General features: G+C 38.9%; 1 protein-coding gene and 2 long non-coding RNA genes across 9 annotated transcripts; 2 read left to right on the top strand and 1 right to left on the bottom strand.

Annotated features, from left to right (window-relative positions):
• Positions 1–11,538: 11,538 nt before the first annotated feature.
• FOXG1 (forkhead box G1) lies at positions 11,539–25,105 on the bottom strand. Of its 4 annotated transcripts, none has more exons than XM_031668222.1 (4): positions 17,370–25,105; positions 16,791–16,865; positions 12,123–12,258; positions 11,539–11,993 (listed from the first exon to the last, which is right to left on the bottom strand). In XM_031668222.1, the coding sequence occupies exon 1, from the start codon at positions 22,945–22,947 to the stop codon at positions 21,478–21,480; it is 1,470 nt and encodes a 489-aa protein (XP_031524082.1). In that variant the 5' UTR covers positions 22,948–25,105; the 3' UTR covers positions 11,539–11,993; positions 12,123–12,258; positions 16,791–16,865; positions 17,370–21,477. The 4 variants fall into 4 exon arrangements, with proteins under 4 accessions (XP_031524082.1, XP_031524080.1, XP_031524081.1 ...); XM_031668220.1 differs by having other exon boundaries at positions 16,791–16,907; XM_031668221.1 differs by having other exon boundaries at positions 11,539–12,258.
• A 660-nt stretch (positions 25,106–25,765) lies between these two features.
• On the top strand, positions 25,766–48,597 carry LOC110743755. Its single transcript, XR_002523284.2, has 4 exons — positions 25,766–25,907; positions 27,739–27,881; positions 46,397–46,525; positions 48,559–48,597. It is a non-coding gene; the product is annotated as an uncharacterized LOC110743755 (long non-coding RNA).
• Positions 48,598–55,004: 6,407 nt separating this feature from the next.
• On the top strand, positions 55,005–66,143 carry LOC103886165. 4 transcript variants are annotated; one of them, XR_002523283.2, is made up of 7 exons: positions 60,170–60,834; positions 60,985–61,128; positions 61,218–61,334; positions 63,620–63,660; positions 65,151–65,272; positions 65,373–65,438; positions 66,108–66,143. It is a non-coding gene; the product is annotated as an uncharacterized LOC103886165 (long non-coding RNA). The 4 variants fall into 4 exon arrangements; XR_649608.4 differs by having other exon boundaries at positions 60,169–60,834; positions 61,218–63,660; XR_002523282.2 differs by lacking the exons at positions 60,170–60,834; positions 63,620–63,660; positions 65,151–65,272; positions 65,373–65,438; positions 66,108–66,143 and adding an exon at positions 55,005–55,384 and having other exon boundaries at positions 61,218–62,393.
• The last annotated feature ends 5,946 nt before the right edge of the window (positions 66,144–72,089 follow it).

Below are 72,089 nucleotides of genomic sequence, written 5' to 3' on the forward strand. Positions count from 1 at the left end.
ATTTCATCTTTTTCAATCAGAAAAAGAAAATGCATTTATCTTGTGAATTACCTGTACTGTTTCATGCATAGCAGCTGTATTGCTGCCACACATCTGTGGAAACACAATATCAGCCAACTGTTAATCAAGGATCACTTCCCTTCAAAGTGACTGATGATCCACTGTTAAAACAGCTTATAAAAATAACTTCTTTGAAAAGGTGCTTTAGGGTTTTCAGATACATCTTACCAGTCCTGCTAGCTTAATGCATGTTTGAAAGCTAATTTCTCATAAATATTTAAAGAAGAAATGGCTTTCGAACAAAATTTAAATAATCAATTTTATTTTAGAAATACAACATTATTGGCATTATTTTCATTTCGATTACAAGGAGTGATAATGTCCAAGATTGGCTTTTAAAACTGTTAATGAGCCCTGGCAATGCGAAAAAGATATGGATTAGGTAGATGTAATGAGATATGATTAAAGGGTGCAGGCACTGAAGGGTGTTGGAGAAATTCTATTCAGAAAGCATATAATTAGTGTCTGATAAAAGTACTTAGTAGATAAGATTTTTGAAGAAGAAAGGTTAAGATAAACACATACTTTATGACAAATCTGCTTAATTTTTCCCCTTTGGTTCTCTTACATACTCAATATTATGTTGAAGTTTCATACATAAATAATGTTTGTCGAATACTTGATGCAATTCTACCAGACAATTAGAGTGTTTTAATTGCCAGACAGGAGAGAAGAAAATGTGTTGAAACATCTTATTCCATTTTCAGTGTACATTTCTTTGTTGATTTATGTAATGTAGCTAATAATATACAACCTATCCAGGTTTTAAACAAACAAATGAACTTCTAAAAAGTAAGCTTTCCATAAGTTGCTAAGCAACTCCAAAGGCACATTTTATTAGTTTAATAAATAACATTTAGATGAAGACAAATCCTTAAGAAGATTTCTAACTTTATTTTATAAAAAGTAGAAAATCCAAGCAGGTACCCTTCTGATTTTCTTGTTTCTAAGGCCTCAAGGGTAGGCAAAGTTACTGGCATATTCAGAGTTATGTTTGTCTCACTAAGCAAAACATTTCTTAGATTGAAATTGTTGCCATGATAGAAGTTAAGACCTGGGACTCACAGTGCAGCTCTCCAGAGTTGGAGCTCATGCTTCATTCCCATGACTGAGGGTTTTCCAAGCTCAGAACAGCTGACATTTTGGGCATAGTAGTTTGTGGTTGTGGGGGTCCGTCCTGTGAATTTAACATGTTCAGCAATACACTGGTCCTCTATCTACCAGATGTCAGTAGTGGCCCCAGAGGTGCTGTAACTAAAAAATGTCTCCAGACATTGTGAAAAGTCTCCCAGGGGAGGGAAGGGACAAAAATCACCCCAGTTGAGAACGACTGCAATTGCATAAAGGGTAGATATGCTAAATGGAAAAAAAAAAAAAAATCTAGAGCTTAACTGATGATGAAGATATTTTGGGGTTAGTTGCCTTCTCTCAATGTCTAACATCCCCTATCACTATCAATAATGAAAAATAAGGGGGTAGTACTGATTCCAGTGGTACTCTGGCTTTTGTTCTATGCAAGATTCATTCCTGATTTCATCATTTCAATGCAATCAATTGTATAAAAATTGAGAAGGGACGTAATGATAGCTCTGACTATAGCCATTCTCTAACAGTACTGCATTCCAGAACTGCACCAAAATCTTTTCTCCTGCAGTTTTCCCTATATTCAGTAGCTGGCTAGAATATGTATGTGTATACATATGTATGTATGTATGTATGTATGTATGTTATTGAGACAAAGTTTTGCTCTGTCGCCCAGGCTAGAGGGCAGTGGCGCGATCTCGGCTCGCTGTAGCCTCTGCCTCCCAGGTTCCAGCAATTCTCCTGCCTCAGCCTTCTGGGTAACTGGGATTACAGACACAAGCCACCATGCCCGGCTAATTTTTGTATTTTAAGTAGAGACAGGGTTTCGCCATGTTGGCCAGGCTAGTCTCGGACTCCTGACTTCAGGTGATCCGCCCACCTCTGCCTCCCAAACTGCTGGGATTACAGGCATGAGCCAGTGCGCCCAACCTATAATCATTTTTAAAATAAAACTCAATTTTAGTAATGTCATCCTCTGCTCATAGGGCCACCATGGGTCTTTATTACCTCTACTATCAAATAGAAACTCCTCTGAATGGTCTTTAAGTTTTCCTTCAATTTACCACCAAACTCCATCTCATCAAACATCTTTCTCATCTTTACTTATGCCCCCTTTACTCTTCTTATACACAATCAACTTGCATATTCCAATCTCCATGTGTGACATGTACAGGACAAATTCATTTCCTAAAGTTTTAATAATTATTCCTTCCTTTACTTCTTATCAATATCATACTCTATTCTAAGAATGACAGGACTGCAATTATTGTGAGGTAATTATTTACTGAATGCCTTCAATATGCCAGACACCGAATATGGTTTAGTAGCTGTTTCTATCAATTTACATTTCATTATTTTGCCCAACCAGATTGTAAGTTCCCAGAGGGTAGGAGCAGGTCTTATTTGTATCCCTCTGACACCTCTTAATAATGATGCTAATAAATATGCTTTATATTGACTTGCAACTATAACATTTCAAATTACTGTCACGATTACTAGCTCACTGGTTATATATTTTCAGTATTTCACAGTCAATGAACATGGGTCATTAAATGCTCTAGGGAACAGACTGTGGATTACACAACCGGTGCTCAGTAGATACGCATTTAATACATGATGAGCGATTGAATTCAGTCTCACAACTTCACAACTCTTAACTGGTTACAAAAAATTCTTTTGGCATTTAAAAACAAAAGTTATTATAGAGAACAAGAACTGCCGAATGAGGCAGAAGACACAACACGGAAGTGAATTAAACTATAATATAGCAGCAGGAAAAACAAAAGAGGAGTCTTAGTTTCTGCCTCAAATTCACTACGAGAATTTAAATTCATTTCATAAGGTCTTGACCTCTTATCAAATAAAGCTGTTTTAAAAGAAAGCAAAATGCTAGGCACAGTGGCTTATGCCTTTAATCCCAGCACTTTGGGAGGCTGAGGTGGGAGAGTCACTTGAGGTCAGGAGTTCAAAACCAGCCTGGCCAAAATGGCAAAAGCCAGTTTTTACTAAAAATACAAAAATCATCTGGGCATGGTGGTGCACACATATAAGCCCAGCTACTCAGGAGGCTAAGGCAGGAGAATGGCTTGAACCTGTGAGGCAGAGGTTGCAGTATGCCAAGATGGCACCACTGCACTCCAGCGTGGGTGAGAGTTGGTAAAACCCAAAAACCTGAGAATCACAGCATTTTACCTCGTATGTATAAAGAAGTTCAAGAAAATATTTTCAGCACAGGTGTGTTGGCTCAGGCCCGAAATCCCAACACTTTGGGAGGTTCAGGCAGGCATATCACCTGAGGTCAGGAATTCCAAACCAGCCTAGGCAACATAGTGAGAACCCCTCTGACAAATAATTAGCTGGGCGTGGTGGCAGGCGCCTGTAATCCCAGCTACTTGGGAGGTTGAGGCAGGAGAATTGCTTGAGCTAGGTAGGCAGAGGTTGCAGTGAAGTGAGATCGTGCCATTGCATTCCAGTCTGGGTAACAGGGCAAGACCCTGTTTCAGAAAAAACAAACAAACAACAAGCAAACAAAACTCTACATAGTTTTTTCAACAATTTTTGGTGATTTGCCCCACACCTGTTTGGGGGAGTCCCTAAATAAATAACACTTAAGTGCCTGTAAAAACCATGTATTTATTAACTTTTCAACTGAATTCAGCCAAACACAGAAGTCAACTGATTTGAGGATACCCGTTAACCCTAGGCACAATATGCCTAAAGACAGAATATCATTTATCCAGTAATTCTTTCAACATGTATTGCGTGCCTACTAAGTGCAGACACTGGCCTAGGACCTGGAGGCCTAAATCTCAGCTGCTGGTATGAATTTGTACAGGGAATTCAGAAAGGGGAAAGTGATCTGAAAAGCCAAAAAAGATTTGTCTTCAATGAGCCTTTTCTCTCCACCTCTAGCTTTCTCGACCCTCAAATCTATGGAAGTGAAAAAAACTAAAGGACGTTCAAATTTTAAAGAGAAATTAAAGAAACAAGTTTAGGATCCCAGCAGCCACCTGGAAGATAGTGAAAACAGTTCCCAACGCTATCCATCATCCATGTGACTGGGCGGAAGTGCAGGAGAGCAAGGGGGCCGGAAATGCAGGGCCCGGCGCGGGGGAGGGGAAGAGTCACGGCCCGCGAGGGTTGGAGACCGGAAGTGCAGGTTCTCCCGTGCGCGGGAGAGTGTCCCTGGACAGGGCGTGACGCTAAACCTAGGTCGCACGAGGCCTCTCAGAGATTCCTCCCACCACAAAGCCCCATCACAGTACAGAAGGCTTTTTGCAAAATAGGAATTTCTCAGCTTTTCCGAAGAGGTTCCTAAATGTGGCTGTAACCCTGACGTGAGGTTTGTAGTGAAGGGTCCGCGCTCTTCTCGCAGGGTTTTCTTAGACGAATGGGCGTCCCCCAAACCGGACGGGGAAGGGAAGGGACCCCTGGGCCTGGAGCCACGCGGGTGGGGCCGGGAGTGCTGAACTGCCCGGCTAAATGCGGAGCGGCGCCCCCTCCCTGAAGACTAGGGGAAAGAGGGACGGGGTCCGGGCGGACGCGATCGCAGAAAGCGGTCATTCGGGGGCACCGGAGCTCCGGCGGAGGCACCGAAAATGTGGCTGTTGGAGTGGTTGGCAGTGGCGTTTATTGAAAGAGGGGCGCTTTATTCTCTCCTCCCTCCTTCCCCGAAGCCGGGGCGACTGGCGGCGATCAGGGCCGAGAACTGGCTCCGGCCTCTGCGGACGCCCGAGGCGCGGGTGGCGCTTTGTGAGAGGCCGCTGGGGCGAAAGGGGTGCGGGGACGTACGCAGGGGGGCTCTTTTCAAATTGAGTTGTTCAGAATAAGGCTGTCTTCAGTTTTTTATCTGGGGTATAGAAAAGAAGCTAGAAACTCGGAGTCTCTCTGTCTCTGCCCCAAATTAATTGAGAAATTGTCAGCTTGCCCTGCAAATGCACTTCTCTTTACCTCTCTCAATCTTTTTCTCCATTCTCTACCACAGAGTCGCTCCCGCCCCTACCTTCATCCCACACATTTCGAGAGTCCCCTATGTATTCTACAAAACACAAAACGACCATTTGAGCCACTTTAGTCCTTCTCAGCATTAGGTGACTGATTTACATCAGAATAAAACTAGAGTTTCTTGCAGGTCTTAATGTAATTAAAATGCACCATCCCTGTATGTTCCCAAAGGAGTAGGAGGAAAAGTGTTTGGACAGGGGACTGATCTTCAATAGGTCTTCACAGCTTGGTTTATACCATCACTTTTAAGCTCTCTTCCACCTAGTTGTCACTGAGAATTCGGTTTGAGAGGAAATGGCTTTCTAGACGATTTTTCATCTAGATGATTTTTCATCATATTCAACTAAGAGTCTTTCTCATCCTCTAGCTCTCTGAATGTCGAAAAATATAATAGAAACTCTGCATTGATTTCCAAAGTTCTGATTTCCAAAGGAGCCCTAACTGTCCTGTCCTGCCTACACTGCCTGCCCTCTAACATCCTGGGTATGGGAAATAACACTGGGATCGGTGGCGGCAAAACTGCGCACCCTAACAACTTCTGATTGTTGAAAGGGGGAGGGGAGAATGGAAGAGAGGAATGGAAAGGCAAAAGAAAAAACATTTGTGTTCATTTACACATTTCCTGTGCAGAACAAAAAAGTCCCACCATCAGCAAAAGAAGTCTCTTCCTCCAAAATAGCAGCCAAAGAGAGAAAATTAGAATATGCATAAAGTCTTTCATTTTCATTCGCACAGAGCACGATTTCCAATTTCCGGCAGATTTGTATTTAAACTGCTCGATTAATCCCAATTTCTGAACAGCATTTTACTTAGCATTTTCCCAAAACTCACCTAAAGAGTTATTACTCCCTTCCCATCACCCTGTTTGGGAGCCTCCCTTTTCCCAATTCTCTGACTGAGAATAAGAATTTCATTGATAAGACTGTAACTTTATTTTTCCTGTCCATTGTTTTCCTTTTAAAACTAGGCTGATGCATTGGACCACACTTGAATGCAAGCTGGTTGTTGTCTGTGAAGTCGCGACTGCAAACGAGAGCCTGTTGGGAAGGATATGTTTTTGAAATGTGTACCTAAAAGAGAATAAACATGATAGGGCCAATAGACTCTTGCAGATCCACTCATATCATCAAAACCTTTCCTATTCTACCCAGGTCATCTTTTCACCACTAGAAATAGCTGAGATGCTTGGACATAATCCACCCTCCAAACCTTTCCTTCCCTCACTCCTTTTGAGGAGCTTGATAGACAATCATAGAATCCTCTTCAAAGGAATATTCCTCTTCTTAAATATTCAGAGTGTCAGTCCATTAAATCTCCCTACAGCCCATTACTAAAATATTTTGCTTTGCCACTTGTGTAACAGATCTGGCTGTATCTGCCTTGAAATTTTCTTTGTTGGAAAAAATGTTATTGAGCTTCATTTGAATATCTTTTCTGAAATATCATCTCTTGACTTGGGCTTACGGCTCCTGCTTTTGAAACTGTATATGTTTATTTTACTTAGTAGTAGAATGTTAAAAGAATAAAATTACTACATATTGACTTACTGAAAAAAATAGATATCTTAATTCCATCAACCCCTACATTCCTCACTCTTGCACACCCCAAGACAGAAAGAACCCTTTATTTGATTCATAATGTAATCTAAGCAAAATGTAGTGGTTCTGGCTTTCCTTCAGTGTTTGTAGATCACATATAAACCCCAATTATGATAGTCAAAAACTTAGAAATACTAATATTTGTTCCAGCTTTTCAGTTTCTGTAAAAAACATACATATTTGAACCATATGCAGCATGGTATATGTAATATAGGTGCATAAGCATTTAAATATATGGTTTAAGTATCTGGTTACCTAAACAGCCATTAAGATATTTGGATGTAGAAGCATATTAATTTTGTTAAATGGGTGCATAAACTGCATGTGTAATAGTGTCTGCATGACTTACTACTTTGAAATAACTGCTTTTATTGTTTCTTTCTGTCATGACAAAAGTATTACACAATTTATTTTAGTTGTGCATTTTTCTGTTGAGTTGGAGGTTCTCAGTTATATACCATTAAAACCAAAATGTTGGAAAATAAATTCTCAAAAGCCAGTTGGGAGTACATGTAACAGGATTGAAGGCCACATTTACTGGCAGTGCTGATTTCTTTTAATTTTCTTATTGAAACATATGATTGTTTCTTAACCACAGGAACAATTCAGACAAATAAGAAACTATCATAATAACAGAGTATTTTTCTTAAAATATTATTTTAATTAGAATTTCATTTTATATGGAAAGCTCCTGTTTGATTTCAGGTTGCAGAACTGTACTTCCAGAAGAGTTGGAGTGAATTTAGTAGTTATGATTAGTGCAGTGAGAAGACTGGGGGTCTCACTGAAGAATAGATTGATATATAGTTACAGCCAGAGCTGTATTTCTCCCATTGCAGGCTTAGGCGAGATAAGCCTGAACATCACCTCAGAGAATTTATCATCAGAAATGAAAGCTCCTTATTCTTTGCTGATCTTTAGTGAAATAATATTCTCATGAACTGGAATTTTTTTCATACTTTTTACAATGAAAAGGCTAGGAAGAAATGAAATGAACTAGGATTGTTCAGCCTCCCTGCCGTGAAAGGTGAAGAGACAGATGCATGGTACTACAGCAGGGAAGTTGCATTCTTTTTTTTTCCTTTTTTTTTTTTTTTTCTATCCCTCCCTTTCTTCCTTCAACTACTGCTTGGTTTTGGGATAGTGTGTATATGATTTTGAAGACAATATCTTCATTAAAATTTTCTAAAGGATAAAACTTGCTATTAATATTTATGCCTTTCTCTTTGTAATTTTTAAGGTGTACAGATCTTGCTTTTACATACATTACTAGGCTATATTACTTTTCAAGAAAACAGAACAAAGAAAATATGTTCAACGGTTACTCTTCCTTGATCTAAAATTGTCCTTCTACAGCTAAGATCCTTCTCCATTTGGCCATAGCTGCTGGACTGCCAAAGAATTTCTGTCTCAGTCTCTGTTCTCTTCCATAATCACCCTTCTTCTCCTAACCAGCTTTCCTTCCCCCCTCACAAAAGAAGGAAGTTATAAAACAACCTGCTTTCAGCTCAGTATCTTCCTGATAAATATTGAGTCTAATTCCCTCCCAATCCGTTTTTTAATTTCATTCATTTTCTTTTTGGGGGGCTAATGGTGCCTGGGGGTTCATGAGATGGGAAGAACATGGGGCTGAGAGGAGAGTTGGATTACTGCAGACACAGACTCGCAGACACTTTCAAGCCTAGTCCTAGGAACTGGTGGCTGTTCTTTCACCTAAGCAATAAACCTTGGCAAGTTTACAGCTCACAAAAGCATTTTTCCCTTCTTCTGAAGAAATGGGCTGAGCTTTACTTGCCAGACCACCACCAGTTACGAACATCTTTAACCTGCTCTCTTCCCTGCAGGTATACTCCCTTCACTTCATTATCCTCTTTATGTCTCTCTATCCCTAAAGGAATCAAGAGTTCATCCTGGGGGGTCTAATTCCTACTTCTTATGTCTTGCCCTATGGGCTGGCTTCCTTAGGGCCAGTGATCCCTTTGGACTCATAGGAACCTCAGTGACTCAGCCCTTCTCAAACTCCTCAGCTTTGTAAACTTGCTTCCCAAATAGGACAGCTTGCCCACTCACCAGCAGGGCTCCAGCCAGAAGGCACCTGGTCCTTTTACCGAAGAATCCCTTCACACGTCTGCCTCCGCACCCAGTTTCCCGCCCCCACCCCCCGGCCAAGGTTGGTTTATTTGGGAATGTCATCTGCAGGGCAGCATGTCCATAGCAATAAAGGGGAGTGGATACAAAAATTCTCAGTGCCATTAAAAAGACCTACCATATTAGACCAAGGGAGTCTCTATTAGGAAACTTGGGTTGGAATAGATCATCCATTTAACCAGTGAAACAAGAAATCAGAGAAATGCCTGACTGCAGCTGTGAACCACAAATTTCAGATAGAAATGGATTACATCTTCATCCTGTCAGCCAGATAAATTATTTTAAAATTGTTTCTGCTATTATTTGCATTATTATTATTAAGTTTATTTTTGTCATTATTGTAATTTTTGTTATTTATTTTTGTTGTTGTTGCAGCTATTATACTATTCAACAGAAGTTTAGAAAGATTAGTCAGATTAATTAGTTTATTGGTAATTTAAAGCTGAAAACTAGTAATTAAGCCAAAAACTAAAAATGATCAGGGATGATTCATACTAATGTAGGATTTGGGAGGAAGAGAACCTAAGTTTTGGACATAAAATTTGGCAGCTGTGAAATAAATAGGACTTGGGGATAAAAAAAAATAACTGAAATTTTCTTAGTCATTCAATCACTCCCCCTCCCCCAAATTCAGCTAAGATTATTCTGTATTTGCTTGGTAGAGGAAAAAAAATTCTATTTGTTTTTGTTGACAGGGAACAAAGATCCCATGTATGTTCTTCATGTGATTTGCATTTTCATGTGGATTCCCTCTGCTCAGGACCAACCAAACATTTAAGATCACTCCCCTCCAAGTTTGACTCTTTTATCTCTTTGCTCTTGTTAGGCACCTCTCTGAAGAGGGTGCATCATATAAGACAGGTATACAATTTCAGCCCTCTCAGACATTCTGTGGAATACAAATTCAATAATGCAATTTTCTTCACAACATGCTCTGTTCTCTTTCAAATATAATTAATGTTTTGATAGTATAGTTCTTTAACTACATACATACACACAAAAACAGACATACCCTCTAGCTTTGCTGTTTGTGTATCTAAAGCAGAAGTGGATGCAGGCCTTTGAGTGACTCCTAAAATTCCTCAACTCCAGCCCACAGAGAAGAAATCTGTTTAGGTAAAAACTGCACAGTCTGTTGCCTATCCAAAAATACATAAAACAATTAAAAATTGTAAGCTCCTAGGATTTAATACTAATTTTTCTGTTAAATTTCCTAGAAAATAAAGGATATTCTGAATTGATCATTTGATACAGACATTTACTAGAGAACAGTTAAAATAAACAAAAACACTGTCCTAAAACCCTGGTTGTCTTTTCCAAGTTTTGATGATGGAAATTGAATTTCAAACTCTTCCATTTTATCCAATTGGTGCTAAATTGACAGATGTATAAAAACCAGCAACCACAATAACATAACTACAATGACTTACATTAAAAAATTGCTTACTCTATCAAATACCTCAGCTGTATATTTTAGTTGAATTAACTCTCTTAATTGCTATCAGTTGTATGTAGACATATTTGTATGTGAAATAGATGGTCCCAACAGACAGACACAAATATGTAGATCACATTATGGCCAATAGGAGTTAAGTGAGTAAATCCTGAGCTTCCACATTCAAGTGTACTATATCCCTAAAATTTCATTTCTTCAAATGGATTACAATTAAAAGAGAACAAATAACCTTGCAGATTGCAGGGAATCACATATTTTCTGTCTTTCATATAGAAAATATGTATTATGTAATGCTTAATCCAATAAAAATATAAGCTTTGGTCTCCCTATGTTGTTACTGAGTTGAAGAAGCTAGATCTGTGGCACTAGAATACTGATTTCCAAGCATCATGGCCATTTTGTTTGAATTATGAATATATAAAAAATGCTGGTAGGGGAAATATGTGACACATTTCTTTCCACAGATTTTTTAGAGGGAATGTGTGAAAGATTTTATAAAAATCTTTTAAAGTTTTTTCTTAGTCTTCATGTGATATTTAATGTTTGGAATTATTAAAGAAGATAAAAGAATCAATAAGGAAGGGAGAACACGCGACTGATTTCAAATAGGTCTTACTGAATGAGAAAGAAAATATTTTCCAGTGCAGTTTTGCAAAAAAAGAGGGAGGGCATAATCAGTGAAAATCTCATTTGTATTTTTTTGTTACGATTTTAGATAATAGCCAACTAGGGTTCCTTTTCCATTACTTTGCTCCAAACTCTTTTCCTTGAAAGCATAAATGTGTAAACGACTTACACCTTTATTCTCTCACAGGCTAATACACAAACAACAAATATTTTTGTTAAATACTTGATAGAAAAAGCCCTTACAGGTCTACAAATTCAGTCTTAGTACAAGACTACATTACCAGTCCAGTTGTTTAGATACAAGTGATCTGACATTCGCCTTTAGTGAGCTATAAAGCAATATATAAAAGGAAGATTTTTACAGCATTGATCAGCAGTGATGTGTGAGCTATCAAGAAGAAATTATCCCTTAGACATTTTATATTTGTTCTGATTCTTCCTCCTTATTCCTTTCTTCCAATTTGTTCTTTGAGAGAGACACGACTAATTCTCTGATTTTCCAAATGAGGTTTTGTTTGGCTCAGATTAATATTAAAGAAGATCACATACACGGTCGAAAAATATTGTTATTTTTCTTTAATGGGGAAAATTGGACTCCCGCGTGTCAGATCTGTGGATTTCCGAAAGGCAATGGAAATGGTACTGACATCACTTTGCACTTTAACAATCGGATTTGGTCAGGGTACAAGTTGTTTGTTTAACCCGACAGCTCGGTGCACCCCGTCGCACGCTTTGCACACTCATTAAAACGATTATTCACGACCTGTCGAGTGTTTTCGGGTTCATTCACAGGAAAGGCTTGGAGCGAGGGAGAGCAATTCAAGTCAACACTGTCCACTACCCCTATGCACGTGAGGACGAGTAGCTGCGTGCGTAAAAAGACGGAGGGAGGGGTGGGTGAGTACGCCTTAGCTATAAGTCCTGTTCATCCGATGCTCTGGAATCTCAGTCTGGACAGAATGCCAAGAACGCTTGGTCCTACAAGGACCACGTCGTTGCTACGTTAACTTCGAGGGCTTGGCACAAGACAGGAAAAAAAAAAAAAAAAAAAAAAAAAGGAAAATAAAATAAATAAACTCAAAACTCTCCCTCTGCTCCTCTTTTCAACCTTCTGCAAAACTTTTTAAGTCCCAGGACTCGCCCACCTTCGGTCTGCAGCCACCCGCCGGACTGAGAGCAGCTCCACCTCTCACAGCGCGGACGCTAAGGATAAGTAGTTTCAGGAAAGCTCGCCAGGGTGAGAAGATTAATTCCTTTTCCATCTCCCAAGGCCCTATCGTTCTAAAAATAAAAAATAATAAATAAATAAATAAATAAATAAATAAAAAATAAATAAATATTAAAAAAAAAAAAACATTGCTATATTCCTTGCACAGACTGGGGGTGGTTGGTTGGCCCAAAAGATGAAGAATAGGGCTGTTAACAGTATTTGGTAAATGTATTACAAACTGTTAACAAGGAAGAATTAATCCTCCAAACTTCAATAAAAGTCCTACAAAATGATCATTAAATAGCCCTCAATAAATTAGGTCACTTTTTTTCTCTCAATTTTAAAGTCATCTTTAAATATTTTGTAATGGTGATAAGAGAGGCACAGACATTAACGCATCTCAATATCCCACTGTTGCTCTGTGCTTATAAAAGGCACACTACGGGGTGTTTAGTTTTCCTATTTGTTCAAATGAATTCTGATATGTAACATTCCTGTGAGATATTAGTTCAAGAGATGTCTATCTTTGTAAGTTATAATCACACATAATGTTAAATAATACAAAATATGAGTGTGTGTGTGTGTATATATATGTATATATATACACACACATACTATATACTCAAGAACTCCAGATTGTCTCATTCAGCCTAAGTACCCCTGGCATAATTCAGAGTTAATAGATGTTTTAAAACACATGTATTATGTCTATATTCAAATGATTGCTACTTGATTTTTCGTAAACAGCATTAATAAACTCAATGGCCAGCTTATTGTTATGAGGGTAACTTTATCATGCCAATGGAAAAAGACAACAAAGCTCATTTAGCAGTTTCATTCTATTATATCTGACATCACAAAATCATCTATTTTTCTATTTTATTGAAGCACATCAATACAATGTATGAAGAAAAGAATGGAAGTTTTCAAGCAGCATGAGGTTTTAATCAGAAACAGATTCCTAATTGCTAAAAAGCAAGTATGAATAAGTAATTTCATAATCTCCTTGGGTTGCCATAATTCACTATCAGGTTTACTTAAAATGGATCTGTCAAGTGTGTTTCGCTTCCTATATAAGCTCTTTCATTAAAAGCAACCCACGATAATAATCAAGAGGCAGATGCTGAAATATGTAAGTAAATAACTGAAAGTCTCTGCATAAATAAACACAAATCAATGTAGTAATAGACAACACTATTGATGTAGGAATGATCGATTTTAGTTTTCTAACCTGCAAGCAGAGATTGCAATGTATAATTAAAAGTATATTTTTCAACTCCATTAATACTACTACTGGAAAAAAAATTCTTTCTGCCAGTTCTACCTGAATCTACTTTATTCCTTGTAGTGTATTTCTGATGGAATGGGAGGAGTACTCTGTTTTTTCTACAAAAGCTTTGCCAAACTTTAAAATGACATCATTAATTATATAAATTATAAAAGTATCAAATAATAAAATTACCACCTAATTCTTGCTCTGAATTTTTCAACCTTTATCCCAGCCTCTAATTATTCATTCAGCACATTTTAATAGGAAAAACACACAATAGTGCTTATTATTTTTAAAGATCTTTTTCAACTACTGTAGTACATTTTGGTTTAAATATTCTTCGGGCCTTTTGTTGAAACAAATAAGATGTCATTTCCTCAGTACACTATGGAAGCTCTCACACCTATACTTGCATATGGAAGCACCATGAAACAAGCAAGGAGAAAAAAAAAACTGCGTTGTTTCAATATTGTTTCATATAATGATTGCAAAACAAACTAGTATCTGACTTAAAGAAATAAATATAATTTGGATTTCTAGAAATTCACATCTAAAACAATGTTTTAGATTTTGCTAAAAGTTAAATTTTCTTTTTGAGAATATGTATCCCTGGAAGGCCGAATTGACTTAGATTAGCAAGCACCAGTATGTGATGAGTTTGAATATTTAGATTCTGGAGAGTAATGAAAATACAGTGTTCATATTTTTTCTTCATCAACAAAGATGCTTATTTACATTCATTCTTGAATCCAGGCTTCTCCAGCACAAGCCTTCAAAAGAATGTCTTCTTTATGAAATTCAGCTACTTTGAAAGGGATTTTTTTTCCTATGTGATATCACTGGCACACAAATATTGATTTTCATTGTCTTTATAATATTGTATCACAAAACACTCTCTCAGACTTCTCTCCCATCCAGGGCCAAGAATTCAAGGGCAACCGAATCCAAAAGGAAAATATCATCAGTTATTATTTAGGGCTAATTTAACAGATAATTTAACTTCAAACAACAATGATCAGGTCATTAAATTTCAGAGCAATGAGAAAATGAAAGAACTGAGAGACAACTCTCCATAACCCCATTACAGATTTTAGTCTTCGTGCTCAATCAACGGAATCAAAAACGTCTACGCAGGAAGATATGTTTTCACCTTAAACGCATTGATTCAAAGAATGAGACAATAGGAAGAGATGAGGAGGAATAAAGTTGAAGACGACGACTCCAGTTTCTGAGAGTGCCAGCGGAGTAGGCAAATTCAACCTAAGCCGAAAATGAACACCCAAATATGTTTGTTAATTAAATATTCCCTTTCATTCCAACACGAATCTCAAATCTGTAAATGTCCAACATGCTTTCCTCCTATGCGGCTTTTCTGCAAGATAGGGAAGATAGGACCGAAGATACGGAAAAAGATTACCTGTGCTAAGCAACAGACCACGAAAAAAAAACGTGTGGCATTTTATTTTCCCTCTCACCCTCACAAACATAATTTGTGAGTTATTTGTTATCATTTTAAATGCCTTTTCTGATCACAACACTTTCAGAATGTCTGCCTACCTCAGGGTATGATAGAGGAGCTGGTGAAGAAGGTGTTGAATCATAGAAACTGAGTCTTACTTGCAGGGGAGGGCGGGTGAGGGGGGAGTCGGAAGTGGACCACCTCTGTTCTGCGTAGCCCTTCCTTCCCATCACCTTTCCCAGACTGAAGATTACCGCCTGAGAATCTCCGCACTCGCGGGATACTCTGCCCACCGGAGTCCCGGCCTCCCTTTCGCCAACAACTGGCCGCCTTCAGTGCTCTTGGAATTCCCACCCCGAGGCTACCTCTTTCCCTGTGAGACCCCTCCACCTTGGACCACAGGCTTGGGCAGAGAGAAGCAAAATGGGATAAAAAGCGAAGGGGGAGTGGGGTAACAAGTGGAGAGGAGAAGAGATGTCCATTACAGAGCAAATAATTTTATCTACTAGCTGAGAAGTGCTGAGATCTGAAACCGCATCGGGTAAACAAAAGGCAACAACTTTGGGAGGCGAAAAAAGGTTGGGGGGAGGTGGTGGCACAGAGAAGATTAAGAAGAAAGGGAAAAGGTAGGGAAGCGCGCCAGCCAAGGTTCTGAAGTCACTATTCTTGGCATCAGCCAGTATCAGCTACCAAACGTACAGCTCTGCTTGTCCTGGGCAAGAGCGCCCTCACGTTGCTGCTCCCTGCGCAGCGCCCGGCTTCACGCTCTGCGGGGATCTCCGCCGCAACGTCCCGAGAGCTCCTCTCCTCCTCGGCCACCGCGCAGCCAGGGCGGCCCCAACTCAGCAGCTTAAGTTACTTCTCCACACCGGTTCAAAACCCGAGAAAACAACGCTGCCGCGTCCCTGCCACAACGACTTCAAGTCCCGCCATTATGCCACCTCTCCATCTTCACCCGGGAGTCCCTGAGGCGCCGGGAAGGCTAATTAATAGGACACCGCGACGAGAGTCCCAAATTCGCTTCGGGCCGAGCCAACCTGTGTCTGGCGCGTGCTCTCAGCCACTCTGGGACAGAGAGGCTCTCGAGCGTACTACCGAAGTCTCCTAAGTGTGCATTATGAATCAATTATTTGCCTGAGATTTCCAAAGCCAGGAACTGAGATATTCCCAGCAGGGACAAAGTCAAGCCCAGAACGGTGTTCATTTCCCTAGTCTTTCGAAGAGACAGAAGAGGAGACTCCCATACGCACCCAGTGCCTCGCCCGACCCGGAGCAGCCTGGCTAAATCCGACTGAGACCCTGGTGTGACCCAGGCCAAGGAGCTGGGGGCGGAGGGCCAGCTCTGGGGAAGGTTGGCGATGTTAGTGTACAAATAGAGAGAGAAGGGCGATCCAAAGAAGAAGAAGAACTTTAGAGAGAAGCAGGTTCTTGGCTCTGGAGAGAAGAGCTTTAACTGAAACAGGGATAGCTAATAACCCTGTGTTTGAGCGTTAAGAGCGTCCCGGAAGTTCCTGTAGCAACCATAAGACTCAGAAATCATATTTCCACGAAATGAATTAATTTACACTTTAGGACCTATTTCAGTCTCCCACTACCACTTCTCCGTATAATTTTTTCTCGTTTTCTCTCCATGTTCCTTTTGCCGTGTCTACATCCTTTTGAACTGGGGATTCACCGTGATTTCTGTCAACGTGGAAAAAAATGTGCATCCTTTCAGCTACGTCTGTTGGTAGTGAGCCTGCTAACATTTTCTAAGAAAAGATGAACACTTAAGGCCAGGACCCCAAAGTCAGGCGTTAAAACTCAGTCAAAAGCAGTCAGTTACACGTATTCCCTACCCCACCCCTTCCCCTCTGAAAAGCACTTTCACTTACGGATCTTTGCTGTAAGAGCGCTTCCAGTCCTGATATCCTTTTTCTCGGCATCCTTCGGACAACCTCAGGCAGAGCCTTAGGTGGTGGGGAAAAACAAAAACAAAACACAGTAGAAATCTGGAGGGAGACAAGAGGCACAAAACATAACAATACATCGTCTATTTGCCAGCCTGGAGCCCTCTTGGCCTACATACTAAGAATAAGGTCCCTAGAACTGACCGCTAGGGTGGGGAATGGGTGCCTTTGGGAGCCAAAATCTGAGGCTCATTATTTTAACTGCTGGTGATTGAGGGGAAAGGGCCCTGAAGGGAGGATAGAAAGGGGGAATGAATGGTATAGAAAAAAGAAATCCTTTACAAAAAAAAAAAAAGCACACAAAAGAAAATCTAGCATGAAGTACTAACTGGGAAAGATCTCTAGCACCTTTTAACTCTTACAGGTAGGTAGTTCTTAGGAAGAATGCAGATGTGTGTGCCCAAAAGAGAGAATCTAGATGACCTCTATTCTATCCGTATCTCCAGGATCTGGCCTTAAGTAGAAAAATAAAGAGGGGAAAATTTTAATTCAAGTTTCACCTACCCTGCTTGTTGGAATGGCTGTGCAGATTTTCATGCTGGAGAGTTCCATCTGTCTGGCAGAAGCTGAAGTGGTGTTGGGGGCAGGTTATCTGGTGAAGTAGGAATGTACAGGAACCCCGCCCTCTAGGCACAGTTACACAACCCCAGCAACCCATCTCAGCCAGTTCTAAAACCTCTAATGATCTTCACCTTCACCCTTTGTTAGTCTAATTCTCCAACAGGCTTTTAGTCTCAAACACAACCAGCCACTTTAGCTATTCATAAAATTAATTTCTCAAAAGCAAAATTTTCCCAATGCATGCAAATTCCTCAACAATGTTGTAGAAAATACACTTTTTTTAGAAACCACACTTCTATAGACTTCTAAATATATTGAATTTATCCACGTATTTGGGTGAAATATGCACCAACTTAAATATATATTAAAATCAATACACTATGAGACTAAATTTTTGCCTCTCTGCCTTTGATTTTATGCAAGTCACATAAACTACCTGAAGGCTTCCCACAAATACCATAAGGATATTTGTATTAAACCTTGTTAGTTCTAGACTTTATGTTCATTTGGTTCCCAGTTTTGTAACAGGCTGAAGAAACATACTTGAAATAATACTTTAACTCCTCTAGTTCAATTACATCACTTTCTCAGTGTTTTACATATTAATATTTTTTGTTAACTTTACAACAGACAAATTCAAGTAAAATACTTTAAACCTGGAAATAAACTTTAATTTGGGATTTCAAACTTTAAGTTGTGATGAGTTTCAGTTCCAAAATCTCACAAAGGACAACCTTCGTCTTATTAAAAACAATGATAAATATGAAAGAAAATAATCCTCAAAAGTTTTGAAGTGTATTTCTGACATAAACTAATTTTAACGGTCAAAGTTGGAGACAACAAATAACACAAGATTACAACCCGTTCGATGCAAAACTGTATTATATGCCACACCAGACTGTCATGTGTTTTTTGAGAAGATAAGTTGAGGGATGATAGGATAGGTCAAGGGAAATGAGATGTTCATACTAGGCTTCAGGAAGCCTTTACAAAGTTCTCTCTCCATATATCCACCTTCATGTCTAGTATACCTAACAAACTTCTAATCATATCCATTATATATAATTTGGACATGGGTCCAAGCAGAACTTCCACTCCAGTACTTTGTTTCTATGAATTAAAAGAAATCAGTTTTACTCTTGACTTCAAAGTATGATGTTCGTCATTAAAATTCTATTTATCTGTCACCCAAATAAACACTTATAAACACAAATAAGTATACTTATTTAATGTGGCCAAAAAAAAATACTCATGCAGGAAAACTTTCTTCTATATCTATATCCCTTTACCTTAGCACAAGAGTTCAAATTTCTTTTTAACGTTTGGTAAGCAAAATTCTATATTTCCCCTGTGTTAATACATTCTTAATCCACAAATAAAATCCATGGCAAAAGCAAACAATAAATCATCACCTTTTTTTCCAGCTTGGACACATGCTCTCTTTGAGATATTTTGATTCAAAATGTGTAATGGGGATTTCCTTTGCCTAAAACCATTCACTTGGACTTTATTACTATTTTTAATATCAGCCATAAATTTGGCTTTTAACACAATAATTTTTTGTGAAATGTTTTTATGCTTCATTCTGAATAACTTAAATTTCAAGAAAACTTGGACCTCTGGTGAAACTGTTTTTATACTAAGAAAATAAAATCATGTCTAATTGCTTAAAGGAGATAATTAAACTAGCTGTCTTGGTCTATTTTTGTCCATTCCCCATTTGTGTATATTTGGTTCCAGCTCTTTTAATTTTCCTGGCCCTTATACATCTTTCTTAGGCCTCTCTCTATCACTCGCCTTATCTCTCTCTCTCTCATGTATTCTTTTTGGTGGTAATTATTTTTTCACCATAAAGATCCTCTTTCCCTCTCTCCACTCCACAATCCACCCTCTTCTATTTTTCCAATATTAAGTATTCAGCATTTCAATTTCAAATCTATTCCAGTAAGCTTGCTTCTCCCTTAGGATTTTTTTTCCTCCCCCTGAGCAACTCTCTAAGTGTTTGCTGATAACATCTTAGGGCCAGATTATTTTTCACTGGGCCCATTGTAAGAAGTAACCAGCTTATTCCAATACTGCAGAACACATTTCAGACTATACAATTGTAACAAATGAACAACTTGTCTTCCACAGATTCACCACAGGATCCAATTAGTTACTAAACCTTTTACTAGGGTTTTCTAATTATATTCTGCAATTATAGCGATTGGGCTGCCTGAAACAACTCAAAAAATGTTTTCATTTTGTCTCACATATATACACATATACAGTATATGCATACATATGCATATGGAAAGTTAAAACAAAATTATGATTGTAAGCAAAAGGAACAAATCTCTAGATTGAATTACACAGACATTTAAAAGGGAATCAAATAAATACCTCTACACTGTAAAAATTAAAAAAAGGAAAGAGGCATTTTACTTCTGAATATCTAGAATTCTAAATTGGTATAATTTTAAAATAAAATATAAACATTGATCTGCAAATCATTACAACAGGTGATCACTTCAGCAAAATCTATATTGCAACTTCAGCACATCTTTATTAGAACTCTTTCATTGTGGGTAAACAGCCACAAAAATAAATGCTGACTTAGAAAGTATAAATACAAATATTTAAACAAAAATTTTGCAGCATTCATAGCGCAAATTGTACCTGAACTGAAGGGCTCTGTGTGTCTATATATATTACATATGTGTGCATTATATTCACTTCTATCTAACCATATACATATATTTATTTATAATTTGCCAAGCTCTATTAACAATATACCTGAAACAAAATATATAAAAGGCATTCTATTAACGGATTTGGAAATAAACAGAGGGTAAAAAGCTATGCACAGAAAATTAAATTATATCTCTTTTTGTTGTATATCCACAGAAACTTACAGGTATCAGCTGAAAAGCCTATACTTTGTTTAAAGCTAGGGTTTATTAAATAGGCTGCTCCTTGTAAAATTTGTTCACAAAGGGAAAAATACTATTTTCATTTTTAGAGTCAGTTCAAATTAAAGGAGCAGTTTAAATTTTAGTTTGGCTGAAAAAGCCTTTGAGTTCCCTATGACTTGATTGGTCTTTAAAAAATTAGCTCTACTTAATAAAAGAGACAAAAGTATCAAGATATATATGAATTTAGCCTATTTTTTATTTCTGTGTGTTCATAGTAAACATTTTTGTAAGTGACAAACACGGGCATATGACCACAGTATCACAATCAAGAAATTTTAAGACAACATTAACAATCACTCAAATTTATGCGGCATTTGCGCAACACAGGTTACATATTTGCAAGGTTTACCTATAAGTACAATAGGTATTAACATTTCACTACATTTAGAAAAAATAAAAGTGACCTGTTAGTGACCACATACATCAAAATATACACAACACAAACTGAAGGCAATCGTTAATTTTGTCCCCTTCTGATTCAATTGAATGGGCAGTGTTGCCAACTGAAACAACTTTCTTTTTTGTTTGTTTTAATACTTAGTATACCAAGTGCATTTTCTAGAACCCAATCTTTGGTCTAAAAGTAAACAAAAGAAAAAAAAAAAACAGTTCTTTAAAGAAAAGGACAAAACAATAAATGGCCAAAATAATTTCTTGGGCACCTTTACTACGAATGCTTTTTAAATACAAATTACAGTTTAACATTTTAAAACTCTCCCCATAATTTAGGTTGTTCTCAAGGTCTGCGTCCACCATATAGTTCCATGATAACTTATAATACTGCACACATGGAAATCTGGCGGCTCTTAGAGATAGACTTGTCAGGTTTGAATGAAATGGCAAAGCAGTCACTATTTAGATACACATTCTACTATAATTTTGACTTCCAAACCTTATATTCTACAATGTATTCTCCCCACATTGCACCTCGCTGACACTCCACACCTTGTTAGAATAATAAACAACCCTAGAGACTGAACAAACGTACAGAAATGGGAGGGGGGGCTTAATAAAAAATACCTGGACTTATTTTTTTAATTATCATTTACAATGCAAATGTGTGTAAAACGTTCACTTACAGTCTGGTCCCAGGGATGTTAATGTATTAAAGGGTTGGAAGAAGACCCCTGATTTTGATGTGTGAAATAATCAGACAGTCCCCCGGACAGTCCCGTCGTAAAACTTGGCAAAGAGGGTCTTAAAGACTCACAGGGCAGGGTCGAGGGGGCCTGCGGAGACGTGGAGGAGGACGCGGCCCTGGCGCTCATGGACGTGCTGCTCTGCGAAGTCATTGACGGGTGCGGGACGTGGGGGAAAAAGTAACTGGTCTGGCCCGCAAGCAGGTTGACGGAGCAGGGGTTGAGGGAGTAGGTCCCGGAGCAGGGCACCGACAGGCCGCAGGGCACCGAGGCGGCGAGTGCGGCGGCCGTGAGGTGGTGCGTGGCGTACGGGATCTCCCCGTTGACCAGCCGGTCCACGCTCAGGCCGTTGGCCGTGGAGAAGGAGTGGTTGTTGCCCAGCGAGTTCTGAGTCAACACGGAGCTGTAGGGCATGGGGTGGCTGGGGTAGGCCGACGTGGTGCCGTTGTAACTCAAAGTGCTGCTGGCGCGGGGGTGGTGCAGGGACAGGAAGGGCGACATGGGCCAGTAGAGGGAGCCGGCGCGGTCCATGAAGGTGAGGCCGGTGGAGGTGAGGCGCGCCCCGCGCTTGAAGGCCAGCTTGGCCCGCGAGGTGGTGGAGCGGCGCCGCAGCTTGCCCGTGGTGCCACCGATGAACACGTCGTCGCTCGACGGGTCCAGCATCCAGTAGTTGCCCTTGCCCGGGTCGTCGTAGTGGCGCGGCACCTTCACGAAGCACTTGTTGAGGGACAGATTGTGGCGGATGGAGTTCTGCCAGCCCTGTTTGTTCTCGCGGTAGTAGGGGAAGTTCTTCATGATGAACTCGTAGATGCCATTGAGCGTGAGCCGCTTCTCGGGGCTCTGCCGGATGGCCATCATGATGAGAGCGTTGTAGCTGAACGGCGGCTTCTCGTACTTGCCGTTCTTCTTCTCGCCCTCCTTGCCCCCCTCCCCGTCCTTGCCGCCCTCGCCCGCCCCCTTCTTCTCCTCCCCCCCAGCGCCGGCGCCCTTCTCCTTCTCGTCCGGCCCGACGGGCGCCAGCTCCCCGGGCCCGCCGCCTGGCTCGCCCTTGCCGCCCAGCCCGTCCGCTTTGGCCCCGTCCAGGGCGGCGGCCGGTGGTGGCGGTGGCGGCGGCGGGAGCAGCAGCTGCTGGGGGCCCTTGTCGTCGTCGGCGGCCGGGGCGCCCCGCGTCTGGGGGGGCTGCGGTGCCGGGGGCGGCGGCGGCGGCGGCTGCTGCTGCTGCGGCGGCGGCGGCGGTTGCGGGGCGGGCGGCGGCGGGTGGTGGTGATGGTGGTGGTGGTGGTGGTGGTGCTGGGGGTGGTGGCTGTTGTGGTGGCCGTGGCTTGCGTGGTGGTTGTCGTTCTGGACCGCCTCGGGCACCAGGCTGTTGATGCTGAACGAGGACTTGGGGATCATTTTCACCTCTTTCCTATCTCCCATGTCCAGCATCACCCAGTCGTCGGGGGGAAACGGCGGCGGCGGCGCGGGAGCGGGACAGCGGCGCGGCGGGCGGCGGCGACCGGTGGGTGCCGAACGGGGCGCGGGGGGCGCGGGCGGCAGCGGCGGCACTGAGCGCTCCGGCAGCAGCGCAGTTGGACCGCAGGCTCGGGCGCTGGCAAGTCATGTAGCAAAAGCAGCAACCACCCCTCAGGAATTAGAAAAAAAAAAAAAAAAAAAGGAAAAGAAAAAAAGAAAGAAAGAAAAAAGAAACAACCACCGCCCCGGGGGTGAAGCTCCCTCGCTCCCAACTGTACTTCTTGGTCTCCCCCCCCACCCCCCGCTCCCCCCCCCGCTGCTTCCTCCTCCTCCTCCTCCTCTCGCAGCAGCAGTCACAGCAGCAGCAGCAGCAGCCCAAAGGGGGGGAGAGCCGGGCGGCGGGCGGGCGCGTCCCGGAGCGGCCGCGGCGAGGCTGGGGAGACAGCGATCGAGGCGGCTATAGCCACAATTAATTTTCCGAGCTACAGGCGCACACTAGGGCTGTAAAAAAATTTTTGGTTTAACCTTTCCTACCGCTGGGCCAATCAGAGCCGGCGGCGTGCGGGAGCGTCTCTCTCGCCGTCGACCAATCGGAGGGGCCGGGCCCACCCACCCCCGCCCCGCCCTCCGGCTGCCGCCCCCTCGGGCGCTCGCCTCCCCCTCTCCGCGGGCCTCGGACCCCGCGGCCGCGCGGAGCCGCGTAGGGATACGCCGGCGGGAGCACGCGGTGCCGCAGCCCTTCCCTGCGCCCCCGCCACCCCCTCCACCCAGCCGGCTCCGCTCCACCGAAATTCCTCTCCTAGGGCCAATAGCTCACATTTCCGGCTTCCTCCTCATTGTACTGGGTCATTTTCGTTTGAGCGTCAATATTTGTCCTTAGTGATTAAAGTTTGTATCCAATTTTATTTTTGAAAGCGGGGGCGGTGGTGGTGGTGGTAGGGGGAAGAGTGGGAGTGCAGGGAGAGGATGCGAGAGGGCAGGAAATGGAGGAGGTAGAGGCGAGGCACTACTTTTCCTAGTCGGCCCTGCAGGCCCATGTCTGGCATTTCTGAGCCAGTAGGAAAATTGTGCCCTTTGTAGGTAATAGTCTAGCGCAGCTTTGGATAAGGGGGGAGAGAAGGCCCACCGCTGGCGTGTGTGCGGGGGGTGTCCTTTACTTCGGGGAGAAGGGTGTGGGAGAGCTTTGGGAGCGATGAGATGAGGAGGAGGAAGTGGGCAGAGGAGCGCGGGGCCAAACAGGGGTTACTTACTCGATTCCCGAGGCCTGGGCGGCGGCGAGCTCCGGGCTCCGGCGCCGCGGGGAAGCCGGGCCTGGGGCTCCGGGTGCAGCTGCGGCGGGCCGGGGCCGCTCAGTAGTGGGCGCCTCTGATGGCCTTCCGAAATGAGAGGTGCCCAGAGAGAAAACAGTACCAAACAATCTCGAAATAAATCAGGTAACACATGCTATATACGTGTGTCTCTTCCTTTTCCTTCTCTCCTGCTCCAGACCGTCGCTCACGCTTGGGGTGACTCGATGTCGTTTTCTCCTCGCCGCTCCAGCCTCAGCTTCTAATCCGAATTGGAAGCGGGTAGCTGCGAGCGATCACCCTGGAAATATTTTCGTTTTGCTTGTTGACATTGGAGGGAAAATAAGGGTGGGCGTCTATTTCTTTCCGGTTTTTTTTTTTTTTTTTTTTTTTTAAGCCTTCCTATTTTCACTCCCTCTTTTTTTCTTTCCGTTTCTCAAATGCTTTTATTTTGTGCGGGCCTCGTTCCTGAAATAACAGTATACTGAAGCCATCTCTTGCCCACCCTGAGTGCTGTTGGAAAGCACCGGGGAGCCTTGGGAACGTGGATCCCACAGTCCCAGCTTCTTGGGCTTTAGAACTGGGAAGGTTCGGTTGAACGTTGAAGTGAATGGGGAAATTGCGAATCGGGGGCTTTAAAAGGATCCCGTGGCCAGGGGCAGGGCTAAGGCCCAGCATTTCCCAGGGATTGGAATTTAGTGGGGAGCACATTGATCAAAGGCTGTTTCATCCCACATGGGCACGAAACATACCACATTTTACGGAGGATGTAGCCCCAGAGGGAGGTGGAGGAGAAGCATAAATGAAAAGCACCTTTTCCTTCCTCTAGAAGGTAAATAATTATAAAATGTAAGCATTTCTTCATTTTGATAAACTCTCATTAAGATATCGGGCAGATTTGTATTTAAGAAAACGAAGGAAGGAAAATTGGCGCTTATGCTTGATGCTAAAGTTAAATTGTAACATAAAGAATGCGACTGATGAATACTCAGGATAATAGAGGGTTATTCCATCTTCCCCACCCCCAGTCTTAAGAAAGAGAGAGAGAGAGAGAGAAAAGGTTGGGGCGGGGGGTGGGGGGAGGAAACTAGAGAGAATAATAGATAATTACAAATAGCTAGTGAATTTTAAATATGCATCTTTCAGGAATGCCACAAAGGAGCTTTGAATATTGGACTAACCTCAAATGTCCTTCCACTGTATGTATGTATCTTTTCCTATGTCTACATATCTTCTCATTTGAAAACAAACTATTTACATGTGGAAAAATTCAAGGGTTCCAGCAATCGGTGTTGATAGTGACATGGCCCCAAACATTGATTTCCAAGCTCTGGATTTCTCGCAGGGCCGGGTGAGCTAATGGGCTTTGCCTACCGGCTGGAGAGATCTGTGGGCCTTCCCCTTCCTACTCACTTTTCCTCCTCCCACTCTTCTCCCCTCCTCAGGCCCGTTCTTCCTACTTTTCCTCAACTCTCCTTCCTCCCTCCTCCCTCCTTCTCCCTTAGCTCCCCCCACCTCTTCCCCCCACCCTCCATTCCTCTGTCTCTCCATTCCTCCACCTACTCCTCCCAATTTCTCCCCCTACAGCCCCCCTTCTCACCACCACTTATAATGGCACACAGGGCTCCCTCTGAGGTGGACGGCCCGGTACGTTTTCGTAGTCGGTCTAGCGTGAAATGATTCGGTGTAACCGGATTCTTGGGAAAGGACAGGTTACGTAAACATTTACTGATGTGGAGTAACTATACTATTTGTACTCTGATATGCAGGAAGGAAAGTGTTGATTAACACAGAAGAAAAAAAAAACGAAATTAGCTGATTGCATGCTCATAAGTGCAAGCTGTCATTGAACTGCTTTTAAAATAGACACAGCTGGGTGTTTGTGTTGAAAAATTTCTTGTGTTTTTGCTAATACTGAAATAAGCATGATTTTGTATACCAAACATTTTCAGATCATTAAAATTTGTAATCTGTGCTGGTTTTAAACACAAAGAAAAGAAACAGAATCATTTCGATGTAAAATTTGCTGATATTATATTAACTCAATCAGGTCTGTACAAATTGTGCATTGTGCCTCCTAAAATCTGTTTGATCAATTTAATACACAAAGTGCCAAACGTGGGTATTGTTTGTTAACATTGGACATTTTATTCAAATCCAAGCTCAGCAGCAAACTGGAGGAGCTTTCCTTCAATACACCAGCTTTGACTGATGAATTTTTAATGTTTTAAGGTGTTTCTTAGGTCAAAGCTGAGCGTGCATTGTTTTGTAATCTTGTATAAAATTTTAGCAGGTGGAAATAAGTTTTTCTTCTGTTTACTTTCAAATAGCAAAAACTGGAGTTCGCTAATGAGCACTGTAATAATCTGATTTTATATGCTAGGAGCTCATATTGACTGGGAAAATGTTTTTCATTCAAATTAAGACTATGTTATATAGTTTAAGGATTGCATGAATGCAAGTCTCTCAAAATAGGATATTATAGACATAAATAGTATATAGTTTAATGTAATATTTAAAAATCTATTCTTCCTAATGACAAAAGTTTTTTGTAATCTGGCAAGAAGTGAGTTTTAATTCCTTTTAATAATTTCAATTGCACTCTATGTCGAGACGGTGAGATATATATATATATATATAGCTTGTTCAACAAAACATGCACTGTTTACTCAGCGCCCCGTGTTTGTCTCAGCAATAGCTTTTTAAAAGAACTGCTACTAGCTGAAATGGAGGGGGAGGGGGGCCCTGGACAGAGTATTGTGCAAGTTGAAAGTCTCTGGATGGCGCTTTGTATATCTTACCGGCCAATTTGGGTGCAAATTGGATTTGAAGGCCTGCCTCTGTCCACCTCGGGCCTCTTCCCTAAGCACTTGAAGCCCAGTCTTCAGCTCCACTCAGTCACTGTGATTACCTTCAGAAGACAGAGGGAATCCAGTTGTCTCAGACCTGAAACAAATTCTCTATCATTCTAATTTTTTTCTCATGACGGATGTAACCTTGATCTCTTACACAGACATCTACAAATGTGTACTATTAATGAGTAAAAGCAGAAGTCAAAGTAAATGTAATTTTCTGGTATATATCACAGTAAACTTCTCTCTTGCTCTGTCTGCAGTCCCCAGCTCCCCCAAAGAGGTCAGGCCCTTTAAAGAGTGAGCAGTTCCAATGGAAGAATTGCTTAGGAAATGAATTAGATTATTCCTTCTGGAGTTTTAATTAATAACCAAGGCTCCACAGCATACTTCATCTAAGTAGGGAGCAGAACATTTCATTTTTCCATTTGGCAATGTTATTTAAGTCTTCTTTAGGGCATCTCTCCCATTTTTGTTCAGTGATTCTCCTCTTCTTCTTGCTAGCTGCTGGTTAAATGAAGGTGGGCCCCATTTACCTAAAATCCACTCTGCTCTCCATTCCCTGGACAGGGTGTCCTTGGAGTGGCACCCAGCGCCAAGCTCTAGCTAAAGTTCTCTTCCTGCAGATGCACAGAGAATTTCTGACCTTGTGACGTTTGGGAGTGAGGAGATCCCATATGGAGGCATCCAGGTATTTCCAGAGATCCTGTGGCAGGTGAGGTCTGCCCCGGCTGGAGCCAACTCGTCTATAATATCTTCCTAACAGCAGGTAATGGTGCTAACATTTAGTGATTAGAAGTTACTCTTTAGCGTGTTGTATCCTTGTTCTGTGGGTTTTGGTTACAGGTTATACGATTAGGTTTGCAAGAACAGTAGTGAACTAAACTTCTCAGTAAGAGGTCTTCACACCAGGGAAGTGTTACTTTTCTGCAGCAGCCCTGCCTCGTCACTCATTAGGGAGCTGCAGGTTGTCAGCGGCTGCTCTCAGCGCGCGCACGCGCACCCTCAACGTCCCCGGGGGCGCGCACATTCGTGCGTGTGTGTACACACACACACACACAGACACACACACACACCACTAAAACTAAATTAAGAAGCCGATGATTAAGACAAGCGTCTACTAGGCCTGTCATTTCAGCATCCTTCCATCATAACATTGTGGCACCGGCAATTTTGCTTGAGAACCTCGAGTAAAAAAATCTATGGGAGAGCCTCGTCTATGAGAGTGGAAATGTTTAGCTTGTATAAGCTAGGGAGCCACTTCAAAAGCGAGAAAGTCCAAGGCGAAGAAGAGGAGCAGGAAGAGGAAGAGGACAAGGATGAGGATAAGGCCTTGACAGAGACCTCTGGGACTCTCCAGGCAAGTCTCTGTGATGCTGCCAGGTGTTCCAGGCTTTCTGAAGCCAAGTACATACGCAGCCAAAAGAAAAGTCCCGTGATCTTCAGCAAAATGTGCATGGGAGAAGCTTTGTCCCGACATTACCCAAGGGGGAGAGCCAGGTGTGGAAAGATCCATGATAAAATATCAACAGAGAGCCAAGGGACTTTAGTCTCTGGAAAAACTTCTCAGTCGAATACTCTCTACATGTCTTGTAAACATTTTAAACATAATACCCACCACCCTTTTACTTGTTTCGCGTTATTTGCCATTGCCCTCCAGAGGGTGAGTGATTTGCTGAAGGACCTGAGTCCCTGATAGTGTGAGGGCAGACCTGCTCTGTTTTTAGACCTGATTCAGTTGTGAGAAATGGTCCCTCACAGCCTGGGGAAGTGCCCCTGAGAGGCCAATTCCTATTTTTCCTCTACTTGCCCAAGGAAATGGTGTAGTCAGTCTTTCAAAGGAGATAAGGGAAGCTCCACAAACAACCACAACAGAGCACAACAAAACAAAACGAAGAGTTGAAGGGGTGTTGGTGAACTAGAATGAAGGAGGCTAGAGCTCAGGTTCTTAGTTTTAACCCCCAGCTCTATCCCATAAGGGAGAAAGTGAGACTTGGCAAAAGCCATTCCACAAAACAATACTAACTTGGATTTTCCATCAGTGGGGTACCAAAAGAGGAAAAAAGAAAATAACTTTATAAATATATATCAAGCGGAAAGAAAAACTTACAGGGCTAAAAATGCTGGGCTCAGAGTTGGAGCTCCTAACCCATCACTGTTCTTAATTAGTTGGAGCTTCAATGTGATTTCTAGTAGAAGCCTCAATCTTCTTCCGGAAGTGTTGCAGGACCTTTTTGAGAAGGTGTGTGTGTGTGTGGTGGTGGGGGTGGGGTGGGGTGGTGAACCAAGACTTCTCTTTTGAAGCACACCTCCAAATGGTCCCCCAGATTCCAGTTGTGTGAGAAAAGATGGAAAGGTGTGACTCCCTCGCAATTTTTAGCCGATCACCTTTGAACTAGTCACCGCTCAATAGTTACATGTACACTGAAAACACTGAACATTGCCAGGTCCGTTTATGAGATTAATAAGTATCTTACAGGAAATGCTTGCACCCACTGAAGGTCTGAAAGAATGAGAGGAGAGAAAACTTCATGAGTGGAGTAAGCAAGCCAGAAAGCACGCAGAGAACCCTTCACCCCAAAGTGTCCCTTCGCATGGGGAAAGTAATATGTACTAAAAAGATCTATCTGCTTTCTTTCAAAAAGCCTGCGTGGACAAACCAATGGGCAAGTTTTTACTTTGTGCGCATCTTACACCCACCTGGCCCTCAATCTCCGGTGTCGGTTCCAGTAGGTCTTCCTACCCCAACCCTCGCTCCTCCCCCGCGCCCTTTCTCCAACACCAGGCCATGGAAAATCTGTTGGAGCAGCGTTTCTCAAAAGGTCCAGCTCTTCTCCCTCCCCTGCCTTTCCTCTTGAGGCTGTAACTTCGAGGGTTCCCTTCGAGGAGCTTCGCGGAGCTGGGGCTCCGAGGTCTGCCCGCCGCTGCTCCCTGCGTATACCCGCGAGCTTGCCCTGCGCTCCTTTGTTGCAGACGCTTGCCGAACGCAATCGAGCCAGAGGCCTTGATTCTAGGCGTCGTCTCTCTAGATGTCCCCCCTTAAAGTTGCCTTTTCAACCTAGGTATCTCGTTTTTTGGCACATTAGGCCGGATATATACCAAATCAATTTTGAGCTAAGAGGTCATCTGCCACGGTAAACGCGAGGATACAGAAAACACTTAAAGGTATCGACCCTGTATTGCTATAAAGCACATCTCAGCGTTAAAAGACTGGGGTGCATGCAGGTGACGTTAATTCGAATATTCAGTTACATGTAAGGGGTATTGAACCCAGTGGGGGAGAACAGTAATACCCGTATTTCTCTCCCGCTCTTTGGAAGGAGTCGCCTGCGGGGAGGAGAGGAGAGGACAGACTAAGCTACGCGTAGAGCGGCATCAGGAGCAAGTTACCGTTATCATGTGTAAACAAAACTCGACTCCTCTGTGTCAGAATCAACAACATCAAAGGTGTCTGTGGGGGGTCATTTTTATTTTTAAAACAGTCCTAGATTCTTGTTCAGCAATTTTAGTATCTTCCTTCTGGGTTTGTTCTAAGGCATGCAGGAGAGAAAAGTAACGTTCGAGAAAAAAGCTGGGTCGGCAAGTTTGGCTCCGGAGCCTATGAACTATGAATCACCGCGGTGAAGAGGTTTTCTTTTTCTTTTTCTTTTTCTTTTTTTTTCTCACCCTCTTCTTTTCTCCTGGAGCGTGAACTTGTTAGATAAGGGAGATGAGGCTACAAGGAAATGGAAACGCTGAAAAAGCCCGACTCCTTTGGAGAGCAGCCTGTGCGGCTGGCAGGCGGCTGCCGCGCGCCCTCCCCCAGCTGGGGAGCACCGGGGCAGCTCCGGAGCGGTCCCAACTTGGGCCTCCTCGGCCCCACCGCGGGGCCAGACATCACGCTCAGATCGCTGCCTTGGCCATCTTACCTTTTGGCCATAGAATACACACCCCGAAAGACGAGAGAACGGCCTCTATTTGAGCTGAGTGTCTGCTCTCCCGCTCGAAACACAAAACAGGGCCCGCAGCTTTTCCTAGAGGGAGTCCCAATCACAAAACAGTCGGAGAGTGGGCGACGCTAGAGAAGTCTGAAATTACAGGTGAAAGATTATTTTCCTAATTAATTAAAAATAATTCTCTTTTCCTATTTCTGAGCATACACACGCTACTGATTACACGTCCCTATGTACCTGGAAAAAAAAAAATACTTGGAGTATCTTTAGTACACAATGCTCATTCTTTGTCCCCTTGAACATTTACAGCTGATAATGTGGCTGGTTGGGATCAATTAGCACTGGATTTTGCCCCAGGATTGCTCCCCAGGGCGGACGAGTGGAGCCAACTCATCTCCAGCGACTTTTTCTTCGCTCACGTGCATATCCACGCCAGGGCTTCAGAAGCATTTCAAAATCCCCAGCCTTGGTTTCACTTGATTTCGTTGTTGTTATTGATAAATATTGGGTCATACACAAGCCACTTGTCAGAGCCTTTGGCTCCATCTCGAAGCTGCAGCTCCTAGCGGGACGTTTGAGTCTTGTGCTAGGAACTGGAAGGATTTATTGGGAAAAGAATTACACATTCTCTGCTCCTTCAGTTTTGGAGATGGTCCCTTAAATCATATCATATCGTCTGTCTGCTTGCTGTCACATTTATTTCTTGATTATTCCGATATGTGAACAATGGGAAGATGTGTGCATCTTTTCCCCCATCTTTTTAAAACAATTATTGAAATGGTTTAAAAAGGGGGGAGGGGAGAAAGTATTGATCCCAGTCCTTTCCGTATATTTGGAACCAAAAGAGCATAGGCCAATAGATAATTGTTTTAATTGTCGGGGTAGGGGGTGGGTTGGTAGGTAGGACCTTTGGGTTTTGTGTAATTGGAGTAATAAATGCAGTTTATCTTTTAGCTCCGCTGTATATATTCTTTCCCTTGATACATATTGCACATGAGCTGAACCCATGGTCTACTTGTCTTAGCATGTTTGAAGCCCCAGACACCCAACAGTATCATTACAGGAAAGAGACAAAGCCCCCAAAGACTCCAGGCAGGGAGGTGACTGCCTTTGGGGCCAATGGGGAATTTATCTTGACGTTGAACTATTCTAGGAAGTGCACCCACTCGCTCAGACTCCCTTGCTGCGCAGAGTTCAGGTCTTCCCCGTGCTGAAGTGCGGGGAGGAGGTGTGGAAAAAAAACAGCTGATTTTTGACATTTCAAAGGGACTCTTTCTATTTATCAGTGTTACCGAAGTGTACGTTACTGGAGAAACAACAAAACAAGCATAGAGCTGCAATTTTCAAGAAAATAGGATCCCCAAATATAAAAATAAAAAAGTAGCAGATAAGATGTATAATTCAATCAAATTACACAAAATTGCTTGAAAATCTAGAACAGTAGCGATCCATTATGCCTCTGTTTTATTAGTGACAAGTACAATTACTCTAAAATAAAGAACACTGGTGAATATATAATTGGCTGTAATCATGTTAGTGTTTGAATAAAAATGACGGGAACATTTAACACTTTGACAACAAAATGTTCAGAAATAACTTATTTATTCAAACAGTTTTTATTTTCCACCAAGTGAAGGAGAAACACAGTTTGCTTAGGAAAATCAATGACTTTTCCCTGCAATAAATAAATATCCAAAAGGGGGAAAAAACAGCTCCATACCTCTGTATTATTACTGTTATTATTTTTAACCACCAAGAAGCTTAATCTTGTGTTTGAAGTCAGCGCTTATCTAGCGGTTGTTTGGTACCGAAGTCCGCCACCTAGAGGAAGAGCTCTGCAGCCCAGAACCTCTTTTCCCGCGGTGACCTCGGGAATCAAAGTTAATATTCCTTTGCAAATTGCTTTCCAAACTAACTCCCCCTCCCTTACCTCCTCACGTCCCCTTCCGCCCCACAACATCGTCACAATATTTTCTTAGTAATTGCTCTGCACAATTGACAGAAGCGCCGCGTCTCCGGCACCGCTGTGCTCTCCCAGGAAAGCGTGAGAGCGCGTTGGGGAAGCAGGTCAGGGAATATTTGGTTCTGGAGAGACAATCCACTTTCATCCACAATGGTCTAGGGCAGCCTGACTTGGGGGCTCATAAAGTGACGGCTGATGGAGGCATCGCCACATTCCAATGCATTTCCCCCCCCTCCCCCGGGCTTTCTTAGAAAAAACAACTGGGATCCCCGGGTACCCGCGGGGCTATTCCCGACCTTTCCCCAGCGCCCCCACTCCCCACCCCAAATGCGAAGATCTAAGATCCTGGCTTTATTTAATCATCTACTCAGTTATTGAGCCCAGTGGATCCTTTTCTTCTCGTAGGTGGGTTGCTTGAAGAACTGAGTTACAAAGGTATTAAAGAGGAGGCCGTGTTTGCAGGGGTCCCCCTGTGGTCAGGGAGACTGACCCAGGAGAACCCCCATGTTTTTACACTGAGCTGAGCCTCCGAGTTTCAAGAAACTTGGGCAGTGTGCGGGAGAATTTGGGGTTGTACTCGGAAGCGCCAGGAGCCTTTTTGGATTTTAGTCTTGGTGGATCCTATCGGCTCCTCACATAGAAAAGCCAACCTCACTCTTCAATCTCGAGCTCATTCTCTGAAGTGATTATTGGGGAAGGGAGATGTTAAATGAGGGAGCATGGGGCTCTGGGAAGAAATGTAACAACAGCATTCGAGCGCTCGAATTCTCCTTAACACCAGCGCTGCAGACTCTGCCTCGATCCCCCGCGCCGCCCGCCCTCCAGGAAAGTCTCCCCGCCCCACTCGTCCAAAGTTTTGTTTTTATTGCTTTAGGGCACTTAGAATATTGTTCAAGTTGAGGATTTCCTAGAAAGGCGAGGAAGGTAGAGTTGATTTAGTTTTGAAAAAAAAAATAGTTATTAATAATAAGACTTCAATTGGGTTTCATTTCTTGTAATTTTCCTTCCTGTCCCCTCCCTCCCTCCCTCCTTCCTTCCTCCCTCCCTCCCTCCCTCCCTTCCTTCCTTCCTTCCTTCCTTCCTTCCTTCCTTCCCTCCTTCCCTGCTTTTTCCTCCCTTTTCTCTTTCCTCTCTCTCCTTCTCCCTTTCCCTATCTCTCTCATTATCTTTATGTGCGTCTAACTGTATCTCATCTACCTCCTTATATGTGAGAGAAATGAAACCTCATGAAGGTGGTGGAGGTGACCGTTTTCATTCTAACTTCCAGAACCTCCTTAATTGTCAATTCTCAGTCCCAATGCTGGAGTTTGAAAGACGTCTCGGAGATGATTCTTCTCCCTCCCAGAGACGACCTCAGAACCATGGTCTAAGAAGCTGTTTTTCAGACTGTGAAATTATTTTTTAAGGCAGCTGAAATATATGTTTTTAAAGTAAGCCTCTGAAACTGATGCCCCGGTGCATGCTTCCTCTATGGATTGAGGCGCTCCCTAAATTCACTCCACCCAACCCCTAGGAGCTGAAGTCCTCAGAAATGTTTTGTTTTGTTTTATGCAAAACTAGCGCTTCCACTCTCAACTCCCAGGTCTATCATTCCTCTCCCGCATTATATTAACGGCGATGTTAGCCTTCCCCTACGTGTTTAGGCTGCTAATGCCGGTCACTTAACGCAACAAAAATGCTCATCTGTGGAGATTTTCCCAAGGCTAGCTGCAATGTTGGCTCTTTTTCCTTTTCTTTTCAGGGCACGTCCATTCCTCCCTGCCCCCTTCTTCTTTTCTTGAGATGGGGACTGGAAAAGGGGTCCAAGAACTCTAAGCGAGTGTGTGAAGTTTCCCTCCTTTCTCTTGCCTGCCAATCCATCAAGCAGGGTGGTGAATTTTTGGTTTTCTCTAGAGAGCAGGACGACGGAAGCTTCGGCGTAGACTGGTTGCCTCTCTCAGTTAACTTGTCTTCTTTTTTTTCCCCAGTCATGACTTTCCTTTCTCCTCACCTTAGTCGGTGAAAGCAGTTGGGGATTGCCCTCACAGTCCTTCTGCACCCTTCCTAGCCCCAGGCTTCTGAAGAAAACTCCACTGGCTTTCTTTTGTATTGACAGGGAAGCTGGATTGGAGATCCCCTCTGTATTGGATTGTGTGTGGGTGCTGTGTATGTTTGCTTAGTTTTAATAACTTTATGGGGGAGACTCTCGTGAGCTTGTTGACAGTTTTCTCCTGTGGGGAGATTCTCTGGAGCACGGAATCACCTTAACTTAGATAATGATCATCTATTAGGCTTCTTACTTTTCCAGCTAAATTTAGCCTGGGAAAGTCATCTGCCCTCATGATTCATATGTACCTAGTGTCCAAGGAGAAGACCATCACGGGCAATGCAAAGTGAAACTGACTTAAAGGGTAATATTACCCAGTGGGTTTTGATTTAAAAAGATGAGTATCATCATTGTTCACAGCTGGAACACGTTTACTTCTTAAAAGCTGGTGAAGTGTAGACGTGAGAGCTGTTTTCCCGACTCTGGCTCTAGCACTCTTTTCCTATGGATCCTTACGCAAGTTACTTCGTCTTTCCAGTTTTTTCTTAATCTGAAAAATAAGTGACCTGTGATCATTAATATAGAAAATATAATTCATTCATCAAATTCCCAACAACACCACCACTAAAATATAACTTTAAAAACCATAAGAATGTTTAGAAAACATCGGGGGGCGGGGGGGGGGGGGAGGGAGGGAAGCAAGAAGAAAATCTCATTCAAACGGCAGCAGCGACATCTAGTGACCAAAATGCTCAATAGTAGCAGTGAAGGTGTGGAATAGTTTACTGAGCAGTGGGTTTTTGGAGGAGAGAGCCATGGAAGTTTTTCTAATAAATCTTGATTGTCTGTCTGGCAAACAACAGTCTTTTGATAATAAAATTCTAAGCTTTGATTATTGTAATACGACATAGAAAGACAAAGGTTTTTACTTCAAATCTGCACATAGGGCAATTAAAGTTGGTTACGAGTATTCTTCCAAAGCTTTAAATTCCATGTCAAAGAACTAGTTCTAAAAAGTAATTTTATTTTGAGGGGGCTTGAAATTTGTTTACCTAATTTTCCAAATTATCACCAAATGTGTTTCTATATGAATACTTAACAAAATTGAAAGAAAAATTTTGATATTTTCTTTTATCTGAACTAACCACTTTGATTTGAGATAATCATCTAGTGAACATCAGGGAACATACTAAAAATAACACCATGTTTTAAGTAATCACATATATGCTCTGTCTATATTACCTTGGCTGAAAATATTTCAGAATTCAAAGAAATGGAATTCCTATGTCTATACGGATTCTGTTTCTTCTTTTTACAGCAAAGATTAAATGAACTATCTGGGCACAGGAAAATCTTAGTAATGGCAGACTGCAGAAACCCAAACTTTTCAGAATAACAATTTTAGCATTTGCTTGGCATTTAACATGTTAGAGAGAGACAGAGAGTAGAACTCTTCTCATTGCCTGTGACTGTAAGCTGGCCATGTGTGTCGGTGTAGTTTGTGCATGCACTTGCTGAACGGTGTGTTTAATTTCCTAATAGCAAAGCAGCTTATGACTACTGGAATATGGAGTCATGTTTTGTAACTTTAAGGGAAATGAATTTTGTTTATTCTATTTTATTTTTCACCAATATTTCCTAGATTTTACTATAAAATTAGGTCACTGGCATGCTATCTAGCTAGTTTTTGAATAGTAAGATAAATATACAAGTTGTTAACACTTGGGGGAATTTGAGCTAGTCACAACACTTCTCCTAAACCTTAGTTTTCTTATGCAGTAAATCAGAAAGTTGAATCTGCTATCTCCGATAATTCAAAAGATTTTTAAGTCAATAAATCATCAACCTTCATTTAAGAAGACTCGCTTCTGGTGTCTTCATTGTTATTTGCAACTCTTCCGTATCACTCCTGAGTTCTCTAGTTAGGCATCTCATCAGAAATGAGAATTGATGAGCCAGCCCTCCATCTTCTCTATCTTCCTGTCTTGTTGATCTTCCCCTTTTTCTGCTTTTAAAAATAACAAAAATCTCAGACACTCTAGTCACCATTTACTAACTCATTGGCATGCACTCAGCTCTCCCTTGCTATCCATCCAGAAAAATCATAATGTGAGATAGGACCAAACTAAACACAAAGCTGAGGCAGCTGTATTCAAGTTTTCTAACATGTTCCCATATCCTCATGGTGATGATTAATTATTATTATTATTATTGTTTTTAGGAACCAGAGCCAAATTATTCTGGCTGCAAATAGCCCACATTTTTCTCTGCTTCTGTGTCCCTGTGAATAAATTTCTTCAGGAGGATGCAATAAAATGTCTCTAAATTCAGTCTGACTAGGAACATCATTACACCCTTTTAGCAGTAAGAGTGTTCACAGAAGGCAAATATCACTCCGTGTTGCAAATACGCTCAGCATTTAATATAGACCTCAGGGAAGCTGAAGACACACATATCCACGCACACACAGATACATGCATGTGTGTGTGTTTGTGTGTATATATATACACACATATATGTATATATGTATGTATATAGAGAATCATATCTACATTGACCTGGGTTGATAGAGAAAAACAGGTTCATTACAGGGAAAATTCTAAATATATCAAAGGTTTCTTTCTTAGATGTCTTTTTGTTGTTCCCTAGAAAACTTCTTACTCTTCCTACTACTTGGACTTGTATTTAAAATTCATTGTGCCGTATAAAGTTCACAAGGCATGTTTTCTTCTGTAGATTTTTCACAGACCTCATAAACACAGGTATTATTCCATTTTAGAAGTGAGGAGGCTGACCCACAGAGACTAAATTACTTGCTTAAGATCACACTACTAGGAAGACACAGAAAAGGAGTGTGAATCCCGGCTTTGGACAGGCTGCAACTTGCATTTGGTCATTTTTAGGGTTGGAGTCTTCACACTGGGAAACAAGGGGACTGGCTGAGGCTGTTCATTAAACTTCACCAGGATTCCACCGCATGTATTTGAGAAATCTCAACTTTTAAAGAATTTTGGGACCTCCAGTCTGTGTTTGCTACTCCTTGTTCATTTATGATTTTCCCCTCTTAACACTAACAATTTTATATTCTTTCTACAGGAAGGATAATCTTTGAAAAACAGGTCGTATTCTAAACATCTTTGTTAATTATCTTGGAAACTAAGATTTTAGAGTTGGAGGGAATCTAAGACATTTTTTGATTCAGCAGCTCTGGAGTAAGATGATTGTCTGAATCAATGGCTCCTGAGAACTGTGTGAAATGGGAGTCCAGATTATTCTGAGTTCCTGGTGTGGCTTACTACCCATCTCCCTGGATTTTTGGCTTTATGCATTAATACGTTTGGTTACTCCATTCTTGCTGGCCACTCTGTGGACTAGTTTTCCAAGCGGCTGCATTTTCGGCAGCACACTGTGGACCTACCAAGCACTTTACTCTCAGCTGAGAGCTGTTAAGCCTTCCTGGATCTATTTTCTCTCAAGTAGCTCTCTGCTGCCCTCAACTGGTGTTCAGCCACCAGAGCTAGCTAGCCTTCAGCATTTACGCGAATCCACTGTACCTTGGCTTCAAGTGAGATGTGGGAGCATCATTAATCACACTGTTTATGGCTTTTATAGCATGGAAAAATAGAACTCAGGCCCATTTACGTCCACTTATGCCCCAGCTTCTCACTTTCTCCAAGTTTGCAGATGGGCCATGAAGGAGAATGTCTGATTTTCACATATCTGTGCTAGAGTATTTGGAAGGGCTTACATGAAAATGTAAACTATTTCCTTAATTATCAAATTGAGATACACTTCAGCTGATAGACCAAATTTTTGAACATGTTGTAGTTAGTCTTAAGAAATATGAAACATTTTGTCTTTGATGTAAACAAGATATATGAATCATATGAATTACTTGTAAACTTTCTCATTTATTCACCAAATACATATTGGACATATACTGTATGCTAGACATTATTATTGGTGCTGAGAATATAGCATTGGATAATGGAGGCAAAAACCTCTTCTGCTTTTACTAAGCTAACTTCCCAGTTAAGGAAAATAGACATTAAACAAGTAAATAAGTAAAATACATTTTAAGGGAATGTAATATTCCCGTATCTATTTCCTACCCCAAGTACTGTAGGGATTCCATGTTTTTAAGAACATTTTTAGTAAAGTTAAAGAGGCCTAACTAGAGTTTATACAGGGACCATGCATGCTATAAATATTGGATGTGTTATTTACTGATGAATTCAAAAATTTATTGTGAATATAGTGTAGACATATAAAAGTGTTTGATGCAAATGAGTGTTTGAAACTTTCAACTGAAGAGACGTTTTGTCTTTTGATTCTATACCAATCTCTCCTGTTGAATTACCTTGTGGTTGGAATATCACTTTGTCACCCCCTGTAATAGCTGCCACTAAAGTCCTTGCTATTACTGCCATTGATGATGGTCTCTGGTTATTCTCTCTACTTTTCTCTTTGTTTTTATTCTGTTCTCTTACTATGTCTTTTGCTTCTTCCGCAGATAAACTCTGATAGATACCACTGACCAAATAGAATAAGTTTTCGCTTTCTTATGTGGTGGAAGTACCAATCATAACTAGGGAGGTTTAATCAACTGGTTTTCTTTTCACTACCAGGTCTATTTGAAATGGGTGTTTGTCCTAGGTAAAATGCAGCTGATTTGGAAGAAGCCAAAATATTAATCAAATAATAAACAAGTGGTGGTGGCAATTACAGACACACAGCTTCTAAGTAATATGTTTGTATTTAAAGAAATAAAATAGTTCAAATTCTGAAAAAAAAAAAAACCTATGATATAAAACTGATTTTGGGTTGCTGGGTGAGAAGCTTCATCCTTCCTGTGAATAATTTTTCTGTGTGGAACTTTCCAGTTTAGTTTTTATGATGCAGATGTCTTCTGCTGGGCAGACATGGCACCTTCTCACTGAGCCATGTAGATCAGCACAGGGTTAAGAATATGACACACCTATCCTTATATGAGTTAGAAATGTTTATATTTATTAACACATTTCTTGAAATATCTTCAGTTTTTGTTTACTTCTGATTTTGCATATCACAGACTTTCTGTAAAAATTTTCTAGTATATTATCAAGAAGATAATAAATATAAATCATCTATTAAAGTAAAGCTTATATTCTAAATAATTTGGATCATCCTGTGGGTATATTTTGTGTTCAACCTTTTGTTCATTATTGTTATACTGTGAGCATTTCCACATAACTATTTTTAAAACCTGTAGTTACAAATATCTATATTAACTTATGGATAACGACAACAATTTAACCACTGTCCATTAACCACTGCTTCACATTTAGGTAGTTTCTAATTTTTCATTATTAAAATGACTTGAGATATATATCTTTGCACATAAACTTTTTCTCCAACTTTGATTATTTCTTTATAATAGATTTTTTAAGGGAAGGGTTTTTTTTTTGTTTTTTTTTGTTTTTGTTTTTTGGTGGGGAAGGATCACACAGTATGAATTTGTAATTAGCAGTTACTGTATATTGGTGAATTGTATTTCTTTAAAATTGCATTACTGTGGCCAGGCGCGGTGGCTCGTGCCTGTAATCCCAGCACTTTGGGAGGCCGAGGCAGGTGGATCATCTGGGGTCAGGAGTTCAAGACCAGCCTGGCCAATGCGGCAAAACCCCAACCCTACTAAAAATACAAAAATTAGCCGAGTGTGGGGGTCCATGCCTGTAATCCCAGCTACTCAGGAGGCTGAGGCAGGAGGATCTCTTGAACCCAGGAGGCAGAGGGTGCAATGACATAGTGCCACTGCACTCCAGCCTGGGCAAAAGAACGAGACTCCGTCAAAAACAACAACAACAACAACAGGAACAAAGATTGTATTAGTGTATATTTGCAGTGATCTATAAAAGTGACTGTTTTGGCTGGGCACGGTGGCTCACGCCTGTAATCCCAGCACTTTGAGAGGCCAAGGTGGGTGGATCACGAGGTCAGGAGATCGAGACCATCCTGGCTAACACAGTGAAACCCTGTCTCTACTAAAAATAGAAAAAATTAGCCGGGAGTGGTGGAACGCGCCTGTAGTCCCAGCTACTCGGTAGGCTTAGGCAGGAGAATCGCTTGAAGCTGGGAGGCGGAGGTTGCAGTGAGCCGAGATTGCGCCACTACACTCTAGCCTGGGCGACAGAGCAAGACTCTGTTTCAAAAACAAAAAACAAACAAACAAACAAACAAACAAACAAAATCTGTCTTAATGAACCCTGACCAAATTAAAAAAATTTTTTTTGCCAGTTTAAAAGGAAAAATATATCTATAACTAGCTTTGATGTACTTTTCTTTATGTACCAGCAAGATTGAAAGAAATTTCTACAAGTATTTATTACATTTTGAATTTCATCTTTTATGATCTTTCTATTGTCTTTTGTCCATTGTTTATTTGAATTTTTGTGCTATTGTTATTCATTTTAGGGGCTTTTCTAGATAAAATATTAACCCTTTGTCTTCTGGCTCAAATATCTTTTATAGTTTTTGTTGATCTTTTTAGCCTGTTTACAATATTTAGTTACACACAAATGTAAGTCTTATGCATATTCAGATATTGAAAATGTAATGAAGTTGAAACCTAAAACCTGGGTTTGAATCTATCACTTTTTGTCTATATGAACTTGAGTAAATTATTAAACATCTGTACTCTATTTTTATTCGATATAAGATGGGGTTAATAATGCTAATTCTCTCATAATGTTTTCTGAGGATAAAATGAGTTAAATTTGTATACTTTGAAGGGTACCAGGCAAATGGTAAGCTCAAAATTAAGATTGAACATATTTATTATTGTTTAGAGTATTCAAATTTATAAACGCAAAAGGATTTTTATTACTTTAATATCAGTATTTTACATATGTAAAATAAATTAAATATTAAGTAAAGTTTTATTAACCAAATATCAAATATAGCTAAGAATTTTGGATACCTAGTTTTATAAATTACATATAAATGATTAACTTGAGTGTTCTGAGGGAAAATATTATTATGTCTTTTATTCATGTACTTAATACTAGTTTCACTCATTCATTTAAGAGATATTTGTTGACCTTTTACTACATGCCATAAACTGTAGTTGAATAGGATAGTGAACAAATGGATGAAAATCTTTGCTTTTCTGTAATTGATTGAGAAACCGTAATGAAATAAATTAGTATCATGAAAAATATAGTAGAGAAGAATAAAGGAGATAAGAAGTGCAAAAAAATAAATAAATAAAAAGTACTTGCAATTGCAATTTCAAATATGTTAGCCAGGGGAGATCACTGAGTATATTAGTTTTCTATTGCTGCCTAACAAATTACTACACATTTAGGGCTTAAAAGAACAAAAATTTATTGATTTTTCTATTTTCTGTGGGTCAGGTCAAGAGTCTAGACACAAACTACCTGGGCCCTGTGCTCAAAGACTTACAAAACTGAAATCAAGGTGTTGACTGTGCTCTGGTTCTCATCTGGAACTCAGGGTCATCTCCAAGGTTATTCAGGTGGTTGATGGAATTTAGATTCTTGTGGTTGTAGGATTGTGATCTCTGTTTTCTTGCTGCTTCTCCACTAAGGTCACTCTCAGCTCCTATAGGACTGATCCATCCATCATAATCTGAATAATCACCCTTTTGATTAGCTAAAGAAAGGAGTGTTGGTGATCAATTGCATCAAATGTTGCTGATAGGCCAAAATGAGAAGAGAAAATTGACTGGATTTAGTAATATGAAGGTCATTGGTAACCATGAGGAGAACAGATTTGTTAGAATGGTGGAGATGAAAGCCTCTTGGGTGATGGTTAAAAATGAATGGGAAGAAAAATTTGAGATAGAGTATAGAAAGTGTATTGAGCAGATTTGCTGAAAGGGAAGCAAGAGAAGAAACATTAGCTAGAGAGGAGGTGGAGCCAAGAGAGGGTTTTTTAATGGAAGAAAAGTATGTTTAATTGCTGATGGAAATGACACAGTAGAGAGGTAAAAGTAAAATCTGATGTCATAGGAGAGAAGGGGGAGAATTGCTGGAGGCACATCCTTGAGTAGGGAAGTGAGATGGGATCAAGTGCCCAAGTTGGAAGGGGTTGGACTTAGATGGGAGTACTGATAGCCATCTTTCATTCCAGCGGGGACAGCAAAGTACATGGATTCAGTAGGTTGTGGGTATTCTCTTCTGATTACTTCAGTTTTCTCAATGGACTAAGAAGCAAGATCAGCTAAAACTGAGCATGATAATGGAAGTGCTTGAAATATGAGTAGGAGAGATTAGGCATGAAAACACCATCAAGAAGAATGGGAGAGTAAAAGATCAGGCAAATGTAATATGATTGCCAGGCAGTGTTATGGACATACATGAAATGCACAGTCATGAATGTAAATGAAACGAGTTTACATGCTATATGTTTTCTTAAGTCATGTTAGTTGTAGGGCCTCCACAACTAGCAAGACAGAAAATAATACATAACCAGGGTTGTGATTCAGACAAATGACTCTGAGCAAGACAGGTAAGGGAATTGGGGATGTGAAAAGGGGTAATTGCAATGATTGGTCATGGAATTTAAGTTGGTAAAAAGGGGAAAAAAAGGGAGAGAAGGGGGAGAGAAAAGTGAAAAGCATAAATTGAAGACATACCAAGCACTATGGTAAATTATTAGAATAAATTAATACAAGCTTTTCTTTAAAACTGGCTTTCTGATAGCTCTAAGGCTGTACTGTATAAAGTAGGGAGGTCAAGTGATCCTGAGCTTTAGCTCCTCATGAGCTGCAGGTAACTCCCATCACAATGACTTATTCTGACAAACTCAAAGCACTTTCATAGCTCCTATCCTTTGGTACACTTATGAAGGAGGCAAGGGCAGGAACTAATATGTTTGCTTTATATATAAATGTAACATCTTTGTTTTATATCTAGATATGCAGAGGTAAGCGTAAAGAGAGGATCCCTGTACATAGTTTTTAATTTAATTTAATTTAATTTAATTTTTGAGATGGAGTTTCACTCTGTCGCCAGGCTGGAGTGCAGTGGCGTGATCTCAGATCACTGCAACCTCCACCTCCTGGGTTCAAGCGATTCTCCTGCCTCAGTCTCCCGAGTGGCTGGGACTCCAGGCATGCGCCACCATGCCCAGCTAATTTTTGTATTTTTAGTAGAGACAGGGATTCACCATGTTGGCCAGGATGGTCTTGATCTCTTGACCTCGTGATCCGCCCACCTCAGCCTCCCAAAGTGCTGGGATTATAGGTGTGAGCCATTGCGCCCTGCTGACACAGTTTTATAATATACAAAGTTGAAATTATTGCTAACTCAAATCACTGTTTCTCTGTGTGACTACTTTCAGCTTCCTTAGTTCCAGTGCTCAGCAACTCATGCTGCCCTGTGGTTGTTCCACATTCCCCACTGCAGTCTTCTTCTCAAGATTTTAGGCAGCAGCCATGCACTGTAGTTTTCTCATTTCCCAGGCTTCCTTCATTGAAAACTTCCTGTGAGTTTCTCAGTTCTATTGAGTAACCCATTAACCACTTTGGTAAATGAATTCCAACTTGACCTAAGTTCTTAATCTTGTTATCTGTCTTAGAGTGGTGGTTTTCAGTATACTCTTCCCTCAACCCACAGTAAGAAACACAGGTTATATCAAGACCTAGGTCTCAAATACATGTATCTACATACATACAACCCACAGTGAGAAACACAGGTTACATCATGACTTAGGTCACAAATACATGTATCTACATACACACATATACAGCTGAAACAAAAATTTTCCAAAATATGCTTAATTACATGTGATACACTCTGATGGTTTCTATTCTAGTATATTCTATTTAAAAAATTACTGGTTGGGACTCACTAAGCTATTTACCAGCTACTAATGGTTGATGGACTGCAGTTTAACAATAAAAGGGGCTTTTGATGCTTATAATGCAGGTAGGCGATAATCATGGCTCATAACAGATTTAAGTATTTTACAAAATAACTCCTAATTGAGACTGATAGGATACGTATATTTTAGTGACTGAAAAGTGCTGGGAACTAGCAGTTACTAGAAAGACTATAGAACTTCAAAAGACCCAAATCCTATAGTTCATTCTAATACTTAATAACTTTGACATTGGTTTCCTATTCTGCCCTCTCTCATGTTCCATCTGTCTAAAATGGAGTTCAAAACACCTGCTAGGTGTAACTCTGAAATTTTTTCTCAAGAGCAAGAGAAATGTAAGTAATAGAGGTTTATAAATAGCAAATGTAAGACTCTCTAATTTTATTTCTGGATTGGGTTTATGTTGGAACTCTGAAAGTCAGACAAACCCTCCAAAGATAAGAATATTCCCTGTCACCAACTGCTTTGATTGATCTTAAGTTTCCATATATTATTCAAATATGTTGAATTATTTGAATATTATGTTGTTTCTTATGTATTCAAATAAAATTTATCAGAAGAATCTTTTAAACTTAAAAAATTATCTACTTGATATGATATGTGTCTAAAATTTTTACACACTTTAATAAAAAATGAGTCATGGGTTTTTATTAGGTTTTGGGATAAATCCACACACCAGCCTGGAAAGCATAGTTCTAATACAGCTGCTGTACATTTTCTTCACAGCTTATTTGTAATGTCATTAGTCATTGTTAGGTCTGTTAGTCAGAAGTTTCACGTCTATAATGAGACTCACTTGTGGTCATCATCTTTAGTAATTATTTTTAAAAATGTTGATGTACAATTTTGTGTGTTGAAATTCAGTTCTATTCACAGATTTCTCCTTCTGTTCTTCAGCAAATCAACATGGATAATCTCAAAATAACAGTGCCTCCCTACACTCTAAGCATTTTGGATGCGTCATCGTATTAATATTGTGCCCTTTTACTATTTCCACTAATTAATTTTGCTCTTTAACTTTTACTGATCAATGTGGACCAAATTTTAATTGCAACATTGCTATGAAATAATACCAAATTAAATCTGATAGTGTCATGCTGTGAGCTAGTGAGGGACATTAACATTTTTGAACACGATAAGTTGATTTCAAACCAGATGGACTTGTAACCAACTTCAGAATAATGTTCAAAATCTAGTTGTGAAGAATTTTGAATATTACATTAATGGTTCAAATTTGGGGTGTCTGGTAAAATGCTGGTGGCTTGGAAACATGTAACTTTACATTATCTCTATCCCATTATACTCTTATTAGAAAGTTAAAATATGCAATGATGTAAAGAAGGAATTCAGTAGTGTATATGATACATGTCTATTAATTCCCACAATGGATTTAAATATTAACTTTAATATAAATTGTGCAATATGGTTGATTATTTGCTCATTAACTAAACATTTCATTATTATCTACTCTGTACCAGATACTATACCAGGTGATGAAGATAGAGTGATGAATAAAATTTAGTTCCTACTCCAGTGGCACTTAGAGTCTGGTGGAGGAGATGAACACATAGTCATATGGATAGCATAAAATCAGTGCCACACTGGAGGTATGTACTGGGTTCTGTGGAAGTATAGAAGAAAGCCACTTGAGTGTTCAGATTGCTTTATGGAAGAACTGTCATTTAATCTGTGTCTTCAAAAATTATCTTAAAAATTTATCGATGTAATACATGAAAACGTAATAATAATCAAATAATTTAGAAGAGCTTATGATAAAAATAACAGAACCATTTCTCTTCAACAACTATTTGGATTCCTGGCTGTGAACTCTTTTAAATACCTTTTTTTCTTTTCTTTTCTTTTTTCTTTTTTTTTTTTTTTTGAGACAGGGTTTCACTCTGTCATCCAGGTTGGAGTGCAGTGGTGCGATCACAGCTCACTGCAGCCTCGACCTCATGGCTCAATTGATCTTCCCACCTTAACCTCCTGATTAGCTGGGACCACAGGTGCAGTGCACCATACCTGGCTGATTAAAAAAAATTGTAGAGATAGGGTTTCGCCATGTTGCCCAGGCTAGACTTTTAAATACTTCGTTTGCATTTCTTTTTGTGATTCCTTCATGATACTAATTATATTATATTTATTTTGAGTCGTTTAGAGTTATTTATCATTTAATTACTTCCACAGGTTATTTTTGTGATAATAGTAATAAACTAACACATTATGAGATATTATCATCCCCACTCTTTCCTCTATCTTTTATTTTACCTCCCTTAGTTCCCACCATTTATTAGCTAACCTATTTTTATTAAGACTGTTATAATTTGTCCTTTGAAATTAAACAGCAACCAAATCTTTCACCCTTTCTTCATGAATTAAGTCTGGAAATTTACATTTTTATGACTATGCTGAGTCATGCATTGTGCTATGACAGAATACATTCTCTTTTCTCACTATCAATTACTTAAAACCGTGCCAGAGATTTAATTTCTTTCCATTTGTATCATAGCCTTTTATACAACTTTCTTCCTTTATTTTCTTTAGGTTAGCCATCAACTTTTCTTTCTTTCTCTCTGTCTTTCTTGGCTTCACTATATTAGCACATTATTGTTTTAAAGAGGTAACGTGTCTTTATTGCGTTTTTCACACATTCTCCCTGTGATTCTCAAATGGAGGTCTTTTCTTTCTTTTTTTTTTTTAAATTTATTTATTATTATTATACTTTAAGTTCTAGGGTACATGTGCATAACGTGCAGGTTTGTTACATATGTATACTTGTCCCATGTTGGTGTGCTGCACCCATCAACTCGTCAGCACCCATCAACTCGTCATTTACATCAGGTATAACTCCCAATGCAATCCCTCCCCCCCTCCCCCCTCCCCATGATAGGCCCCGGTGTGTGATGTTCCCCTTCCTGAGTCCAAGTGATCTCATTGTTCAGTTCCCACCTATGAGTGAGAACATGCGGTGTTTGGTTTTCTGTTCTTGCGATAGTTTACTAAGAATGATGGTTTCCAGCTGCATCCATGTCCCTACAAAGGACACAAACTCATCCTTTTTTATGGCTGCATAGTATTCCATGGTGTATATGTGCCACATTTTCTTAATCCAATCTGTCACTGATGTAATTCAAGATGGATTAGAGACTTAAATGTTAGACCTAATACCATAAAAATCCTAGAGCAATTGGAGGTCTTTTCTTACACGCCTTCCTCCTGACACCATCCATCCTTCTACTGTAATATGAATCAGTTACTCTTTAGAACTGTCATACAGGAATATCCTTCATTGCTTTTCTGGGTGCCACCCACCCTTTTAGAATCCTGTCTCTCCTCTTCTTTCTTCTCTTTATTATCTTACTCCTTTTTTTTTTTCTTGTGAACCCTTTCTTTAAAGGGTATGTGGTAAATATATATCATATTAGCAAATGCTTTTATTCTGGGGTGTGTGTGTGTGGTGTGTGTGTGTGTGTGTGTATGCGTGTGTATCTGTATGCATGTGATTGAACTGGGTATATAATTTTTGAGTCAAAAATATTTTCTCAAAAACTATAAGGTTTTGGTCTATTTTCTTAGCATTCAATGTTGGTGATAAATTTAAACTAATCTTTTCTTTTATTTATTTTTATTTTTTCCCTAGAACCTGGGTCTCACTCTGTCCCCTAGGCTGGAATGCACTGGTGATGTGATCATGGCCCACTGCAGCCTCGAACTCCTGGACCCGAGCAATCCTCCTATCTCAGTCTCCCAAGTAGCTGGAACTACAGGTGTGAGCCCACCTGGCTAACTCATTTGTTTTTAGATAACCTGTTTTTAATCTCGGAAGCTTTTATGATTCTCTCTGGGTATAGGTCTTTACTATAATCATTCCACTTGGCATTTTTCACTTTAAATACTCTTATCTTTCAACTTGGAAGAATTTGATGCTATCAGTTCTCTGTTGATTTCTTCTTCTCCATTTTCTGTATTCACGTTGTTTTTGGATTTCTATTACTCAGATGTGGGGCCTCCATACCACTTCTATAGGTCTTTCATCTGTTTCCTCATGCTTTCTGACTCTGCATTTCTGCTTTATACTGTAGCAGAGTTCTCTACTTTATTTTCTAGATTTTTTTTTAAATTATATTTTAAGTTCTAGGGTGCATGTGCATAACGTGCAGGTTTGTTACATATGTATACTTGTGCCATGTTGGTGTGCTGCACCCATCAACTCGTCAGCACCCATCAACTCGTCATTTACATCAGGTATAACTCCCAATGCAATCCCTCCCCCCTCCCCCCTCCCCGTGATAGGCCCCAGTGTGTGATGTTCCCCTTCCCGAGTCCAAGTGATCTCATTGCTCAGTTCCCACTTATGAGTGAGAACATGCAGTGTTTGGTTTTCTGTTCTTGCGATAGTTTGCTGAGAATGATGGTTTCTAGCTGCATCCATGTCCCTACAAAGGACACAAACTCATCCTTTTTTATGGCTGCATAGTATTCCATGGTGTATATGTGCCACATTTTCTTAATCCAGTCTGTCACTGATGGACATTTGGGTTGATTCCAAGTCTTTACTATTGTGAATAGTGCCGCAATAAACATACGTGTGCATGTGTCTTTATAGCAGCATGGTTTATAATCCTTTGGGTATATACCCAGTAATGGGATGGCTGGGTCATATGGTACTGCTTTACTGTTAATTCCATTTAGTAGTTTGTTCTGCATTTTCCAGTTGTTAGAGATCTGTTATTATTCCTCATTTTTTGAAAAGTTCTTTTCTACATTCTTTTTAGTTATGTATTATATTTTTGTGCATTTATGTTTTTATTTTAGTGCTGTGTCAGGAGAGATAAGATGTATTGCTAAGACCTAGTATGAATTTGAGTCAGAACTATAAGCAGCAGCAGGTTGTTTTAGGGTTAAAGTAACGAAGTAGAAACAGTGGGGCCACATTTTGCTGAATTTTTTTTTGTTTTGTTTTGTTTTTTTTGTTGTTGATGGAGTCTCAAATCTCACTCTGTCATCCAGGCTGGAGTACAGTGGTGCTAACTCGGCTCATTTCAACCTCTGCCTCCTGTGTTCAAACGATTATCCTGCTTAGCCCCCCAGAGTAGCTGGGAGTACAGGCACATGCTGCCATGCCCAGCTAATTTTTAATTTTTGAATTTTTTGATTTTTAGTAGAGATGGGGTTTCACCATGTTGTCCAGGCTGGTCTTGAACTCCTGCCCTCAAGTGATCTACCCTCCTTGGTCTCCCAAAGTGTTGGGATTACAGGCCTGAGCCACTGTGCCCAGCCTGCTGAAATAATTTCTAGGTGTCATATCATGGAGGGTGTTGTAGACACACTCTACTAAGGACACTGGACTTTATCTTACAGGCACTGAATGTTTTAATTGTGAAAATAGTATGATCTTGTAAAGAAGATATATTTAAGGACTAGAGGCCAGGAGGACAGTTAGAAGCCTGTTGAAACAATTTATGTTGGTGATAAGGATCTGATCCAAAGCAGAGAGATCAGAGAGAAGATGAGGCAGAAATAATAAAGAGATAATACAGAATAAATTTCCAAAATTGAGTAAAAATATGAAGACAGGAAATGCTAAGAACCCCAAGTAGGATAAATGCAGATAAAACTACCTGTAGTCACATCACAATAAAACTTCCAAAAACCAAAGATGAAAAAAAGCAACCTTAAAAACAGCCAACTGATAATAAAACAATATATATTACCTTCAAAGGAGCAAATAAAGGCAAAATAAGAGTGTTATCTTTCTTCTCAAATGAATAATGAAATCCAGAAAATAATAGAGTGATAATCCTAAAAATGCTAAAATAAAATATGGCACAGCTTATAATTAAAGTCTAGTCTACGTCTACTTTTGCCTAATGTTCCATGTCCCTATTCATTAAGGCAATATTTTGTCTTAATGAAATGTTCCTGTTCATTAAGAAAATATAAGAAAATATTTTATTCTCTTGTAATTTTGTGGAGCTAATGTCCATAAAATGCATCATTTAAGTAGTTAATTTTGTAAGATGATGGGCTTGGTAGAGTAACTGAGATTTAAATCCTTGCTGTTTAATCTGTTCTAATTGGTTAAGGGTAATGCCCAATTTAGAAGCAAAAAGTGAAATTGCAGATTTGTTTTTAACTCCCTTCAGCTCTGAAGTTTAATAGTTTCAAAAGTATCTCGTTTATTATACTTACCATAAGAAAGTTGACTCAGATTAGTCGTGGAAATATTTGATAAACATAGTAATGCCAATATTTCACTGAAAGGAAAATAATTGTGAATAGAAAGCTGTGTGTAATAAGGGGTTTATAAAGACGTAGGTTCAGAGCTTTGTTTATTTACCTAATAGGTGAGTACTTGTTGTGTTGCCTAGTAGAGTGCAGTGGCTATTCACAGGCATGACCATAGTGCACTACAGTCTCATTCCCAAATACTGGGACTACAGGCGGGCACTACCACACCCAGCTGTAGAGTGGATCTCTGAAAATCTTTACATTTTATGTAATATTAAAAGAGTGAAAAGAAAGAAAAACAAAAAAAGTTTCTCAATGTGTGCTAGGAATTTTGTTGACACTCCACATATATAATTTTCTTTCACCCTAAAATGAATTTATAATGTATGTGTTATTTTTTGTTATTTTACAGATGGGAAAACTGACTTAGAGATGTTAAATATCCTGGATTATTGTCAGTTTAACAAAATAATTTCAGCTATCGATGATCAAGTGGGATACATTTCAGAGGAAGAAACAGCTCCTTACATAAATTCTAGAAAAAACATGGTGCCTCCATATAAAGCTGATTTTTTAAAAAATCTTTTAGGTTTAGGGGTACATATGTGGAGTTGTTATACAGATAAATTGTGTATCATGGGGGTTTGGTGTGCAGATTATTTCATCACCCTGGTAATAAGCATAGGACCTGATAGGTAGTTTTCAGACCTTCTTCCTCCTCTCACCTCACCCTCAAGTAGGCACTGGTTGTTCCCTTCTTTGTGCCCATGTATACTCAATGTTTAGCTAATTCTAGCCTGTAGATTTAATCACGGATCTCCCATTAACAATGCTGTGTTGCTCCCTTCTTTGGCTATTTCAACTATCTGCTGATTTCTTTTCTTTTTACTACTATTTCATTTGCAGTGGAGCCAACCAATCCTAACAAAGTTGAATAGTAGATAAATTATACCATTCCATCTGAAGAAATACCTGTCGCATTTTTACTTTTTCTCTCACTCTGTCCTCTACTAAAAACTGTTTTCAGATAAACTTCTGAAACCAATCATTTATAACCGGATATAAATTCAAATTGTTTTTACTTCTCAGAATATTATCTCAAGCTAACTTGAATTGGGTAATAAAAGACATTTTACTCTATTAAAGAAAAGCTAGGCATTTCCTGAAATATCAATTAGTTTGGAAGCAATTCACCTAGATGTCATGCGAACCCTAAAATAAAATAAAAAATCTAGACTGGTTATGTATATTTGCCTGTTGAAAAAGATCTAGATGATTTTTTAAAATGCTAAATGTTACTTTCTAATAAGTATTTTTTTAAAAAGTTGGTCGCCAGACTTCCCCTAAGCAGTAAGAGATATCCAAATTTTTATATAAAGTGGAATTATGAAACCTGATTATGTACAACTGCTGTTCTACCATGTTTGGGCTACATTGGTAGGAATACCTGTTAGCTGTGCATTTTCAAAGATTGCTTATACTTGGAGATTATGAATGTTTGGCCACTCCCAGTTGGAGCCAGGCCTATATTGATCAAGGATAATGAAAGGAAATACTGATGATGGTATTTCTTTGACAGTTTCAGTTAAGAGGAAATATTAGTCTGAATTAGAGTGTAAGAAAGGGAACGAGGATCCAGTAAGTTAAAGAAGATAGAACTTGATTTGTCCTTTACATAACAATCTGAATTGAGTGGTTCAATTCTGCTCCATGAAGTTATTCAGGAATTAAGGTTCTTTCCATTGATTGCAGTATTATCCTCCAGGACTGTCATCTTCTGTATGGCAGAAACAGGGTCAGCTGCCATCCCAGCTGGTGATAAGGGAAAAGATAACATGGAAGCATACACATAGTCCTAAGACTTAGGTCCATAAGGGACACCTATCACATTAAATTCCGTGGAGAAAAGAAGTCCACTATGAAAAGGAGGCTGGAATATTCCATTTAGTCTTGCATGCAGGAATAAAAGGAGAGTATCTTTTGGTAGACAACTAATACTCTTCACTTCTTGGTTTGTGCTGTTTGTTGATCCTATTGAAGTTTCTCGATGATGTGCAGTCTTTTCTCTGTGAAAAGGATAAAATTGATACGGTTTCTGAATGGACCCTTAAATTGGAGGAATAATGCCACCTTTATTTTTCTGTAGACTGTGTTTTCCACCTGCCTATACTGGTGAAAAATAATAATCTTTTATTGGATAAGAGTCTCTCCATTCTTATTTTCTTCAACTTATTTGGTCTTGGGAAAATAGGACCAATATTAAAGCTCTCGTGATTTACCTACGCCTTGTGAATCTGTTTCTACTGAGTTTCACTTTGAAGGAAAAGAGTCAGATTCTACCTCTAATTCTGCAAGGAAAAATACATTCTTAGTAGATCAAAATACATTTTAATCTCCCCTTTTCCTGAATTAGGTTCAAAAAGCTTTGCTTACTAAATAGCTTATAAAGTGTCCCCTTTTGAAATAACCTGTATAGATCACTTTGACAGGGAAGTTTACTAGGGAAATTAAACGAAGCTGCCTTTATTGTTAGTGAATAATTCTTAAACTACAATTTAGTATTAGATACCCTATAGTTAAAAGTAAGAGAGTAATGTTCTTTCATGTAGGATAGCGATTATTTTCTAATTTTCTAATAGGACCAAACTTATGTTTTGATGCAATACTGGGTTTTGTAGATCCAGAAAGCCTCTTCTCACCTGTTACTGTACTCACTTACTAGCTGATGTCTGTTTCTCTACTAGAAATTCTTTATCTTGGCTTAAGGCTTTACCTGGCTAAAACCCAATTATCTATGAAAAAAGTAACCTTTTAAATTTTATAATCATTTTATGTTTTGTTCTGGTTGAATTTGTTGTTGAGGTTTTTGAAAATGAGCTAGCAGAATGCTTGAGGTGGCTGTGAGAGGGTCCTCTGACTATGGAAATGAACACAAAAAGATTTTTGTTTAAAAGATGAATTTAATTTGTGAATTTTCTCTCCATTGTGGGTCACTTTGAGTTCTGGCTGACTTATGGAGGAAAAAATAGAGCTGTTTATGACCATTATAAAAATGTATTATGTGCAAAAGGTGTACATCATTCCCTGAATATTTTCGTTTTTATTTCAAATTAGAAAATTGCTGTTGTTCATTTAAATAAAGGACAGCATCATCGACAAAATCATCATGAATTGAAAATAGTAAAATTTAATTTTTACAAATCTGTGCTAAACATTTTAATGGAAATATATTTTTTTCATTCATGGTAGTTTAATGAAAAAATGTAGTGATGATAAATTCAAACAGTAAGTAAAATAGAATTTAAGTTACATGTGTTAATAAGGATATTGATCTACTGTTGATATTCTGAAGCTATTAGCAATCAAATGTTATCATTAATTTTCAGCCCTTGAGCTACTACTTAGTTTTCTACTCACCAGTTCTACCTTTTTAAAAAATTGCAAACAACATGGCTGTATGAAGAGGGAAGAGCTTTACCCCTATTTGGACAAAAAATAGGCCCTGCTTGTAAGATTAGTTGAATGTTTAGGTCCTTGTAGGTTGTAAAGAATGAAGTTTAAAAATTTGCGTTAGGGATCGGTCGCGGTGGCTCACGCCTGTAATCCCAGCACTTTGGGAGGCGGAGGTGGGATGATCACGAGGTCGAGAGATCGAGACCACCCTGGCCAAAATGGTGAAACCCCATCTCTACTAAAAATACAAAAATTAACTGGGCGTGCTGGCGCACGCCTGTTGTCCCAGCTACTCAGTAGACTGAGGCAGGAGAATCGCTTCAACTGGGGATGCAGAAGCTGCAGTGAGCCGAGATCACACCACTGCACTCCAGTCCGGGCAACAGAGTGAGACTTTATCTCTTAAAATAAATAAATAAATAAATTGTGTTAGGTACATTTTTTTTACACTTTAAATTCGATTTAATAAATTATCATGACTACCAGTAACTCTAATGCTGTGAATCCTTGAAATTTAATGTTTAGATTTAGATCTAATAGATAACTATATTGTCAACTCTGTAAACGCTTGGCCATTTTACTAATGTCGCTATTTTCTAGTACTTGCATATAGTAGACAGTAAATAAATATTGAGTAGATGTCCAATAACTCTTTAATAGATTCATTTGTCATTTTAATTTGTAAGTAATTATTGATTCTTTTTCTTTAGGCTACAGGCTAAACAAGAGTCAAATGAGCTGGAGAACAGAAGAGAGATTAGACAAGGGCAAGTCTGTATAAGGTGGTAAAGGAGTACCCTGAGATAAATGTAAATGGTGTGCAATAGAGGTTTAGAGGATAGAGTGCTTGTACACAGTTTGGCAATTCAGGAAGGCCTCCCGTACGTTATGGCATTTGAGGTTGAATCTTGCAGGGTTTGTGTGGCTGAGTGGTGAACTGTGAGGATATTCATGGCAGAGAGCACAGTCCGTAAAGATTAGAGCTAATTCCGGTATTTTCCATCTCTGACCCTGTATAGTTATTTTACAGCACTTGCATCACACTATGTTTTAATTATTTTGTATGTTTTTGCCTCTCATGCCATCCACTAAATTATAAACTTCTTGAGGGCTATGTGTTAGTAAGTCCTGTATTTTCTCTAAGTTTATGAGTGCTTTATATACATTAATATTTTTTAAAAATTACTTTATATCTTTCAAGTTATCAAATATTTTACAGTTTTACTAATTACGTTGAATCTAGTGATTAACAAATGAAATAGCTCCTTGAATATGGTGCACAATCAAGCATTTCTAAAACAGCAGTTTAGAGCTAAGGCACTGGAGTTAGAATTGCCATCTTTAAATACTGGTTTAGCTATTGACTAACAAACCTTGACAATTTGTTAACCACAGTGGACTCAGTTTTCTTATCTATAAAAAGGGATAATATTCACATATACCTAACAGAACTCTGTGGTAGATTATAGATTGCTATAAATACTTTGCTACTCTTCCTTTTGAAATATGGAGTCTAATATTCATCCCTTTGAGTCTGGGCTGGCATATGTGACACTCTTAACCAATAAACTATAATGGAAGTGATACTGTGAGACTTTTGAGGCTAGATCATATGAAGCTCTGAAGCTTTTGCTGATCTCTTTTTGAATGCTGCTCTTAAAAATCTTTCTGTTGGAGCCTTTAGCCGCCACATAAGAAGTGTGACTGTTCTGAACCTTTAGCCATTATATAAGAAGTCTGACTACTCTGAGACTCATGAGACATGGGATCTCTTGCCGGAGATCCATGCGTGGATTCTTTGGTTAACATTACCAGCTGAGCTAAACTTTTTGGCCATTCCAGGCAAGGCATGAGACACATGTGTTAAGCTTCCTGGTATCCTTTATAACAGCCCATCCACCAGGTGAATGTGATCTACCAGCATCTAGTGATCTCATCTGACTTCATGTGTAGAATTAGTATCACCCATTCTAACCCAACTCAATTTCTTGACCCACTTTCATTAATCATAAAATAATGGTTGTTGTTTTAAGACACCAAGTTTTGGAGTAGTTTATTACATGGTAAAAAATAACTGGAACAGGCTATTAAGAAGATTAAGTCATTTACTGTATATAAAACAGCACAGTGCTGGGCACATGGTATGTATTCTATAAAAGTTGTTGCTATTATGATATTATTATACCATAACCACAATTATAAAGTCTGCATTTGTGTGTGTCTGTGTGTGTATGTCGTGTTTGTGTTATTTGCAAGTACTGAGAAAATGAACTTGAAATGAAAGCCAGTAATGTGCTGCACTTTCATATAAGAGAAGCTTTAAGTCATTTTTTTAAAGATAGGGTCTTGCTATGTTGCCTAAGCTGGGCTCAAACAATCCTCCCGCCTCAGCCTCCTGAGTAGCTGGAACTAAAGGTGCGTGGCACCATGCCTGGCTGCTTTAAGTAATCATTCTATAAATAATTCTTTTATTTATTTATTTTTCATTCATTCTTTTTTTTTCCAAGATGGATTCTTGCGCTGTTGCCCAGGCTGGAGTGCAGTGGCATGATCTCAGCTCACTGCAACCTCTGCCTCCCGGGTTCAAACAGTTCTCCTGCTTCAGTCTCCCAAGTATTGGGGACTACAGGCTTGCACTACCATGTCTGCCTAATTTTTGTATTTTTAGTAGAGACGGAGTTTCACCATGTTGGCCAGGCTGATCTTGAACTCCTGACCTTGTGATCCACCCCCCTCGGCCTCCCATAGTACTGGGATTACAGGCGTGAGCCAGAATTGTTATCTTTCTCTGACTAAGAATTAAATAATAAGTTTTTCTTCTTCAGGTTTTTTCTTTTTTCTTTTTTTTTTGGTCTTAGTGCCTTCTCATGTCACTCTATATTGCCCACCTGAACAGGCCATCTGACTGGTCTTCACTACTTCCTTTGTTTCAATTACCATAAATTCTTAATGAATTCCAAATATTTACCTTTAGACCAACTTATTTTTGAATTTCAGATGTGAACATTCAACTGCTTACTGAAAATCCCCATCTTAATGTCCCACAGGCACCTCCAGACCAACAGAGTCAAAACTGAACCCCTTAGCTCCTTATCAAATTTCCTTTTTTTAATTCACTATCCATTATTTGTGTAAGTCAAAACCTAGGTTTTTACCAAGAAGTCTAGCTTAACATCACAAATCATATTGGCACATGTTCATTAAAATTTGATCTGGTCTAGGTAATTGAAAAGTTTAAGGCTTTCATAATGCAGCTTATGTATCATGATACTGAACTGTGTTTTATGAAGCAGTAATACATATAAATAATGCAGAAAATTTTATAAAGTACCTGATATTTGGGATATGCCAAGCAAACTACAAAAGTTTGGCACATCTTGGAATTTAAGCCTTTTCTGTCTATTATTTTTTCTGCTCTAGCTTATTGAAACTTGTGACTATAACCTTCCCATAGATTTTAATCTGAAGATATCAAACAACCTTATAGATTTAATTTGTCTGCATGTTTCTTAATGCTTCGAGACCCATGAAGTAATCAAGACCATTGCTTTTTCTAGTTGACACGTAGCACCTTTTGTTTCCTCTCCAGAGCATTGTCAAGAAAGACATTTTATTCTACACTAGCTATTTATGTCCAGTCCCACAAGTACTCAAAATCTTGGTATTTTAAATTACATATAATCAGGTTGTTATACTGAATTATTTCTGCTGTCCTAATGTCATTATCCTTCATATCATTTTAATTTATATTTAGGTACAATTTTTGTTTGTAATTTTTGATGCTTTGATCTTTAATACCTGGAAATAATTTTAGCAAAAATTTATGTGGTTTACATTTGGGAAATGCTTTATCTTTCTGTTGAAGATTCACCATATATGCTAACATACTTAAACTCTGAAAAGTAAAAGCTTGTGGAAAATTACACTTGTTTAGCTTCTTTAATCCAGCAGTTCCCATGGAATGTAAAAAATGAGTAACATTTGTCATACTATTTACTATTTAGTTTGAGAGACCTACAACTTTAAAATTGATACTCAGCTTCATGAATACCTTTTCTACTTCAGGGACTGCATAAGAGAGGAAATCTTTCATTTGTAAACATTCTACTTTGTAGGTAACATAGGAGTCTTTTTTTCCTTTTTTAAATGGCATCCGTCATTGCTCACCATTGCTTCAGATGATTTCCAAAATTCCTTGCTAATCAGTTTTAGGTGGGCTTGCTTTCTGAAGGTGAGTTTCTGTCTTTCCCCTGTCCCCATCCTTACATTGCCTTACAAGTCTGTGTGTCCTATTTCTTCTGCCTTTTTGCTTTCTTCCTTTCCTTTCTGACATTCTAGATTGTGTCTTGCTGATATTCTTTCAGCTTTGTAGAATATTATTATTTTTGTGCTACCACAATGATTTTTACAAGAAAACATACATTAAGGGATAGCTGTTTACCTCATGATGCTTCAGTTGACAAACTATTTTGCATAGATTTCCTTTAGTCTGAAATCTCTGTACTTCAGATGAGTTCCATCCCCCGACTTTTCAGAAACACATCACTTGTATTAAAATAAAGCATATCTGAAACATGCTTACAAGCATGTGCTAATGTAATGGCACTAAGAGAAGAATAGTATTTTGGCAGATAAATTTTTAATTATTTGCTTTAATAAAATCAGCTAAAACTCTATCTTCCACACAGCATAGGACATGTACTTCAGTTTTTAGGTCAGCTCCTACAAGACAATTGACTGGCAAGGAAGTCAGCACTCTTCGTTACATGGATACAACAATATCACAGAACTGTTAGAATAACTTAAACTTCTCTAATGAGCTTCAGAGCTTTAATGAGAAGATTTTCTATTCCTGTGTGATTAATATTGCTCTGTGATAGAAAGAGAACTTTTTTTTTCTCAAAGGAGAGGTAGATCAAGAGAGTTCAAGATAAATGATTAAGAGGAAGTTAAGAAGTGGTTAATCCCTTATAGCCCAAAGGGGCTTAATTATTGATAACTAGTAACTGCCACCAGCATAGATAGGCCCTCCAAATAATCATTATAGCCTGGAATAAAGTAGCAAAAACTATTTTTAAATTACCAGCATTTAAACCATTTATTTTCTGAATTCAGTCTATCAAGCAATTAGCATAGACTGGCTATAAAATTATGTGAGCTTGTGAACCTATGTTATAAGTTTAGAGACTTATGATTCACAGTTGATCTTGAATATTTTTTCTATAAAAATAGTCACAGTAAATCACTAAGTCAAAATGGGCAAACTGGTTCAATGTGTGTGTATGTGTATGTGTGGGTACACAGCTGTGTGTGTTTGTGTGTGTAGGTGTATAGCTGTGCGTCCACACACATTTTGAAAATCAACAGGTTAGCAGAAACAGGATGATGAAGGAAGAATGAGGAAAAGAGACAGTTATAAAGAGTCATTGATAATAAGCAAAACATTTTTTTTTTTTTTTTTTTTTTTTTTTTGAGACGGAGTCTCGCGCTGTGTCATCCAGGCTGGAGTGCAGTGGCGCGATCTCGGCTCACTGCAAGCTCCGCCTCCCAGGTTCACGCCATTCTCCTGCCTCAGCCTCCGAGTAGCTGGGACTACAGGCGCCCGCCACCACGCCCGGCTAGTTTTTTGTATTTTTAGTAGAGAAGCAAAACATTCTTAGGATATGTGGGTGTATATAATCAGTGGCCTTTTTGTACAAATACATCTTTTTTGACATATTAGTTTCCATCGACATCAACTGAAGCAGATTTCAGAATGTCAAGGAGAAGTAGCGAGAAGTAAAAGTGACTGTAAAAGTAATGGAAGTAAAAGCAGTGAAGATGTCAAGAAATTTGTGAAAGAAGTAAAATAGAAGTAGATGGTCATCACATTTAAATAAATGTTAGTCATGCACTTTGAACAGACACTGGTTAAAGATATTTAGGAAAATAGAATGGATTTTAAATTTTAATCGGGGAAGCTGATTGTAAAGAAGAAGGAGCAAAATCAAATACCAGAATAAAAACACTAGAGAGGGAAACTATTTCGTTATTGGCTTCAGCTATCTCCAAAGTGTGTTTAGGTTTCAACTTCAGCAGGAGACATCAAATTTATTCAGAAGAGCTAAATTGATGATGTCATAATACAGCTATGCTTTTTGAAGCATATTGGGAAAGACATTCTCCTGTGTGTAGTCTTTTCACTCCCACTGGGCCACATAAGAATGGGCGTGGAACCCTTCCTTACCAGTAGGTAAGGGGGCCCACACAGGAAGTACTGGGCTTATGGCCTTATGTGGGAATATGTTTTGCTGTTTCAGACTCAATGTGTAGTTCTTTGTTCTGCTTAAGTGGGTGTTTCAATAGTCCTCAGGCATGTCCTCTCTCCACAATTTTTTTTCAGATACCGTAGAGGAGAGGTCGAGTTCCCTCCACTGCAGCACCAAGTGGAGTATATAAAGCCACACTGCTGTGGCATAGTCCACTAGCTGTGAGAGACAGATGCATTACAAGGGGATGGATTTAGTGCACTCTTTCCTCTCTTACTGTGAGTAGATGCTGCACTTCTTGAGCCTGGTGTGTGTGTGTTGTCTTTTCTCAGTGACCTTGAATCATACATTTTTTTTCACCCCCTAGGTGGCATTTACCTGCCTTTTAACAATATTCTGTCCTGCAGCACAGCCTGAACACCCAGTAAACGATGAAACAAAACTTCTTCCCAAGGCTCAATGAGGATTGTGCCATGGTTTAGAGGTAGGAGAATTTCAAGCCATTAATCATCTATCAATACTGAATACCACCGAGAATGGCTTCTTCAGGTCTATCGGCTTAATGCTGCTTTTGTGTTATTCTTAGACCAAAGAACAATGGTCAACCCAGCAATAAACTCAGTTTGGCTGATTTGGGCCTTTAGTCTAACCTTCTCAGTTGGACCACACAGACATTCTTCTCTTCAATTTCAGGGTCTTTCCTTCAGGAATTCTGTCAGGAATAAGCAGCAAGTTTCCTACTGCTCTGGGTCCTCCTTAGACTCCTCTTATTTCATGTTCAGAGGAATGAACTCCACATCCTGTCTTAAACTCCACCTTCCTTCTATTATTTTTTTCACATTTGACATTGATACTCATTAAAACTAGAATCTGAATTGTTACCACCAATGATATTGTTTACCTCTTTTTTTGCACCAGACAGCTTAATACTTAAAATGTTCTGTGAGATATGGGAATGGTATACTGTCTTTCTAGTGTGGCAAAAGAAGAGAGAGTAACAAATTATTGTGTTCATATTAAGATTATTTGAATATAAATATTTTGCCAAATTTGTATTTAAGTGTCCATGCTATTTTTAATAATTGGATTGATATAAATAGATCTTAAGAAATAGCAAAAGAAAGAAATCCATTTTGTCAAATTGGAGTCAGGGAGGCGTGGAAATTCTCTTCATTTTAAGTGCTCTTAAATTCCTGCTTATTCTGTGGTTGAATTTATATCAATAAAGAGAATTGGAGATTAAGGCAATTAATCAGAAATTTTAGTTGAAAAAGGAACAGAAAAAAAAGTAAAGTTTCCTATAGAATTCTAGGGTTTGACATTCACACAGTTATTTCATTAGGTAGAATGGTAAGTCTTTGCTCTTATGAAAAGATTGTTCCCTAATTGTCATTGAGCATAAAGTAAAATGAAGATAGATTATAAAAATATCCTTATTGATTAAAAGTTTAAAATTGCCAGTGTCCCAAGAAATATGCCTGAATTCAAGGTTATCTTATTGTAAAGAATATCTTATTGCAGTTTTTTTTTTTTTTTTCCTTATTGTAAATAAAGGGCCAACCAACAGCTAATAACTCACAACTGCATCTTTTCTTGTTAGAACATGTCGCCCAGCACTTTTTGATTAGATGTTCTCAGATAATAGCTGGGGCAGATTGACCAAAGGAGAGCAATTTTTTTTTTTAATCAGGATAACATAATAATTCCATCACAAACTTTAGATAGGGCTATGGATATCACCAATTTTCTTTTTTTGTCTATTAATAGTGCTGTATCTTTAGTGGAATTGAAGACATGACCTTCTGCAGGTTTCAATACAACTTTATAAAAGGCCATAGCAATGCCTTTAAAATAAAATCTATTAACTGTTCTACAGAGAAGCCAGTTTTCTAGTAACTTGGCCATAACTTAAAGACAGGGACCCTGAAAACATCAAGCATTTGCCTGAAATATGAATTACCTCCCTGACTAAATTCAGTAATCTTGGCTCTTCTTCTCTGCATGTAAGTCATTTTGTGTACATCAGTTTCTTCACCTATGCAAGAAGAGAGTTGTCCAGCATGTCCTGAGGTTCTTTCAGTTCTAAGCTCTTTGTATAATTTGATTGGAGCCCAAGAGATGTCCTAAATCTGACTGGCATGCAGTAAATGTTTGTTGATTATGAAAAAATATTTGAGTTCCAAATGGGTTGTAAAATATCTCGTGTGGACATACTGTAGCAACTTAATACTTATAATTTTGGGAGCAGAATAAATGTAATTAAATCACAAATGCAAATGAATTCTCTGTTTATTTAAGTCAAAGAGAAATAGTTGTCTAAAAACAATATGACCCATATACTGGTTGAAAATAGTAAACATTAGTTTTTTATGAAGTGCAAAGTAAGTGGTTCACATATATTAAATGTAATGAATGTATTAAAAAAGATTTTCACCTAGTTGAACTGCATTTACACTTCATGAATATCACTAGTGTAGTCATTATTTTAAAAACATAGAGCTGGAGAAATAAACATTTAGACAGGTAAGAACAGACTGAAGTTTTAAATTTTATTTTTAACAGTCATTTTAAAAGAATTGTTTATCATTATATATTGGTATGACTGTTAAAAGTTGAAACAAAAACATGGAAGTATGCTTTTAATTGACCATTGTTATACAGAGAGAGCGAATTAAAAAATTTTTATGCATATGAAGTTACTAATAATTTTTTGAGCACATACAGTGTTCTACATACTTACCTATATGTATTCTTTAATCCTCATAACAGCCCCATGAACTATCTACTCTTATCATCATTCGATCTTGCAGGTGAGGAAACTGAGGTCTATAAAAGTTCATTAATTTGACTAACGGCGCACAGTTAATACATGGTAGAGCCAAGGCTTAAACCCTGGCATTCTGGTTTTATGCTTTTAACCAACTGCTTATTATTGGTATCTTATTGTGATGATTTTGGAAAACACTACTGATTTATTTGGAATGTATTAATAGTCTTTATTTATTTACAAGTTTAATAAAGAAAAAGTTAACCTTTCCATATGTTCAAACAAGATGCATAATTTTGTCATTTATCATCTGCAATTTCTATTTCTTTATGCTTTGTGAAATGAAAAGCTGTAATATCAACTTTTTGTTTGTTTCAATCATTTGTATGATTTGCTAGCCTCTGTTTTATTAAATAGAATGTATCAATGCTTTTTTTGCATTTAGTATTTAATATGTAGGGAACCCATTTCTGATGAATTGCTGTGAGTTGAGAAATACTCTGTATGTACTCCATGAAATTATAAGTAGCCAATACATGTCTCTATACATTCCTGTAGGAGGCCTTCTTTTTTTCTATTAGAATTATTTTAACTCAAAATATATTTCGTTTAGAAATGATTGAATCATCTGTTTTATTCAAGCAATTGACATTGAATCACATTAATATTACTTCATTTTTTTTATTCAGAGGTTTTAAACATCTTTCCCTTTTACTGCTTTTAAAAACTTAACACTGACAATTTTTATATGTCTTGAGATATAAAATATAATAAATTATAATCAAATCAAGAATAATAATGAAATGAAAGGAAGAAAGTTGAGGAAAAAATCAGTCAAATAGTGTACAATAGTTTCTTCTTTAATTGAGGGAAATAACTGCTTGTTTACAATATAATCTATCTATTCCAAGACCTTTTAAGAACAATTTCTGTTGCAAAGTGAGAACATTTGAAATTCCATTTGAAAAATGCAGTACTTCTGCCCTGGTGAAGATAGATAAGCTTCCGGGATTCTTCTTATGGAAAAGATAAGCCTGCTGCTACTGCTGCTGCTGCTGCTGCTGCTGCAAAAAGAAAAAAAAGTCTTAAAAATATGTTAGTAGACACACATTAGCAGGAAAACAGTTCCCTAGGGCTGAAAAAACAAGCATCTGCCATTGATTTTGTACTCAATTGAACTTCAGAGAGTCACACTGTTACATTATTAGATGAGGAATTACATGGGTTTTAGTGAATTCTTAATGAAACCAATATTTTAAAAATTAAAATATTTTGATTTGTTTAATCTTAAACTTAAATTGTATCATGTTAGTCTCATCCAAACTCATTCAAAATGTATATGGGATTGTTTCATGAAATTTTGATTTTTTTTTTTTGAAAATTTTGCATTTCAGAGTTGTAAATCTAGCTTATCTGAATTCTAGAAGTCATATTGCTCAGTATTCCTGAAAGTAATGAAAAAAGTTATCTAGAAAAGTACGTATCAGTTAGCATGTTTGTGAAGCAAGTGATTGAAAATTTATTATCTTCCAGAGATGGCATCAAGGTGAGCTGATTCAGCAGCTTAACCTTGTCATCGAGTATTCCAGTTCTTTCAGTCTCTCTACTCTGCTGCCTACAACAACAGTTTATACAAAGGCTGGTTTCTTTGACATGTGAGATTTGTGGGCTTTGTGTTTGCCCAGTGTGTGTGTGTGGGGGGGGGGGGGGGAGGGCTTCTCATGTGCATAGGTGAATTAATTTGGAGTTATTTAGGAAAAGGAAGAGCAAAAAGGAAGAAAGAATACCGGGTGATCATCAATGCCCAACACAGGAAAGAGTGTAAGTAAATGAAACCTCTGTTTTTCAATGATAAATTTTGTGTGTAGCATGTTCCAGTAAAGTTTGGCTCCACTGAACTTGTATTACTTTGTAAAATATTCAAAGTCATATTGAAAAAATTTCAAATGTTCTCTATTACTTCCCGTTTGGAATTCAGTTATGACCCCTTAACATAGAGGCTCTAAATTCTTAATTATGTAGATATGAAATGGACTTTTAAATGGAATTTAATTGTATACATTTGTGAGCTTTTATTACATTCATTTCTTATGACAGAGATTGCTCCTTATTCTCACAATCTTTATTTGGGCCATGCCTGTTCTGCATATAGACTACTTGGCAGCCTCCCTTAGAACTAGGTGTAGCCATATGATCAAGGTCTGTTCATGGGAGTATAAATGAAAGTAATGTGTACAACTTCCAGCTAATGCTTTCAAAGGAAAGGTGTGACACTTTAGGGTTGGTAGAAAGAAACAACAACAAGGAGCCTAGATACCTGGTAATTTTTAAACAGAAGACCTACTCTGTCAGCCTACATAATTATGTCTATCTTGTATAAGCCATTTTAAATTTAGGCTGAACTTATATCCTAATGCAGTAGATAACCAATATCAACAAATTATCTAGAAATAAAGCATGATTTTCTGTTGTTTTTTGATTTTCTTTTAGATGAAGTCTTGCTCTGTTGCCCAGTCTGGAGTACAGTGGTACGATCGTAACTCACTGAAGTCTCAAACTTCTGGGCTCAGCAAATCCTCCCACTTAACCTCCCAAGTAGCTGGGACGACAGGTGCATGCCACTATGCATTGCTATTTTTTAAAAAATTGTAGAGATGGGGTCTCACTATGTTGCCCAGGCTAGTCTTGAACTCCTGACCTCAAGCAATTTTTCCATCTTGACCTCCAAAAGCACTGGGATTACAGATGTGAGACACCACCAGGCCTGATTTTTTTTTTTTTAAACTAGAAATTGGATTACAATCCTTCTGAGTACAATATAAAATACATTGCTTGTTGTTAAATATTTTTAGTAAGGGAGTAGCATCATATGGAGCTTCCAATATTGTTATTTTGATTTTGTAGTTTTTTAATACACACAGAAGACTTAACTGTTTTGAATGAATTTACCCATTGCAAGCAATTAACATCCAATCACTTCACTTAAAATAATCAAACAATTTGTGTATATATATATATACAGCATACATTTCTACTGTTTACTGCCTCAAAGCATTTTAACAAGCTATTGTGCTGGCAGAGTTAATTAGATCTGAAAACTGGTGTAATAAAAACAATAAAAAGCTATAAGAATTCATTAAAATAGAACACCAAAATAATAGAACTTAAGGTTTCTAAAGTTGTATTTGACTAGTCAAGTGTTCCTTAATAACTGGATGCATCAGAATACATTGTTCATTATAATATTAAAGGAATGTAATGAAATGAAAATTGAAGCAATAGAGAATTCAGTATGCACAATTATTTTAAATTTAAAATCTTACCCATAATGAACATAGCTAAAAACATAAAAGACAAATGATAGAGAAATTAAAAGCAATTATCAAAGGAATTCTCAGCAGAAATTTCTGATTTAAATTAAAGCCTATGATTAAAAATCTCCGGCCTCTTTGTCCTTCTCCCTTCTTCCCACAATTCCTTACTGCCTCAGCACCTTGTAACTTAAATTTCTTTTCTTTAAAGATGATAATACTATGCTTGATCCATGGCAGGAATGAACATATCAACTTCACATTTTATCAACTTCACATCTTTCTGGTTCATGTCTTTGTAAGGCCTAATGCTTAACTTGTAAAAGAAGAAAGATGGAAATACTATTGAATAAGGACCATTAAAAGTGGAATTATTTTTCACCTACATAACTGTTAATTTTTCAAATAAAAAAGAGGACCATTTCAGATTTTTTTTTTAAATTGAGGCTTGAAGTGGAGTACAGTGTATTTTGGTGGCCAGGCCTGGATTGCGATTATCTAGGTACCCTAAGTAGTAAAAAGATTATGGTGCCTCATCCTCAGATAATAAATGTGATGCATTTATTTGTTCAATCAAAATCTGTTTTTGAATATTTGCTCAGGCACTCTTCTAGGCATTGAAGACACAACAGTTAACACAATGACTTGTTCTTATTATTTTCACATTCCAATGATTTAAATCAGTAGTAGTGATAAAACAAATGTGGCAATTAAAAAAAGCCGTATTTTAGTTGATTAAATCCTTCTTGCTTTTTTGGGAAATATCAAATTTCTTCTTCTTCTTCTTCTTTTTTTTTTTTTTTTTGAGACGGAGTCTCGCTCTGCCCCCCAGGCTGGAGTGCAGTGGCTCGATCTCTGCTCACTGCAAGCTCCACCTCCCGGGTTCACGCCATTCTCCTGCCTCAGCCTCCCGAGTAGCTGGGACTACAGGCGCCCGCCACCACGCCCGGCTAATTTTTTGTATTTTTGGTAGAGACGGGTTTCACCGTGTTAGTCAGGATGGTCTCGATCTTCTGACCTCGTGATCCACCCGCCTCGGCCTCCCAAAGTGCTGGGATTACAACGCGTGAGCCACCGTGCCCAGCCAGTTATTTTTCTTTTAAAGTGGAAACTCTTCAGCTAATATCTTTGTTTTCCCTTTTTGAAGAAATTGTAACTTCATGAGATCTAAACTGAACAACTTGAACAAAACACTAGGGAAACTTGAATTGGTTTTAAAAGTTAAAACCATTAATTGTGTTTTACTGGAGGATGCTGCCAATTCCCTTGTCTGAGATTCTTTATTCTTATGTTTATATAATGCAGTGCATACTTTAGGGGGACATATCCCATATTTTTTTCCATTTAATATCTGATATGTACAAAAAAGAATATATGTAATGTATGGTCAAATTATTAACCATAAGAACAAAAGAAACAACAAGAATGCAGCATATTAGCCCTTTCACTACATCATGCTAATATTTTAATTATTTAACCTTTGTTGGGGAACAATTTTCAGGGTATATGACCTGCTTTACTCTCTCTCTCTCTCTTTCTTTCTTTCTTTATTTCTCTCTCTCTCTCTTCCTCCCTCCCTCCCTCCTCCCTCCTCCCCTCCCTCCCTTCCTTCCTTCCTTCCTTCCTTCCTTCCTTCCTTCCTTCCTTCCTTCCTTCCTTCCTTCCTTCCTTCCTTCCTTCCTTCCTTCCTTCCTTCCTTCTCTTTTTCTCTCTTCTTTTCTTTTCCTTTCCTTTCCTTTCTTTTATTTTCTTTCTTTTTTCAGGATCTCACTCCGTTGCCCAGGCTGGAGTGCACTTGCATGATCATGTCTCACTGCAGCTTTAACCTCCCTGGCTCAAATGATCCTCCCACCTCAGCCTCCCAAGTAGCTGGGACTGTTGTAGTGTGCGCTCTGCCTGGCTAATGTTTTAAAATTTTTGCAAAATTTCTCGCTGTGTTGCCTCCTTCTTATATTTTATCTGATGTCCATACAATATTAGACTAGGCTAGAGTGTTGCCTTAAGGAATATTTCATTTTCTACTTTTTAAAATGCTAAAAGTAAGTTTTATTCTGAAATAAGTCTGAGTGTGTAGAAAAGTTGCAAGACCAGTATAAATGACGTTTAATTTAAACCACTTAAAATGAATGATCAATGCTATGCCCCATCATTCCCAAATACTTCATTCTGTAACCCTTACAAAGACATTCTTCTACCAATACAGTAATGAAAATTTAAAAAAAAACATTGAAACATTGCTATCATCTAATTTGTAGTTCCAATTAATTTTTTTGCCAATGTCAGTAACAAAAAGTTCGATGACAGATCCTATATTTTATTTAACTATCACTTTAAAAAATTAAATAGTTTTTAGGGTAGTTTTAGCCTCACAGCAAAATTGAACACAATGTACAGAATTCTCAAGTACCTTCATCCTCCCCCAATAATCTCCTGTACTACAACTGTTGAGATCCTGCAACACAGTGATGCGTTTGTTACAATCGATACCTGCATTGATACATCATTATCACTCAAAGTCCATAGTCCACCTTAAAGTTCACTCTTGGTGCTGTGAAATCTATGATATTTGACAAATGTGTAATATCATACAGAATAGTTTCACTGCCCACAAAAATCTGTTCTCCACCTATTCCTCCTTCCCTCCCACCTAATCCCTGGCACCCACTGATCTTTTTCCTGTCTCCACAGTTTTGGCTTGTCCAGAATGTTACTTAGTTTGAATTATATAGTATGTAGCCATTTCAGAATGGCTTTTTTCCCCTTAGTAATATGTATTTAAGTATCCTCCATGTCTTTTCATGGTTTGATAGCTCATTTCTTTTTAGTGTTGAATAATATTCCATTGTCTGCATGCACTCTAGTTTATATATTGATTCATCCACTAAAGGACATCTTGATTGCCTCTTAGTTTTGTCAATTATGAATGAAGCGGCTGTAATCTGTGCTCAAGATTTTGTGTATACATGCATTTCCAACTCATTTGGATAGACACAAAGGAGTGCAATTGCTGAATCATATGGTAAGAGTATGTTTAATTTTGTGAGAAACTGCCAAGCTGTCTTCCAAAGTGGCTGTATGATTTTACATTCTCACCAGCAACAAATGAGAATTCCTCTTGCTCTTTGTTCTCACCAACATTTGTGTTGTTGGTATTTTGGATTTTCACCATTCTAATAGATGTGTAGTGGCATCTCACTGGTGTTTTAATTTGCAATTCCCTAATAATGTATCATTTCATATGATTATTTTCCACCTATATCTTCTTTGGTGAGGTGTGTGTTCAGGTCTTTTGCCCATTTTTTAAAATTAGGTTTTTTGTTTTCTTACTATTGAGCTTTGGGTAACCACCCTTTACCAAATAAGTCTTTTGCAAACATTTTCTCCCAGTCTGTGGCTTGTCTTCTCACTCTGCTGACATTGTCTTCTTCACAACAGATTCTTTTAATTTTAATGAGATGCAGTTTATTTATTATTTCCTTCATAAAAATCACACTCTTGCTTTTGTATCTAAAAAGTTATTACCACACCCAAAGTCATCTGGATTTTCTTCTATGTTTTCTTCTACAGTTTTATAGTTTTGTATTTTACAACTTAGGTCTGTGATCCATTTGAAGTTAATTTTTGTAAAGAGTATAATGTCTGTGTTTAGATTTATTTGTTTTTGACATGTGAATGTCCAGTTTGTGCCCATACCATTTGTTTTAAACCCATCTTTTTTCATTGTGTTACCTTTGCCTCTTTGTCAAAGATCAGTTGACTTCATTTATATGGGCCTGTTTCTGGGCTTTCTATTCTATTCTCTTGGTCTGTTTGCCTCTTTTTTTCCAATACCATACTGTCTGGATCACAATAACTGTATCGTAAGTCTGGAAGTTAGGTAGTGTTAATCCTCCAGTTTTGTTCCTTTTTTTTTGGATTGTGTTGCCTCTTCTGGAGCCTTTATTTCTCCATATAAACCTTAGAATCAGTTTGTTAATATTCACAAAATACCTTTCCGGTATTTCAATTAAGATTGCATTTAATGTACAGATAATTTTGAGAACTGGAATCTTGACAATATTGATGCTTCTATTCATAAACATCTAACATCTCTCCATTTATTTAGTTCTCCTTTGATTTCTTTCATCAGAGATTTATAGTTTCCCTTTATATAGATATTGTACAAGCTGTGTTGGATTTACTGAAGAATTTCATTTTTTGGTGCTAATATAAATGATATTGCAATTCTAATTTACAATTCCATTTGTTCATTGCTGGTATCATATGTAATTTTTTAATCTTCTTCAAACTCAAACAGTCTCTCAGTCTTCCCTAGACTTTCATAACTTCTACATTTTGAAAATTTTATGCCAATTATTTAATAGAATGTCTCTAAATTTAGGTTTGTCTGATTTTTCAATATAATTGGATTCAGGTTATGCATTTTTGATAGATTAGAATGGTGCTGTGTTATTCTTATTGTACAGATCTGTTGGGTTGAGTGGGCTGAGTTACATCATTCCTTTTTGGCCTCTCTTAATACTGAAGCCAAATGAAAGTTGGCCTGGAGTCATCAGAAGACTTGTCTTGGCTGGATGTACAAGGTGCTCACTGACATATACAGATCTAAAGTTGAGCTCACCTGGGGCTGCCAGAAGTCTTCAACCATAGCCTCTCCACGTAATTTAAGCTCCTTATATCATGTGACTAAATTCTGAGACAGAGGAATAAAGAAGAGAGAAAGGAAGAGCAAGAGAGAGAAAGGGAGTTCCACCAAGAAATCGAGGTGGAAACTGCAAGGCTTCTTATACCAGAGCATTACTTCTTGTACCAGAACATTACTTCCAGTGTATTCTATCTGTAAAGCAACTTACATTTAGTTCACATCTTGATGTGAGAAATAGCATTGTGTACAGGGAAAAAGAACTTGATAGCTATTTTTGTAGACTAACTGATAAAGATGTTTCTGGGCTGAGTTAATAATGCTATGTTGGCTATTTATTTCTGATTTTCTAGTTCTTTCATTTCTTCAATATTTATTAATTAGCATTTGTGTTAGTTGGGGTTCCCTAGAGAAGCAGAACCAGTAGGATATATCTATATCTATACCTATGTCCCATACAGATACACACACACACACACATACACACACACACACACACATCCAATCCACACATGCATG

Source organism: Papio anubis, chromosome 7 (genome assembly GCF_008728515.1).
Source record: "Papio anubis isolate 15944 chromosome 7, Panubis1.0, whole genome shotgun sequence".
Classification (NCBI taxonomy): Eukaryota; Metazoa; Chordata; class Mammalia; order Primates; family Cercopithecidae; genus Papio; species Papio anubis.

Coding starts and splice junctions, on each gene's coding strand:
- FOXG1 (XM_031668222.1), bottom strand. CDS start 22,947: ATGCTGGACATGGGAGATAGGAAAGAGGTGAAAATGATCCCCAAGTCC.